We start from the raw sequence: 70,455 nt of genomic DNA on the forward strand, positions 1-70,455 counted from the left end.
ATAAAAACAACCGGGAATTTATACATATATTGATTATGTTAAATCCATTTTAGTTCTCTCATCCTTTTTCGATGTGTATCTCTATTTCAGGTTGTGTTTCGTTTCCGCTTTTTTTTTTCCCTCCAGGGTCAAGAGACGTCCAGAGGTGGTTTGATACTTCAGAAGATTTCACGGGGCACGGACCCACTCCTGTTTGCCACGGGCGGATCGGTGCCCATGGAAAAACAATTCGGTCAGGGGAGTCTGCAGTGGGCGAAGCGTCAGCCAGGGACGGTTTCCAGACTTCTTCTTAACTGCGTTTCCCTTCCCGGCGTACCAGAAACGGCCCAGTTTGGAAAAGACTTTCTCATCTTTGAGTAATGTAAAGAATCCCGAAATAAGATATCCCCCCCCCTCCCAAAAAATAAGAGAGCGATCAGACTGCCATTACTCGGCATGAGAAGCTAGTGAAAGGTCGGGGTGGGGGCTGAGGGTTAAGGATGATGCACAGTCCCAAGAAAGGGAATCTCAAAGGAAAACATTCTGAGAGAGTTGTAAGGATGCCAGGCCGCTGGGAAACCTCCCAGCCAGGGCCGTCCTTCCGCAGGGTTCCGATCCGCACCTCGATCCTGCCCCCTAGTGGGGGGAGAAATCCCTTTGCGATGCTCCGTTGGCGAAATTTTCCTTTGGGACGTAGAAACAGGGCAGGTGACAGTGGATGAGCGATTGTGAGTGCCTTGCCTAGGGCAGGGGGTTGGACTAGATGACCCAGGAGGTCCCTTCCAACTCTAGGATTCTAGGATTATGTTCCTCAGAGCCCGCCTTTCGCACCCAGGACTCAGAGCAGGCCCCGAGACGTTCAACGAACAATGCGATAGGATTTGGACTGTCAAGGCGTGAATCCAACCAGAAATCTGAACGCACAACTCAAGGAAAGGCTACGTTTTGACAGAACTCGTATAATGCAAACATCACATAGTAGGATCTTTCTTATGATAAGGGAGCTCCTCCACCAGGCGTTTGGTTGAGGCGTTTGGTCCATTGCCTTGAATTGGCCCCCAAGCCCTCCCCTCCTGCCATGACTGTGAACATATCCACCCAACCCCTGGCTCTCAGTACGAGCTGAGCTAAGGCTCTTGCAGTATCACCTTCCTTTAATGTTATCGTTGCTATTGTTATTATGTTGATGTTATTGTTGTTGCTAACCACCTTACTGTTACCAGAAGGATGTTACCTGTACCATTTTGTTGTTTCATGTAAACCGCCCTGAGCGGTTTACATGACTAATAATAATATGAATAATAATAATATGAATAATAATAATATGAATAATACAATACAATACAATACAATACAATACAATACAATACAATACAATACATACATACATACATACATACATACGGTCAGGTTCCAGTCGTTTCTCCCCATGACTTTCTGGACCAACCAATCAATCAATCAATCAATCAATCAATCAATCAATCAATCAATCAATCAATCAATCAATCAATTATTGAATTTATTTGCCGTCATAGACCAAAGATAAAACATTTAAACTTTCTAGATCATTTTATACAGTGCAATCCTTTTTTTAAACATTTGCCCTTCAAAGCTGACTTATGATGATCCCAGTAGGCTTTTTGAGGCAAGGCTGGGTCTCAAACTCAGCAATCCACAATTAGAAGATGAACTGGTTTTTATACCCCACTTTCCACTTCCTGAAGGTATCTCAAAGCGGTTTAGAATTGCCTTCCTTTCCTCTACCCACAACAGATGCCCTGTGAGGTAGGTGGGGCTGAGTGAGTTCTGACAGAACTGATCTGTGAGAACAGTTCTAACAGAACTGTGACTAGCCCAAAGTCACCCAGCTGGCTGTAAGTGGGGAATCAAACCCGGCTCTCCGAATTAGAGGCCACCAATCTTAACCAAGGCACTTAGAAGGGTACGCCTGCCCATCAATCTCCAATTTTGATACATTTCTTTCCCCCACTACCTTTCCCCGCAGAATTAAACCCAAATCAATGGTAACTATATAAATTAAGCTTGTTATTTTGGTTGCGTCCTTATTGAGTCAGACAGGGCTATCATGTTGTATGCTCATTTACTGCTCATCCACTAACTATATGTAGTTATCTGAAGGAGCGTGCGTGCACACAAAAAATGATACCTCGAATAAAACTTTGTCAGTCGTAAAGGTGCCCCTGGGCTTGCATTTTGCTCTGCTGCTTCAGCTCAACGCGGCTACCTACCTAAATTTATGAATCTGAAACTGGTAAGCAAATGTATCAACCTGACCTAGCCCAGTACGGCATTTCTGCATCTCAGGAAATCCAGTCCTATGAAGGCATATTTCTCCCTTCAAAGCACACCAATCTATTCAACATGAATTCTATCAAGTAATTTCTTAGTGATAAACCAGGAAGTAGAAACAAACTCTCTGCCCTTTCCTTCTGGACCTTATTTAATTATTTGTCCGTCCATCTGTCTTTCTGCCTATTTATTTAAGGTTTTCGTACATTCTCATTTTTCTCACTTCTGTGTTTCCGTTTCAGGGTATCCCCCCCTTTTCCCCATGTGTTTTGCTCCCCCCTAGTGGTCAATTGAATATTACACCTCTTTCTATCCGGGCAGATCTCCCCTGCAGATTTAAACCGAAGGATTTCCGCCAAACATAAAGCGATGTAATATTGAATCCACCACTAGAGGGAGCAAAAGGCATGCAAAAACAGGGGTGGGAAACACTCCCAAACACTAGGAAATCACAATCCACAAAAACAAGGATGTGGAAAACTCCTTAATTTCAGAGTGGGATGGGACCACCAGGATAATCTAGTCCAACCACCTGCCAACACAGGTGCTATAGCTATAACATCCCTAGCAAACAGGCATCAATTCGATACTTTAAAACCTCTAATGATGAAGAGTCCACCACTTTGGATGATATTCATTTTTTCAGCCATGAGTTTGGACATTTCTAGCCAAGATGGCCACTTCTGTTTGCTTCTCAGTGTTGATTTGTATGTGTCTTTTCCCTGGTTAGGATGGCCTCTGCTTGCTGACGGACTTCCTCTTCGGATCTCTCAATGCATTCTTGATTTCTCGGACCACTACGTCTTGCCAAGGTTGCCTGTGAAACACACCGCCCAGTCAGAGAACAGTTGCTGAGTTTGGTTGGGCTATGAGGACCAGACGGAGTAGCAGCTCAGCCCAAGGTTAGGAAATTCGTGGAGATTTGAGGAGGGGAGTCTCCGGAAGGTGGGTAGACGAGGGAGGTCAGGAGGGGGGTGATGACATAGAGCAAACCCTCTGAAACGACCGCTTCCTCCAGGGGTATCGATCTCGGCAATCTCGAGATCAGCTGTAATTCCGGGAGAGCTCCATGCCCCAGCTGGAGGATGGCAACTTACTCAGTCCAGAGAAAGTCTGGGAGGGACCCTTGCCTCTCTGTCCTCCCAGCACCTCAACCAACGCCAAGTTCATCATTCACAGTAAAGTTTCTCTGGCCTAGTATAACGAATACGTTCTCAAGTCCAGTCGCTGAGACCGAGACCTTTTCTGCAGTTGCCCCAAAACGCCGCTCTCACCTTCCTAAAATTCCGTGGAATAATAAACGTCTCACGCAAAATGCAAAACCTTTTTGCCCCGTGATCTGGGAACCTTCAGAAGCTGCAATTCTAGATGGCCTGTATGGCCCCTTCCAACTCTATGATTCTGTGAAATTCTGCGAAATTCTGTGCGTAGCAATGGAAGTGTATTGTTGGCCTTGCCTGGGCACGGCCTCTGGATCTCTCTAAATTATTTGCACGGCCTGGGGAGCAGCCCTGGGCCACAGGGCTCCTTAACCACAGCTGCAACAAACCGGCTCATAATGGGACTGAGAGGGAAATGGGTTAAACTTTTGGAACTCTAACGTTCCCACCAGATGACCCGCCCTGTAGCCTAAACATCATTTCTGCCCCAATGCTGAGTTGTCAGCACACGGACCCAAAAATGACCCCCTTAAAATAGGCTGAGAACGAGGGCCTGTCTGGGTTTCTGTGAAGGGTCACCCAGACACAGGGACCTGGAGTGTCTCAGCGTTGAGCGTCGGGACATAAATAACCTTTTTGCGAACTGCAGAAGGCAGGAGTTTGAAGGCTTGGAGTCATTCAGAAGCCTGATTTCTGCTCTTCGGGGAGCTCCACAAAAATTGAGGCAGTTTGCGAACATTGCTTACAAACACGGAATTTGGAACAAACTTTACCAGTTGGTGCCCTGGACAGCTGGAGGAGCCTTTTCTGTCCCTTTAACTGGAGGCTTAACAGGATCTCAAAGGGATCTTCCACACCAAGAGATGTGGTTTTCCGCCTCACCATGGAAAGCTCCAGGATTCTGGGCAACCTGGGCAAAATTCTGACTTCTCCAGAACTCTTCTTCTGGCTGGATGTATTAATAAGATATGGTGATGGGGAATGCGTTTACTAGATTTATCCAAAGGGGTACTTGAAAACCCGGTCTGTCTGTCTGTTATACTGGTTTTTCATGGGGAGCGCCAGGTAGCAAGCGGGCTTCTTCCCCACCCATTCTGTCCTCACAACAACCCTGCAATATAGGTCTGGCTGAGAGAGAGAGAAAGAGACAGAGAGAGAGAGAGAGAAGGGAAGGGACTCATTCTGTCCTCACAACAACCCTGCGATGTAGGCCTGGCAGAGAGAGAGAGAGAGAAAGTTCAGAGGAAGGCTCAGGGGAAGGCTCTATGTCATTAGACCCCACCAATTCTTAGGCTCCCCACCTCTCCAGAAAATTCAGCATAACTCTGATATTCTTCGTTAAACTGGATCATGCATTCTGATTACACAGGACCAGGTTTATCAGCCAGGCATCTTTAACCGCAGAGAAGAAATGTTGTTTGGGTCAAATTCCAACTTACCCTGGTTTCACTTCGGGAGGGCGGGGCAACGGTTTGGTGAAATCTTTCTTCCCAACAAGCCAGTATGTGTCTTCTAAGCCTTTTCCCTGAAAAGACCAAACAGGCTGTCTGAGATGTTACATCCACTTCCAGCCTCTCAAAATACAAGAACTGATGGGTGGTAGGTTTGTGGATGGCCAATGAGAAATACTTCCTTATATACAGAGGAAGGAAAAGGCAGAATTCGCTGGCAGAGGAGGTAGCTTTAAAAGGGGATGGGTAGATTCATGGTGGACAGGTCTATCGGCAGTGACTGGCCACGGGGATAGAGGGGAATGTCCACATTCAAAGGAAGACAACCTCTGAATACCAGAGCCAGGAGGGAGCATCAAGGGAAGGCCTCAACTTCTATGTAGTTGGTCCTCCAGAGGAACTGGCTGGCCCCTGGGTGAGACGGGAGGCTGGACTGGAGGGACCCTCCCTGGTCTGACCCAGCAGGGCTCTTCTGAGGGTCTTCTCAGGGGAAGGCCTCGGCCTCTCTGCCCTGTGGCTGGCCCTGCAGAGGAACTGGCTGGCCCCTGGGTGAGACGGGAGGCTGGACTGGAGGGACCCTCTCTGGACTGACCCAGCAGGGCTCTTCTGAGGGTCTTCTCAGGGGAAGGCCTCGGCCTCTCTGCCCTGTGGCTGGCCCTGCAGAGGAACTGGCTGGCCCCTGGGTGAGACGGGAGGCTGGACTGGAGGGACCCTCCCTGGTCTGACCCAGCAGGGCTCTTCTGAGGGTCTTCTCAGGGGAAGGCCTCGGCCTCTCTGCCCTGTGGCTGGCCCTGCAGAGGAACTGGCTGGCCCCTGGGTGAGACGGGAGGCTGGACTGGAGGGACCCTCCCTGGCCTGACCCAGCAGGGCTCTTCTGAGGGTCTTCTCAGGGGAAGGTCTCGGCCTCTCTGCCCTGTGGCTGGCCCTGCAGAGGAACTGGCTGGCCCCTGGGTGAGACGGGAGGCTGGACTGGAGGGACCCTCCCTGGCCTGACCCAGCAGGGCTCTTCTGAGGGTCTTCTCAGGGGAAGGCCTCGGCCTCTCTGCCCTGTGGCTGGCCCTGCAGAGGAACTGGCTGGCCCCTGGGTGAGACGGGAGGCTGGACTGGAGGGACCCTCCCTGGCCTGACCCAGCAGGGCTCTTCTGAGGGTCTTCTCAGGGGAAGGCCTCGGCCTCTCTGCCCTGTGGCTGGCCCTGCAGAGGAACTGGGTGGCCCCTGGGTGAAACGGGGGGCTGGACTGGAGGGACCCTCCCTGGCCTGACCCAGCAGGGCTCTTCTGATATTCTTAAAAGGCTTCTGGACTCAGATAGAACTGTTCTTACTGATGTGATTATTATGATTGAGCAAGAACATGACCTTGGCAGCAAATCTTGAAATGCCCTCCACTGGGGCTAGGAATGCCCTCAGATTTCTCCCTGAGTTCTGCCCCTAAACGTACTCTGCTTTCAGAATAGGTTTCAAACAGTCACATGTGGTCCTTGGCACACAAAGGGATGGGGCTGTCCAGATTTCCCACCAGGTTTCCATAGGAATCTGAGACCTCCCTACCTTCAGCTCCGTCTTGCCACGGAACTCTATTTTATAGCCTTCATTAAGATTCTTCAGTATTTTCATGGTGTTTTGGCTGATGTGAATTCTGTAAGCTGAGAGATGGAAGAGAAATGCTTACTGACAGAGCATTGGAGCCGGAAGGTATATCAGAGGCCATCTATTCTGACCTGGTGGGGAAGGCTGCATGGCATAACCCAATCTGGTCAGATCTTGGAAGCAATGCAGGGTCAATAATTGAATGAGAGACCACCAAGGAAGGCTCTGCGGAGGAAGGAAATGGCAAAAGACCTCTGTTTCTCACTTTCCCTGAAAGACCCTTGCTGGCATTGCCGTGGATTGGAAATTAAGCAAGGTCAGTCCTTGGAAGGGAGACCACCAAGGAAGACTCTGCGGAGGAAGGAAACGGCCAACCACCTCGGCTTGCTTTGAAAGCACCTTGCTGGCATCGCCATAATTTGGAAGCTAACCAGGGTCAGTACATGGGAGGGAGACCACCAAGGATGACTCCAGAAGTCCTTTCAGCAACTGATGCGCTGCCACATCTGCACAAGTTGAGAGGGCATTTTTCGGGCCTGAAAACCGCGAGGCGCTTACGCAAGCCGGTCGATTCGATCCGCGAAGCGGTATTCACGGTGTCCCCGAACAGGCAGTACCGTGGCATGGTGAGGCCCACGACTCCAGCAGCACAAGACCCTGGTGGAAAGGCAAAATGCCATTCGTTATGACAAGGGCAAGGAGGAGAGGGACTGAGCATAATGTACAGATCTATGGTGCAGCCCCAGTTGGAATACCGCCTATGGTTCTGGTCACCGTATCACGAAAGGGACATTGCAGAACTGGAAAACGTACAGAGGAGGCCCTTCCCTAGGAGGAAATTTGGAAGAGTCTGGGACTTCTCCACCTTTGTGGCGGAAGAGCCCCTTCCCTAGGAGGAAAGGCGGAAGAGTCTGGGACTTCTCCACCTCTGGGGCGGAAGAGCCCCTTCCCTAGGAGGAAAGGTGGAAGAGTTTGGGACTTCTCCACCTTTGGGGTGGGGCAGATGAGCCCCTTCCCTGAGAGGAAAGGCGGAAGAGTTTGGGACTTCTCCACCTTTGGGGCGGAAGAGCCCCTTCCCTAGGAGAAAAGGCGGAAGAGTCTGGGACTTCTCCACCTCTGGGGCGGAAGAGCCCCTTCCCTAGGAGGAAAGGTGGAAGAGTTTGGGACTTCTCCACCTTTGGGGTGGGGCAGATGAGCCCCTTCCCTGAGAGGAAAGGCGGAAGAGTTTGGGACTTCTCCACCTTTGGGGCGGAAGAGCCCCTTCCCTAGGAGAAAAGGCGGAAGAGTCTGGGACTTCTCCACCTCTGGGGCGGAAGAGCCCCTTCCCTAGGAGGAAAGGCGGAAGAGTCTGGGACTTCTCCACCTTTGGGGTGGAAGAGCCCCTTCCCTAGGAGGAAAGGCTGAAGATGTGTGAGACTTTGGGGCGGAAGAACCTCTGCCCTAGGAGGAAAGGAGGAAGAGTCTGGGACATCTCGGTTTAGAAAAGAGATGATGAAGGCAAGACTTGAGAGAGGTTTGTAAAGTCATGCACAGGGCAGAGAGAGTCGGCAGGGAGAACTTTCTCTCCCCCTCCCAAAATAGTAGCCCTTGAGGGCGTCCGGTGAAGCTGATGAGCAGCAGGTTCAGGAGGGACAGAAGGAAATACCACTTTACCTAGAGAGGGATTAAAATGTGCCCTTTGTTGCCAAATGGTGGACACAAAATATACATCTTTAAAAGGGAATTAGACAAAGTCATGAAGGACAGGCTGGCACCCCTCCCTTCTCCAAACCCCACCCTCCCCTGACTTCACCCTTCAAACCTCCACTAATTTTCCAACCTGGAGTTGGCATCCATAGTTGGCATCTCTTCCTGGTTCAGCTCCCTCCCTTCCCCAAATCTCCAGGAATTTCCCAACCCTCCTGCAGGAGAGCGCTTTCCCAGGCAGGCAGCCTCCGAAAGGCACCAAGATCTCTTTCCTCAGCCCCAGGTTGAAGATCGAGGTGGGAAGTTCGTCAGGAAGACCCTTCCCAAGAGCTCCAATATCCGATGAGCTCAGGGCTTCTCCTGTCTGAATCTCCTGTCTGAATCCGCAAGATCCATGTGCATGATTGAGCAAAATATAAAGAGTGTCCTGCAGGGGGCGTTGCAAGAGATGGGTATTTGGCATAGCCGGATCAAGAACTTCCTGATATTTTTTCCAACTAGCTCCTGCAGTGTCCTGATTGACTCAGAGGGAGACTCCCTGCTCCTCCAAGCACGCTTCCTTTCCGCTTGCCTCAAGATCAGGACTTGTTGATTTATTTTTATTTATTTTTCTTATATTTATATACCGTCTTCCTCTTGTGGCTCAGGGTAGTATAGAGCAGTGGTCCCTGAGATTTTTATCACCAGGGACCGGTCAATGCTTGACAATTTTACTGAGGCCCAGGGGGGGGGGTAGTCTTTTGCCGAGGGACGTTGCCGCTGCCTGAGCCCCTGCTCCACTTGCTTTCACACCGGCGCCCCTGACTTCCCACTGCCCACTGGGGGGCGCTGTCAGCAGCATCTGCGCACTGCCACACCAAGGGGGAGCCCCAGCCATGGCGGCCGCTGGAGAGCACCAAAGGTGAGCCGGTGGTAGAGGCAGAAGCTGGGGAGGAAGACGAGGAGGAGCCACGGCCCGGTACTGACTGATCCATGCACCGGTCCCGGTCCCTGGACCAGGGATTGGGAACCACTGGTATAGAGGACCGAATGCAGTACGGAACAGTTAGCTAGATCTCTCTTTCTCTCTCTTTCCACACAAAATCTGATTCTCTTCCCAATAAACCATTCTCTTGTTTTCAGCAGCTTGGGGTTCCGCCCCTTTGCATACCTAAACCCTTCTAACTTCCCCAGGCCCGGGAATTTGTGGGAGCACAGACTGTTTTTCTTCTCCCGTGGCCAGAGGCCAAAAGTAACGGGGAGGTTAATGAAGCATGCCGGCCAGCCTTCTGGAATAATCATCGAGGGTTCTAGAGGGACTCCTGAGCTGCAGGCCGAGGTGTGCAGTTCCAGCCAAAGATTCGTGGTCTCTGGACAAAGAAGCCCACCCTGGGCTTGGAGGAGGCCTGCCCCTCCCCACTGCCTCGGGGTCCGGCTCTCGTCTCCCTATCTCCAGCTCAGATGTTTTTATTGGCACGGTGCATTCCTTGCTTGTGGGGATCCAAGCTGAGCTATTCCTCCCACCCGCCCAGCAAAAGAGTTTGAGAGACGGTCAAGCCGTGATGCCTTCTGCTGAATCAGACGGTTGGTCTATCCGTATGGGCTATGTCGGAGGTCCCCAACACGGTGCCCGTGAGCACCACTGTGGCCGCCCACTGTCCCCTTCCCTGTTATTTCCTAAGCGACAAATTTGTTATTTCCTAAATAACAAACGGACTCAGAAGAATTCTACAAAAAGAGAACGAATTCGTGACATCGAAAGGGCCTGTTTCAAGCTGAGCATAACCTGCTCCCTCTTGGGAGAATTCTTCTGAGTCAATTTGTTATCTATCTATCTATCTATCTATCTATCTATCTATCTATCTATCTATCTATCTATCTATCTATCTATCTATCTATCTATCTATCTATCTATCTATCTATCTATCTATCTATCTATCTATCTATCAGATTTTTCTGCCCACAATTGGGACATTCGGCTCAAGCCACACCCCAGAGGCGACGAAGGAGCCCTTCCTTACCCGAGTGCAGCCCCATCCGGATCCTGACCGGCACACCTGGGAGATGCTTCATGGTAAACGAGCCCACCGAACTGAGGATGTCCAGAGCCATATTGGCGATTTCGGCGGCGTGCCTCTGACCGTTCCGTTTCGGGAGCCCCGAAGCGACCATGTAGGCGTCGCCGATGGTTTCCACCTGCAGGTCAAAGGGATTTCCCTAAAAAAGAAAGGGGTGTCAGAGGAGCGCATGCCAAGCTCAAGAACTGATGGATGACTTTGCTCCCAGCTCAGGCTGGCAAGCAAAAGTCCCGACTGCTGAGGAATGACGCACATTCAGGGTTGTTGGGGAAGAAACCGAAAGGGTTTGAGATTGTTTTTTTTATTCCTTGGCTCCACCCTTAACTGAAAGGGAAGCAAATGAAGAAATCAGGAGACCAAAACTGGAGAGGGCAGCTGAGAAGGCCCTAAAATAGATTCTGAAGGGGATGTATTGATGGAGGCCATTATTTTATTGGCTGATTTGTTCTATGGGAGGGTACATGTGGAGTGTAGGCAGGAGAACCTGATGTTAGGAGGTGGTTTTGCCATTGCCTGCCTCATGCCATGACCCTCAGCATTCCTTGGAGGAACTCCCACCCAAATACTAGCCAGGGCTCTTCTGAGGCTCTTCTCAGGGGAAGGCCTCGGCCTCTCTGCCCTGTGGCTGGCCCTGCAGAGGAACTGGCTGGCCCCTGGGTGAGACGGGAGGCTGGACTGGAGGGACCCTCCCTGGCCTGACCCAGCAGGGCTCTTCTGAGGGTCTTCTCAGGGGAAGCCCTCGGCCTCTCTGCCCTGTGGCTGGCCCTGCAGAGGAACTGGCTGGCCCCTGGGTGAGACGCGAGGCTGGACTGGAAGGACCCTCCCTGGCCTGACCCAGCAGGGCTCTTCTGAGGGTCTTCTCAGGGGAAGGCCTCGGCCCCTCTGCCCTGTGGCTGGCCCTGCAGAGGAACTGGCTGGCCCCTGGGTGAGACGGGAGGCTGGACTGGAGGGACCCTCCCTGGCCTGACCCAGCAGGGCTCTTCTGAGGGTCTTCTTAGGGGAAGGCCTCGGCCTCCCTGCCCTGTGGCTGGCCCTGCAGAGGAACTGGCTGGCCCCTGGGTGAGAGGGGAGGCTGGACTGGAGGGACCCTCCCTGGCCTGACCCAGCAGGGCTCTTCTGAGGGTCTTCTCAGGGGAAGGCCTCGGCCTCTCTGCCCTGTGGCTGGCCCTGCAGAGGAACTGGCTGGCCCCTGGGTGAGACGGGAGGCTGGACTGGAGGGACCCTCCCTGGCCTGACCCAGCAGGGCTCTTCTGAGGGTCTTATTAGGGGAAGGCCTCGGCCTCTCTGCCCTGTGGCTGGCCCTGCAGAGGAACTGGCTGGCCCCTGGGTGAGACGGGAGGCTGGACTGGAGGGACCCTCCCTGGCCTGACCCAGCAGGGCTCTTCTGAGGGTCTTCTCAGGGGAAGGCCTCGGCCTCTCTGCCCTGTGGCTGGCCCTGCAGAGGAACTGGCTGGCCCCTGGGTGAGACGGGAGGCTGGACGGGAGGGACCCTCCCTGGCCTGACCCAGCAGGGCTCTTCTGAGGGTCTTCTCAGGGGAAGGCCTCGGCCTCTCTGCCCTGTGGCTGGCCCTGCAGAGGACCTGGCTGGCCCCTGGGTGAGACGGGAGGCTGGACTGGAGGGACCCTCCCTGGTCTGACCCAGCAGGGCTCTTCTGAGGGTCTTCTCAGGGGAAGGCCTCGGCCTCTCTGCCCTGTGGCTGGCCCTGCAGAGGAACTGGCTGGCCCCTGGGTGAGACGGGAGGCTGGACTGGAGGGACCCTCCCTGGCCTGACCCAGCAGGGCTCTTCTGAGGGTCTTCTCAGGGGAAGGCCTGGGCCTCTCTGCCCTGTGGCTGGCCCTGCAGAGGAACTGGCTGGCCCCAGGGGGAGACGGGAGGCTGGACTGGAGGGACCCTCCCTGGTCTGACCCAGCAGGGCTCTTCTGAGGTTCTTCTCAGGGGAAGGCCTCGGCCTCTCTGCCCTGTGGCTGGCCCTGCAGAGGAACTGGCTGGCCCCTGGGTGAGACGGGAGGCTGGACTGGAGGGACCCTCCCTGGCCTGACCCAGCAGGGCTCTTCCGAGGGTCTTCACAGGGGAAGGCCTCGGCCTCTCTGCCCTGTGGCCGGCCCTGCAGAGGAACTGGCTGGCCCCTGGGTGAGACGGGAGGCTGGACTGGAGGGACCCTCCCTGGCCTGACCCAGCAGGGCTCTTCTGAGGGTCTTCTCAGGGGAAGGCCTCGGCCTCTCTGCCCTGTGGCTGGCCCTGCAGAGGAACTGGCTGGCCCCTGGGTGAGACGGGAGGCTGGACTGGAGGGACCCTCCCTGGTCTGACCCAGCAGGGCTCTTCTGAGTGTCTTCTCAGGGGAAGGCCTCGGCCTCTCTGCCCTGTGGCCGGCCCTGCAGAGGAACTGGCTGGCCCCAGGGGGAGACGGGAGGCTGGACTGGAGGGACCCTCCCTGGTCTGACCCAGCAGGGCTCTTCTGAGGGTCTTCTCAGGGGAAGGCCTCGGCCTCTCTGCCCTGTGGCTGGCCCTGCAGGGGAACTGGCTGGTCCCTGGGTGAGACGGGAGTCTGGACTGGAGGGACCCTCCCTGGTCTGACCCAGCAGGGCTCTTCTGAGGGTCTTCTCAGGGGAAGGCCTCGGCCTCTCTGCCCTGTGGCTGGCCCTGCAGAGGAACTGGCTGGCCCCTGGGTGAGACGGGAGGCTGGACTGGAGGGACCCTCCCTGGCCTGACCCAGCAGGGCTCTTCTGAGGGTCTTCTCAGGGGAAGGCCTCGGCCTCTCTGCCCTGTGGCTGGCCCTGCAGAGGAACTGGCTGGCCCCTGGGTGAGACGGGAGGCTGGACTGGAGGGACCCTCCCTGGCCTGACCCAGCAGGGCTCTTCTTAAGTTCTTAGTTTTTTAATGAGATATTCATTTTGTGGCTGGAAGGAGGGAGGACCAAATCCCCTGTATCTCTGGCTCTTCTTCTGCACTGGAATGCTGTTACCCCCGCCTCCACAGGTTCTCCTCCCTCCCTCCAGCGTGCAGATCTCAGCCTTACCTTATAGACCTCGTGATGGCTGATGACGGCGTCAAAGAGAGTGTAAAGGTCATTCAGGAGATCCACAATCTCTACGGGCTGGCTGAGGGCAGAGATGGTGGTGAAGCCGATGATGTCACTGAAGTAAATGGTGACCTCATCGAAGTACTCCGGCTCAACAGTCGCGCCAGTTTTCAGGGTTTCTGCCACTGACCTAAGCAAGCAAGACGCAAGGGGGACTTGAGAAGCGAATTACTTCCGACGTCTTCTTAACCTAGTTGCTCGCACTACCTGTCCCAGTTCAGAGTGCTGGAAGGGAAGGAATTTGCCATGGCTCTTAGCCTCAGACTCCAAGGAGGACTACTAGAGAGTTCGAAAGACAGATTGGCCAGGATACAGAAAGTCCTTCCTGTCTCTGATACTCTTAGAGAACTTCCTTCCTTCTTGACTGATCACAGCCATTTAAGCGATCCCTTTTGTTCACCCATCCCTTTTGTTTGGGGGAAGTGAAATGAACTGCTGAAATGGTTGCTGGCCATTTCAGCCTATCGGTATATGGGCCTGTTCGCAGCCATTTAAGCCAAACAGCTCACAGCCATTTAAGCCAAAAAGCAGAACAGCCCTGCTCAGCTGCTAGGTTTAAATGGCCCGAACCCCTGAACTGGGCAAACATTCAGGAAATGTTTGGGGGGCTCTAAAGGTAAAGGTAAAGGTATCCCCTGTGCAAGCACCGAGTCATGTCTGACCCTTGGGGTGACGCCCTCCAGCGTTTTCATGGCAGACTCAATACGGGGTGGTTTGCCAGTGCCTTCCCCAGTCATGACCGTTTACCCCCCAGCAAGCTGGGTACTCATTTTACCGACCTCGGAAGGATGGAAGGCTGAGTCGACCTTGAGCCGGCTGCTGGGGGGCTCTAAACAGGCCAATTTCAAGGAAACATCTGGTTCCTGCCCATCCTTATTCCTCAGTGGGGGCAGGAGAGACAGGGGGAGACAGAAGGTGGGAGGAACTCCCAGCTTCATCCTGTTATCCCAATTTCACTAGCAGAGTTTTTCACCTCAAGCTGTGAGCATACCAGGGAAGCATTTGCGTCAGCAGTTTCTCCGTCTTCAGCTTCTCGATTTCCAGTTCCTCAGTCCTTTCCCGGATTAAATCTTCCAGATTGCTTGAATACTGTTCCAGCATCCTCAGCATGGAGTCGATGATATTAGCCTTGTTGCCTTTGTTGATGGTTTTAAACTGTATGTGTGGGGGGAGAATTCAAGTGGATCCTACTGAATTCAGAAGGATTTTAACTCGTGTCTTCCTCTATCCCTCCCCAACTGAAACAGAAAGTGTTCTGCACTCGATTGGGGAAGCTCAGAGCGGGGAGGGGGGATTTTTTTTTGAAGGGGGGGATTGGAGACAGCAGAGGAGAGAGAATAAATCCAAGAGGCAAATTTCTGCTGAGAGAAGTTAAGGCTTCTGGAGCACAGTCCCTTTAAAGCAGTGGTCCCCAACCTTTTTGAGGCTGGGGACCGGCAGGGCAAATGCCCACCTGCGCATGCCGTGCATGCGCGCCCATGCCCACGCATTGCGCATGCGCAGCCGGGCTGCACATGCGCACATGCGCTATGCGCGGCACTTTTGCGCATGCATGTGCGAAAGTGCCGCACATGCGCTGGTTTGGCCGCGCATGCGCAATGCGCGGGCGCGGTCCTGATTCCCTCTCCCCCCCTCCCGCAGTAAGAAGCTTCCCGGGCCGCAAGCTTGCGGCCTGGGAAGTTTTTTACTCCAGGGGGGGCGGGGAGAGGGAGCCGCAGCCCGGCGCCAAGACCTTCGCGGCCCGCGGGTTGGGGACCACTGCTTTAAAGGAAGCCTTGCAACTGGGAACTAGGAAATCTTTGAACTGATGCCCTGGCCAATCAGGGAAGACTGCTTTACTATGAGGCACGGAGAAGGTAGTTAATTCACAAAAAGCAGAGATCTGCACACTTACTGATGGCAATTTTTCAAATATCAAGGCTTATATCCACTTCAGGATATCGCAGGGGAAAGGTAGGGTCACTCCAGATCAATCATGCATGTTGCAGAGGGGAAATCAAAATTAAAGTGGAAATTGAATGTAGACGGTGTAGACGGCAGGGATTTATTTGAGTTGTCAGTGGGTAGAAAGGCCCGTGCAGACTACACCCTGGATTCACACTCACTCACCTGACTGAAGAACACTTGGTCAAAGGATCATAGGAATTTTAATCAGCTCAGCACATTCAGTCAATGCACCGCTGAGACCTCTCCTTAGAGAGACAGCTTGGTGTCGCAGTTGAGAGCAATGGCTTATAATTTGGTGAGCCACGTTTGATTCCCCCTCTCCTCCACTTGCAGCCAGCTGAGTGACCTTGGGCTCATCACAACTCTGATAGTGCTGCCCTCACATAGCAGTTCTGTTAGAGCTCTCTCAGTCCCGCCTACCTAACAGAGTGCCGGTTGCAGGGAGAGGAAGGGAGGGCTATTGTTGAGAAAAGTGTGGTATAAAAACCAACTCTTTGTTACTGTTATCAGTTTTAGTTAAAACTGATATTCTTATTTGCTCTTGTAATATGTCACAATCACTCAGGAATATGTGGACAGTTCATTGCTGAGGAAGATCCAGCATGGATTCTGTAAGGGAAGATCTTGTCTCACTAACAATTTAGGGTTCTTTGAGGGAGCAAAGTACTGAGGGAGCTCACATTGCAAAACAGTTCACGCAGAATGACCCTGGAACCCTTCTGATGGCCCCTGGGTTTTCCACACTGTGAGACACAGAGTGTTGTACTGGATGGGACATTGGCCTGATCCAACATGGCTTCTGTTACGTTCTTATGTCTGTGGCAGGGATGATCTGTCTTCTTGGTGCTTGGGGAGGGGGAAGAGTGGGAGGACCCCTGGAGTCCTGGCCCTGCTGGGGGACCTCCTGATGGCCCCTGGGTTTTGGCCGCTGTGCAACACAGAGTGCTGGACTGGATGGGCCATTGGCCTGATCCAACATGGCTTCTCTTAGGGTCTTATGTCTGGGGCAGTGGTGCTATCTATTCCTGGTACTCAGGGAGGGCTTCTGGGGTTCTGGCCCTGCTGGTGAATCTCTTGATGGCCCCTGGGTTTTCCCAGGAATATTTTTTGCACACCCTAATTGCGATACCCCGTCTCCCAAGAAAATGAAAGTTTCCCTTTTTGCTCAGGATGCACCGTGAAGTGGACTGACCTGTTCAAAGATCTCATCAAAAGTCGGCCTCCTGTCCGGGACTTCCGTCCAACATTGCTTCATCAGCTGGATGCACTCTAAGGGGGCGCTATCCGGAGAAACCTTTGGGCGGAACAGGGGTAGCGATTTCTTCAGCTTGCGAATAATTTCTGGAATAAACAGAGTATCCCTTGCCTTAGATTCAAGTGTTCATTAGTCTCCAGTTGACTTCCTTTGCCATATTGATTTCCTTTTCGGTCCTGGCCCCTACCTGGCGAGATGAGCTCCCGGAAGAATTAAGGGCCCTGATGGAACTGTCTCAGTTCCCTCAGGGCCTGCCAGATGGCGCTCTTCCGCCGGGCAGTCAGTTGAGGTCGGAGCTGATTACCATCTAATGACCCCTCCTCTATATAATAGCATATTATTATATATGAGAGAGCCAGCTTGGTGTAGTGGTTAGGAGTGTGGACTTCTAATCTGGCATGCCAGGTTCGATTCTGCACTCCCCCACCTGTAGCCAGCTGGGTGATCTTGGGCTCGCCACAGCACTGATAAAGCTGTTCTGACCGAGCAGTGATATTAGGGCTCTCTCAGCCTCACCCACCTCACAGGGTGTCTGTTGTGGGGAGAGGAAAGGGAAGGCGATTGGAAGCCACTTTGAGACTCCTTCGGGTAGGGAAAAGTGGCATATAAGAACCAACTCTTCTTCTTCTTCTATAATAATATATAATAATGTATTATACTAATATATATTATTATAGGTAAAGGTAAAGGTATCCCCTGTGCAAGCACCGAGTCATGTCTGACCCTTGGGGTGACGCCCTCTAGCGTTTTCATGGCAGACTCAATACGGGGTGGTTTGCCAGTGCCTTCCCCAGTCATGACCGTTTACCCCCCAGCAAGCTGGGTACTCATTTTACCGACCTCGGAAGGATGGAAGGCTGAGTCAACCTTGAGCCGGCTGCTGGGATTGAACTCCCAGCCTTATGGGCAAAGCTTTCAGACGGCTGCCTTACCACTCTGCGCCACAAGAGGCTCTATATATTATTATATAATAATATAATAGACAATGATGCTGGAAAGCTGAGAGACATTTATTAGTATAAGCGCCTGATGCGGTTTTATCTAGGGTAAGGTAGAATAATGTTTTATTCATATCATTTTAACTGGAATTGAACTGGGTTTAATGGTTGTGAGCTGCCATGAGCTGGCTGGGCTGGGAACAGTGGGATAGAAGTCAGTCAGACAGACAGACAAAAGTACTGCCCCCCCCCAGCCGGGCCCAAACAAACAATAACCTTATAACCTTAGCTCCTTATTCCTGTAAGGGCCTTGAATCTGTGAATCTCCATTCACTAACTTATGGCCTGTATGTGTGGACTTGTAATTCTCATTTCATTATGTCTGAGGAAGGGTGCTGTGCACATAGAGGCTTGAATGCATAAAGGGATGCAGACCAACTGGAGCATGTCCAGAGGAGGGCAACAAAGATTTGGAGGGGTTTGGAGACCAAGACGTAGGAGGAAAGGTTGGGGGAGCTTGATCTGTGTAGCCTGGAGAGGAGACGACTGAGAGGGGATCTGATAGCCATCTTCAAGTATTTAAAAGGGTGCCATATAGAGGATGGAGCAGAGTTGTTCTCTCTTGTCCCGGAGGGACAGACCAGAACCAATGGGATGAAATTAATTCAAAAGAACTTCTCCGGAAAAAGTTCCTGACAGTCAGAGCAGTTCCTCAGTGAAACAGGCTTCCTCGGGAGGTGGTGGGTTCTCCATCTTTGCAGATTTTTAGACAGAGGCTGGATATCCATCTGACGGAGATGCTGATTCTGTGAAGGTTCAAGGGGGTGGCAGGTGACCGTGGATGAGCGAGAGGGTTGTGAGTGTCCTGCATAGGGCAGGGGGCTGGACTAGATGACCCAGGAGGTCCCTTCCAACTCTATGATTCTATGATTGTATGCCCTGGTCCTATTGCTCACCTTCTGCTGAGATTTGCAACATGCAATAGGGAGGGCCGCGCAAGATAACCTCTTGGATAACGATGGCAAAACTGTACACATCTCCTTTCAAGGTTCCTTTGGGGAATGTTGCTGGATCTCTCAGCAACTCTGGAGCGGTCCAGAACAATTCTGGGGGAGGAAGGAGACAGAAATCTTTGCAACAGGATTTCTTTTTGTTCCGCTTTTAGCCTACAGACAAAATCAAAGAGATAAATGATCCCATGGCACAGTATGGATCTACAGATAAGAAAGCCCATTTTGGAAATGGGCTACATAAAGGCAGAGGACGGAAGGGCCCCCACAGGCAAGGAAAGCCATGACAGTGAGGTGGGCTGCCCAGGCCAGCAGGGCAGATTTGTCAGAGCCCCCCCCCCCCCAGCTCTCAAGCTTGGTGTAGTAGTTAGTAGTGCAGACTTCTAATGTGGCAAGCTGGGCTTGATTCCCCACTTCTCCCCCACATGCAGCCAGCTGGGTGACCTTGGGCTAGTCACAGCACTGATCAAGCTGTTCTGACCGAGCAGTGATATCAAGGCTCTCTCAGCCTCACCCACCCCACAGGGTGTCTTGTTGTGGGGAGAGGAAGGGAAGGTGACTGGAAGCCGCTTTGAGACTCCTTCGGGTAGAGAAAAGCAGCATATAAGAACCAACTCTTCTTCTTCTTCTTCTTCTTCTTCTTCTTCAGTAATCTCAGGGCTCTCTCAGCCTCACCCACCTCACAGGGTGTCAGCTGTGGGGAGAGGAAGGGAAGGCGACTGGAAGCTGCTTTGAGACTCCTTTGGGTAGAGAAAAGCGGCATAGAAGAACCAACTCTTCTTCTTCAGTAATATCAGGGCTCTCTCAGCCTCACCCACCTCACAGGGTGTCTGTTGTGGGGAGAGGAAGGGAAGGTGACTGGAAGCCGCTTTGAGACTCCTTCGGGTAGAGAAAAGCGGCACATAAGTACCAACTCTTCTTCTTCTAGATAGTCAAAAGCTCTTTGTAGGGTCTCACTTGCTCACGATCCTGAATGAAGAAAAGCTCTCATGTAATTATACAGAACTACGTTCTTTCTGGTGACACTGAGGCACAGAATCCTGTTTTGTGCCCTCCTCGAGGAAGAAAACAAGCACAATATGACCTGTATTTTTTCCTCCTCTGGGATTTTTATGTGCTGTGAAACTTAGGCAGAGGAAAGAGCTGAGCTATCACTCTCCACTGTTGCAGCTGTGACCCACATCACTTTCCCACAGCTGTTTTTGGGTGCCAAATTCTACATCTGGAGTTCAAATGAAGGAACAAGATCATCTGTCCTTTCAGAGTTTCTGCCAGGAATGAAAGCCACTCTAATGCTTCATGTCTTTTTGACGACAGGTAGAAACGGAGCAAGAGAGAGACAGAGAAACAGAGACGGAGAGAGATACAGACAGCGAGAGAGAGACAGTGAGAGAGAGAGACAGGGAGAGACAGGGAGAGACAGAGAGGGAGAGACAGACAGAGGGAGACAGAGAGAGAGAGACAGGGAGAGAGTGTGAGTGAGAGACAGAGAGACAGAGACAGTGAGAGAGACAGAGAGAGACAGAGACACAGAGAGAGACAGAGAGAGAGAGAGAGACAGAGAGAGACAGAGAGAGACAGAGAGAGACAGAGACACAGAGACAGGGAGAGAGACAGAGACACAGAGACTCCGAGAGACAGAGAGAGACAGGGAGAGAGACAGGGAGAGAGAGAGAGACAGAGAGAGAGAGGGAGAGAGACAGAGAGAGAGATAGAGACACACAGAGAGAGACAGAGACACAGAGAGAGACAGACAGACAGACAGACAGAGACAGAGAGATTTTCTGCTGCAAGGAGAAATGAATTATGTTTATCCCATTTGGCCTCTCTTGAGCAGTAGCCAGACCTTTGCATTCATACCTTCAGCTGTTGGCTGAATATTTGTCGGCTGTTGGACAAACAGAAATTCACTGTAGCCGTAATCGGTGATCTTCAGCACAAACCGCCCGTCCACGAGGCAATTTCGAGACTTCAGGCGTCCGTGGAGAATATCCCGGAGGTGTAAATACTTCATTCCCTGATGGGCAAAGAGATTCAAGAGCTTCAGGGTAGAAACGGGCACCGGCTGAACCACAACCCTAAAAAACTCGCAAAATTTGGTGGTTCGTGGCTTGCAAACTGGGGTTCATGAAGCCATGCCCCCCACAAACCACACAGATCCATGCGGGTCTTTAGGCCGTGTTGGGAAGGCTTGGTGGTTTTTGGGAGCTAGGGTCTATGATTTGAAAGAGGCGAGGAGAGATAGGATGCTGGGAATTGTAGCCAGAGAGCTTTCCCCCTTGTTCCCGAGGCCTTAAAACAATCCCCCATGCTCCCCTTGAATTGGCCGGTGATGAGGAGCTGTGTTTTAGGGAAGAGAACATGCGATCAGTCCAGAAGGGTATAGTTGTTAGAAAAGAGAGAGATCCCTGCTGGGGGTGGTCATGGACTATTTCGATCTAGCAGGGCTCTCCTTATGTCCTTAGGCTTGTGCTGATTTTCAGTGAAAACCCTTTATTTCCTCCAAACAGATATCATGTGAATCCTGGAATGACGGATTGGTGCTAAGATAAAGTCCCAATCTGGATAGGTCAGGCTGGCCTGCTCTTGGCAGGTATTGGAAACTTAGCAGACAAGCAAGAAACGTTCAAGCTGGCGATTGCAAAAACTTTATTCAAACAATACAACGAGTTCCTCGGGATAAAACCTCGTTTTCGTATTTGACTTCATCAGTGAACTTATTTCTTAATTGGTCTTTTAAGATAGTTGCCTTCATGGACCTTTGATATTAATAGACCCATATAAATATAATATATTTTATATAACTTATAAAATATAAAATAGCATGTAGAAGACTTTGTTAGAGTCCTTGAAAAAAGACCAATTAAGAAACAAGTTCACTGATGAAGTCAAATACGAAAATGAGGTTTTATACCTAGGAACTCGTTCTATTGTTTGAATAAACTTTTTGCCATCACCAGCTTGGAAATTTCTTTCTTGTCCACTCATCTTCGGCTGACGGGTCGTCTCTGCTTCTAGATCTTGGAAACTTAGCAGGATCAGCCCTGGTGAGGCCTTGAATGGAAGACCAGCAAGGTAGACGGAGATCACAATGAAGAGGCAGGAAATGGCAAAACACATCTGGACGTCTCTTGCGTTGAAATATGGGGTGTCCATGACTTGGCTGGGACTGGACAGTGAGGGGGGAAATCTTTTCCCAAAGTTCAGGTTCAACACGTGAGTTATGGTGAGCTACCAAGGCCACATTACAGACTATACTGCAGCCTTGCTTGACCTAAGGAGTCCAATTCTGTGTTGGGTACAAATCTGTTCAGAAATAAGAAGGGCCTTACTTTAATCAAGTCCATCAGAAGAGAGGATTTGAATGTCCAGTCCAGTTTGAGGTCTGTATTCTGCAGCAAATCCTCAAGGCTCCCTCGGGAGCAGAACTCCATCACGATGGCTGAGAGGCTGCCGTCGGACAACAGGGCTAGAAAGGGATTCACATTCTCGTGACGCAGCTCCTTCATCTGGGAACGGAAAAGGTAGGACCTCAGAAGAGCCCTGCTGGGTCAGACCAGGGAGGGTCCCTCCAGTCCAGCCTCCCGTCTCACCCAGGGGCCAGCCAGTTCCTCTGCAGGGCCAGACACAGGGCAGAGAGGTCGAGGCCTTCCCCTGAGAAGACCCTCAGAAGAGCCCTGCTGGGTCAGACCAGGGAGGGTCACTCCAGTCCAGCCTCCCGTCTCATCCAGGGGCCAGCCAGTTCCTCTGCAGGGCCAGCCACAGGGCAGAGAGGCCGAGGCCTTCCCCTGAGAAGAGCCTCAGAAGAGCCCTGCTGGGTCAGGCCAGGGAGGGTCCCTCCAGTCCAGCCTCCCGTCTCACCCAGGGGCCAGCCAGTTCCTCTGCAGGGCCAGCCACAGGGCAGAGAGGCCGAGGCCTTCCCCTGAGAAGACCCTCAGAAGAGCCCTGCTGGGTCAGGCCAGGGAGGGTCCCTCCAGTCCAGCCTCCCGTCTCACCCAGGGGCCAGCCAGTTCCTCTGCAGGGCCAGCCACAGGGCAGAGAGGCCGAGGCCTTCCCCTGATAAGACCCTCAGAAGAGCCCTGCTGGGTCAGGCCAGGGAGGGTCCCTCCAGTCCAGCCTCCCGTCTCACCCAGGGGCCAGCCAGTTCCTCTGCAGGGCCAGCCACAGGGCAGAGAGCCTGAGGCCTTCCCCTGAGAAGACCCTCAGAAGAGCCCTGCTGGGTCAGACCAGGGAGGGTCCCTCCAGTCCAGCCTCCCGTCTCACCCAGGGGCCAGCCAGTTCCTCTGCAGGGCCAGCCACAGGGCAGAGAGGCCGAGGCCTTCCCCTGAGAAGACCCTCGGAAGAGCCCTGCTGGGTCAGACCAGGGAGGGTCCCTCCAGTCCAGCCTCCCGTCTCACCCAGGGGCCAGCCAGTTCCTCTGCAGGGCCAGCCACAGGGCAGAGAGGCCGAGGCCTTCCCCTGAGAAGACCCTCGGAAGAGCCCTGCTGGTCAGACCAGGGAGGGTCCCTCCAGTCCAGCCTCCCATCTCACCCAGGGGCCAGCCAGTTCCTCTGCAGGGCCAGCCACAGGGCAGAGAGGCCGAGGCCTTCCCCTGAGAAGACCCTCGGAAGAGCCCTGCTGGTCAGACCAGGGAGGGTCCCTCCAGTCCAGCCTCCCGTCTCACCCAGGGGCCAGCCAGTTCCTCTGCAGGGCCAGCCACAGGGCAGAGAGGCCGAGGCCTTCCCCTGAGAAGACCCTCGGAAGAGCCCTGCTGGTCAGACCAGGGAGGGTCCCTCCAGTCCAGCCTCCCGTCTCACCCAGGGGCCAGCCAGTTCCTCTGCAGGGCCAGCCACAGGGCAGAGAGGCCGAGGCCTTCCCCTGAGAAGACCCTCGGAAGAGCCCTGCTGGTCAGACCAGGGAGGGTCCCTCCAGTCCAGCCTCCCGTCTCACCCAGGGGCCAGCCAGTTCCTCTGCAGGGCCAGCCACAGGGCAGAGAGGCCGAGGCCTTCCCCTGAGAAGACCCTCGGAAGAGCCCTGCTGGTCAGACCAGGGAGGGTCCCTCCAGTCCAGCCTCCCGTCTCACCCAGGGGCCAGCCAGTTCCTCTGCAGGGCCAGCCACAGGGCAGAGAGGCCGAGGCCTTCCCCTGAGAAGACCCTCGGAAGAGCCCTGCTGGTCAGACCAGGGAGGGTCCCTCCAGTCCAGCCTCCCGTCTCACCCAGGGGCCAGCCAGTTCCTCTGCAGGGCCAGCCACAGGGCAGAGAGGCCGAGGCCTTCCCCTGAGAAGACCCTCGGAAGAGCCCTGCTGGTCAGACCAGGGAGGGTTCCTCCAGTCCAGCCTCCCATCTCACCCAGGGGCCAGCCAGTTCCTCTGCAGGGCCAGCCACAGGGCAGAGAGGCCGAGGCCTTCCCCTGAGAAGACCCTCGGAAGAGCCCTGCTGGGTCAGACCAGGGAGGGTCCCTCCAGTCCAGCCTCCTGTCCCACCCAGGGGCCTCTGCAGGGCCAGCCACAGGGCAGGGAAGCCGAGGCCTTCCCCTGAGAAGACCCTCAGTTGAGCCCTGCTGGGTCAGGCCAGTGAGGGTCCCTCCAGTCCAGCCTCCCGTCTCACCCAGGGGCCAGCCAGTTCCTCTGCAGGGCCAGCCACAGGGCAGAGAGGCCGAGGCCTTCCCCTGAGAAGACCCTCAGAAGAGCCCTGCTGGGTCAGGCCAGGGAGGGTCAGTCCAGCCTCCCGTCTCACCCAGGGGCCAGCCAGTTCCTCTGCAGGGCCAGCCACAGGGCAGAGAGGCCGAGGCCTTCCCCTGAGAAGACCCTCGGAAGAGCCCTGCTGGGTCAGACCAGGGAGGGTCCCTCCAGTCCAGCCTCCTGTCCCACCCAGGGGCCTCTGCAGGGCCAGCCACAGGGCAGGGAAGCCGAGGCCTTCCCCTGAGAAGACCCTCAGTTGAGCCCTGCTGGGTCAGGCCAGTGAGGGTCCCTCCAGTCCAGCCTCCCGTCTCACCCAGGGGCCAGCCAGTTCCTCTGCAGGGCCAGCCACAGGGCAGAGAGGCCGAGGCCTTCCCCTGAGAAGACCCTCAGTTGAGCCCTGCTGGGTCAGGCCAGTGAGGGTCCCTCCAGTCCAGCCTCCCGTCTCAGCCAGGGGGCAGCCAGTTCCTCTGCAGGGCCAGCCACAGGGCAGGGAGGCCGAGGCCTTCCCCTGAGAAGACCCTCAGAAGAGCCCTGCTGGGTCAGGCCAGGGAGGGTCCCTCCAGTCCAGCCTCCCGTCTCACCCAGGGGCCGGCCAGTTCCTCTGCAGGGCCAGCCACAGGGCAGAGAGGCCGAGGCCTTCCCCTGAGAAGACCCTCAGAAGAGCCCTGCTGGGTCAGACCAGGGAGGGTCCCTCCAGTCCAGCCTCCTGTCTCACCCAGGGGCCGGCCAGTTCCTCTGCAGGGCCAGCCACAGGGCAGAGAGGCCGAGGCCTTCCCCTGAGAAGACCCTCAGAAGAGCCCTGCTGGGTCAGACCAGGGAGGGTTCCTCCAGTCCAGCCTCCCGTCTCACCCAGGGGCCAGCCAGTTCCTCTGCAGGGCCAGCCACAGGGCAGAGAGGCCGAGGCCTTCCCCTGAGAAGACCCTCAGAAGAGCCCTGCTGGGTCAGACCAGGGAGGGTCCCTCCAGTCCAGCCTCCTGTCTCACCCAGGGGCCGGCCAGTTCCTCTGCAGGGCCAGCCACGGGGCAGAGAGGCCGAGGCCTTCCCCTGAGAAGACCCTCAGAAGAGCCCCGCTGGGTCAGACCAATGATCCATCTAGTGCAGCATCCTGTCTCCTATAGTGGTCAACTAGGCAGGCCAAGGCCTTCCCCTGGTGTTGCCTCCTGGCTCTGGGATTCAGAGGTTTAGTGCCTCTGAATGTGGAGGTTCCCCTCCATCGCCATGGCCACTGTAAGATCTCTCTGCCATGACCCTATCTCATCCCCTTTGAAAATTGTTTTTTCCTGTAGCCATCACTCCATCCTCTTGGAGAATATTTCATATTTTCATCCTTCTGCAGCTAATAAGCTAAATTAAACGCATTAAGATTACCTACCTTGCATAACAAAGAGGAGGGGGCGAGTCGAAGGTCACCAGCTGTCCCACGCTCCAGTTTCTTCAGCCACACCCAGTCCCCCTGCCCGCCAAAAGCAGAAGGGAAACATTACGACAGGCTAAAATCTAATTATAGATTTTGCACCGGTTCAAAGCTTTCCCCCTAATTTCAAAATTCAGATTGCAAACAGCTGTGCTGGAAGGAGGGCAGTCGGTGAACATGGTGCAGCTTGGTGTAGTGGTTAGGCCTGTGGACTTCTAATCTGGTGAGCTGGTTTGATTCTGCGCTCCCCCACATGCAGCCAGCTGGGAGACCTTGGGCTAGTCACAGCACTGATAAAGCTGTTCTGACCGAGCAGTGATATCAGGGCTCTCTCAGCCTCTCCCACCTCACAGGGTGTCTGTTGTGGGGAGAGGAAAGGGAAGGCGAATGGAAGCTGCTTTGAGACTCCTCTGGGTAGAGAAAAGCAGCATATAAGAACCGACTCTTCTTCTTCTTCAGTAATCTCAGGGCTCTCTCAGCCTCCCCTCCCTCACAGGGTGTCTGCTGTGGGGAGAGGAAAGGGAAGGCGAATGGAAGCTGCTTTGAGACTCCTCTGGGTAGAGAAAAGTGGCATAGAAGAACCAACTCTTCTTCATCATCATCAAAATGTGAAATAGCTCCTATTGCAGTGGGCAATTCCACATGCCTGGCCACTGGGGGGCACTGCACCATGCTAAGTGTGCATTGATGTTAACCTCCTTGAATGGGAGGCCCCTCTTTGTCCTCACCTGGGATTAATGTATTTATTTATCGAATGGCAGAGTAAAGCACAGCCAGCATGGCTCACCTAGAGAGACCGTGCTGTCTAACCAGCTGTCTAATTGTTGTCATCAGTCATTATGTCCTTTGCGTGGACAAGCAGGGAGGACGTCTGCTCAAAGAAACAGGAAGTCTCCTGTTGCGCCAACTTGGACACTGGGGAGACCGTTCGAAAAACAGCCGGAAGTTCCCCATCCAACTATGCTAAATGCACATCTCCTCCAACGCCCCCTGCAGGACAATCCTTCAATTCTGCTCAATCGCGCACACTGCAGGTCTCGCGTTTTCCAACAAAACCATAGAGATATCGGTGGTGCCTAGATAGGCATGATGTCACTTCCGGGTTTCCACAGGAAGTGACATCATTCCATCAGCCGTTGTTGTTGTTTTTTTAACTAAACAAGAGATGGGAGTGAGTTTCACCACCCTCCCCAAAAGAACAGAGATATCTCCAAAGAGACACGATGGCCGTGTCCAGCCAGGGCTTTCTCCTACCTCGTACACCGCCACGTTGGAGGTTTCATAGGTCACGGCTGCACTATTCATGGATAAAGATCCAGCTGCCGATTTCAGGCTCCGGTCCTCTGAGTGGCTCTTCGTTTCACTGAGGGTCTCCAGGGTCAACCTCTGTGGGGGCAAATGAGACAGAATAGGGGGGAAATGGCCTGCAAAACAGCCATGTGCCAAAGTGCGCACGGAGTTCCCAGCTCTGGAACTGGGAGTACCTGGATGTTTTGGGCGTGGAGCCAGGTGTGGGTGGGATTTGGGGAGCGAAGGGACCTTGGTGGACTCTAGGGCAGCCCCATTCTCCAGTTAGCCCCATTCTCCAGGAGAACTGGTTTCTGTAGTCTGGAGACAGAGTTGCCAGCGTTGGGTTGGGGAACACCTAGAAACTTTGGGGGTGCAGCTGGGAGTCGATGGAATTTAAGGCAGGGAGGGGCTTGAGGTGTGCTGAGAGGTAAGAGAGATTCTCCCCCCTCGCTTTAAGAGAGAGGATGCTGGGAATTGTAGTCAGAGAGCTTTTCCCCTTGGTCCCTAGAACGTGGATGGAAGATCAGCCCAATTTCCTGGCTAGCAGCCAGGGCAGGGAAAACTCTCCCCGTCCCTCCCCTCTCCCTCCAAACCCCATTGTTAGACTTCCGCAGCAGCGGAAGGAACCCGCACTCTTTTCCACAAGACAAGACTGCACTGAATCACCATCTGTTTAGAGGAACTCAGCAACTGTGTCAAGTCTGTTGTTAAAGGTAAAGGTATCCCCTGTGCAAGCACCGGGTCATGTCTGACCCTTGGGGTGACGCCCTCCAGTGTTTTCATGGCAGACTCCATACGGGGTGGTTTGCCAGTGCCTTCCCCAGTCATTACCGTTTACCCCCCAGCAAGCTGGGTACTCATTTTACCGACCTCGGAAGGATGGAAGGCTGAGTCAACCTTGAGCCGGCTGCTGGGATTGAACTCCCAGCCTCATGGGCAAAGCTTTCAGACGGGTGCCTTACCACTCTGCGCCACAAGAGGCTCATATTAGTCTGTTGTTATGAGATGTCTAATACATGTGACTGGGAATTAGTTTAGTCTGCACTGGACACTGTCTGTGAATGAGCCACCCTGCCTGGGCTCAAGGGCAGAACAGCTAATGACAGGGAGTCCCTCCTCCCAAGCAGCCCTTTTCTCCAGGGGAACTTCTCTGTCACCAGGAGATGAGCCATAATTCCAGGGGATCCCCAGGCCCCACCTGGAGGTTGGCATCCCTCACTGCACAGTGTATTCCAAACAAGCCCACCCCATAAATTCCACCAGGGCTGTTATGATACTGGTTGATTTGTTTGCAACCCACTTCCAGGTTCGCTTTGAGGCCGAATGTGGATGCCACTGTTTTTTGGGGGGAGGGGGCTCACACCTGCCGCGAGCCTTTCCGTGACCTACCACGCGACTCAGCTTGGCGCTGACAAAGGTGAGGTCATCCAGGGTCAGCAGCAACTTCTTCGACCCCTTGACCACCTGGCGGTAGAAGGCGCTGTGCCTGCAAAAGAGACAAGAGTCCAAAGCAGCAACAGATAGCTTCACTTGGCTGAAAACATTTCTCAAATGCAAGCGTAATGCCCCTATATCTAAGGGAATTTCCACACTTAGAATCATAGAATCACAGAATCCTAGAGTTGGAAGGGACCTCCTGGGTCATCTAGTCCAACCCCCTGCACTATGCAGGACACCCACAACCCTGTCGCTCATCCACTGTCACCTGCTACCCCCTTGAGCCTTCCCAGAATCAGCCTCTCCGTCAGATGGCTCTCCAGCCTCTGCTTAAAAATCTCCAAAGATGGAAAACGCACCATCTCCCGAGGAAGCCTCTTCCACTGAGGAACCTCTCTAACTGTCAGGAACTTCTTCCGGGTGTTTAGACGGAATTTCTTTTGAATGAACTTCATCCCAATGGTTCTGGTCCGTCCCTCCGGGGGAAGAGAGAACAACTCTGCTCCATCCTCTACATGACACTCATATGGCTTGCAGCCCACATGCGTGCTCAGTTACTAGCAGAGCCTGTGCACCACCCCTTTTTCATTCTTGCAGTGCACAAGCCACTTTAAGCAAGAGTACCCCCCTAACCCTCACAGTGTGCAGCCCTCCTAACCATATAGCACAGTGGGGCTCCTGGAACTGCAGCATCTGTAGCTTCACGGACTATTAGGATGAACCACTTCTGGGTGGATCCACTCCAGCCCCGGAGAATTCATAATATCTTGAGAAGGGAGATTAAGGGAAGGAAAAATCTAGGTCAGAAGGTGACCCATCTCTGCCCTCCATCCTTCATGATTAATATCTGACCTTCAACAAACCAGTTGCTGGGTGGCCTGCAGATTGCTCAAACGGCTTCTCCACTTGAACAGAAGGCCAACATCTGTCTACGGCCGACAAAAGACACCTGTGGAAGCGGTGAGAGTCCGTCCCTCCCCCCGAAGACCATAGGGGGGCTTTCCCTGTCTTGGTGTAGTGGTTAAGAGTAGGGGCTTCTAATTTGGACAACCGGGTTTGATTCTCCGCTCCTCATGCAGCTTGCTGGGAGACCTTGGTCGAGTCACAGTCCTGATAATGCTGTCCCCCCCCAGAGAAGTTCTCTCAGAGCTCTCTCGGCCCCACCTCCCTCCCAGGATGTCTTTTGTGGGGAGAAGAAAGGGAAGGCGATCGTCAGCCTCTTTGAGATGTCTTCGGGTAGTGAAAAGCGGGGTATAAAAACCAGCTCTTCTTCTTCTTTTGCATGGATGGACGGCTGACCGAACAACCTCCCCTCTGATTGTCAGGCAGTTCAGGGGGCTTGTGCAGAGGCCAAGAGAACTTGTATTGATTCTGGAAGCGAGTCTCCATTCCGTCCTGACCGGACCACACTTGCTCTGGATTCCGACACCTTCTCCTGCCAAGGAACAGCTGAGGAAACAGGCTTGCTCCCACACTGCTGTTTTCATAAATTATCGCCGGGGTTGGATGGATGAACTGGGGGAATGTCGAGCAGGGGCGATTCCCGAAGGGTGAGCTGAAGCGCGTGAACGTGCAGTCATGGTGCGTGGTTTTTAAACTTCAAGTGACAAGATGACTTATAAAGACACCGTAGGATTTGCAAGGCCAGAGACGAGCAGAGATGGTTTGGTCATTGCCTGCCTCTATGTAGCCACCCCGGATTTCCTTTCTGGTCTCACATCCATGGACTAACCAGGCCGACCCTGCTTAGCTTCTGAAATCTGATGAGGTCAAGCTAGGCTGGGCGATTCAGGCTGGGGCAGAGGAACAAAGGTGGTTTTTCATTGTCTACCTCTGCGTAGCAACCAGAATAGAATAGAATCACAGAGTTGGAAGGGGCCTCCTGGGTCATCTAGTCCAACCCCCTGTACTGTACAGGACACTCACAACCCTCTCGCTCATCCACTGTCACCTGCCACCCCCTTCAGCCTTCACAGGATCAGCCTCTCCGTCAGATGGCTCTCCAGCCTCTGTTTAAAAATCTCCAAAGATGGAGCCCGAGGAAGCCTGTTCCACTGAGGAACCACTCTGACTGTCAGGAACGTCTTCCGGGTATTTAGACGGAATTTAGAATCATAGAATAACAGAGTTGGAAGGGATCTCATCGGTCATCTAGTCCAACCCCCTGCACTGTACAGGACACTCACAACCCTCTCACTCACCCACTGTCATCTACCACCCCCTTGAGCCTTCACAGAATCAGCCTCTCCGTCAGATGGCTCTCCAGCCTCTGTTTCGAAATCTCCAAAGATGGAGAACCCACCACCTCCCGAGGAAGCACACGGAAAAATGACACAGATGGGTCAGGTCTAGCATGGTTGGTTTTTATGGGGGTCCCTGCCCTGATAGGGTTAGGACAGCCCATTTCTAACCAACACTGAACTCTTCACGCCTGAACGAAGAAGAATCAGGTGACTGCAACCTGTAGCAGCAAATAGGCTGCAATTTAAAGGTCTGGGGCCCTTTTGGCTTTGCTGCAGAAGGTTCTGTCTAACTGCTCTGGAGGGAATACGTGCACATGAGGCTTTACAATTATCTTTTCGGAAAAGCGTTCCGTCAGCGATCGGCAATTGCCTGTCGCGGCCTGAATTGTCGGAGGGCCGCCAAACACCTGGGCTGGAATAATGACCTGCCTGTTTTGCACTTAGCCAGCAAAATATCCTTCCTGAGGTTTGCAGTCATTAACCGACTGAGACCTCCCGGTAGGACTCCCCAGGAGAGGGCCAGGCCGGAGGTGATTTTAGGCCAAGGGACCGGCAAAGCCCGGAGCGGATTTCCAGAGGTGATGGAATTGGAATGTGGAGGAGGCTGAACTGAAGCAGGAGATTCTTTGCACTAAAATAAGCGCCCCCCCTTTTTTTTTTGTATTAAGGACAGGAGAATTCGACATGCAAATTGGAATAATTAGCCAAATGTGATTAGCTTTTATTAAACCACGCTATCATATTATTGATTGACGGGATTATTGATGAGGAGGACAATCATAAGAACCTCAGAAGAGCCCTGCTGGATCAGACTAATAGGCTATCTGGTCCAGTACCCCGTCTCACCCAGGGGCCAGCCAGTTCCTCTGCAGGGCCAGCCACAGGGCAGGGAGGCCGAGGCCTCCCCCTGAGAAGACCCTCAGAAGAGCCCTGCTGGGTCAGACCAGGGAGGGTCCCTCTAGTCCAGCCTCCCGTCCCACACAGGGGCCAGCCAGTTCCTCTGCAGGGCCAGCCACAGGGCAGAGAGGCCGAGGCCTTCCCCTGAGAAGACCCTCAGAAGAGCCCTGCTGGGTCAGGCCAGGGAGGGTCCCTCCAGTCCAGCCTCCCGTCTCACCCAGGGGCCAGCCAGTTCCTCTGCAGGGCCAGCCACAGGGCAGAGAGGCCGAGGCCTTCCCCTGAGAAGACCCTCAGAAGAGCCCTGCTGGGTCAGGCCAGGGAGGGTCCCTCCAGTCCAGCCTCCCGTCTCACCCAGGGGCCAGCCAGTTCCTCTGCAGGGCCAGCCACAGGGCAGGGAGGCCGAGGCCTTCCCCTGAGAAGACCCTCAGAAGAGCCCTGCTGGGTCAGACCAGGGAGGGTCTCTCCAGTCCAGCCTCCCGTCTCACCCAGGGGCCAGCCAGTTCCTCTGCAGGGCCAGCCACAGGGCAGAGAGGCCGAGGCCTTCCCCTGAGAAGACCCTCAGAAGAGCCCTGCTGGGTCAGGCCAGGGAGGGTCCATCTAGTCCAGCCTCCCGTCTCACCCAGGGGCCAGCCAGTTCCTCTGCAGGGCCAGCCACAGGGCAGAGAGGCCGAGGCCTTCCCCTGAGAAGACCCTCAGAAGAGCCCTGCTGGGTCAGGCCAGGGAGGGTCCCTCCAGTCCAGCCTCCCGTCTCACCCAGGGGCCAGCCAGTTCCTCTGCAGGGCCAGCCACAGGGCAGGGAGGCCGAGGCCTTCCCCTGAGAAGACCCTCAGAAGAGCCCTGCTGGGTCAGGCCAGGGAGGGTCCCTCCAGTCCAGCCTCCCGTCTCACCCAGGGGCCAGCCAGTTCCTCTGCAGGGCCAGCCACAGGGCAGAGAGGCCGAGGCCTTCCCCTGAGAAGACCCTCAGAAGAGCCCTGCTGGGTCAGGCCAGGGAGGGTCCCTCCAGTCCAGCCTCCCGTCTCACCCAGGGGCCAGCCAGTTCCTCTGCAGGGCCAGCCACAGGGCAGGGAGGCCGAGGCCTTCCCCTGAGAAGACCCTCAGAAGAGCCCTGCTGGGTCAGACCAGGGAGGGTCCCTCCAGTCCAGCCTCCCGTCTCACCCAGGGGCCAGCCAGTTCCTCTGCAGGGCCAGCCACAGGGCAGAGAGGCCGAGGCCTTCCCCTGAGAAGACCCTCAGAAGAGCCCTGCTGGGTCAGGCCAGGGAGGGTCCCTCCAGTCCAGCCTCCCGTCTCACACAGGGGCCAGCCAGTTCCTCTGCAGGGCCAGCCACAGGGCAGGGAGGCCGAGGCCTTCCCCTGAGAAGACCCTCAGAAGAGCCCTGCTGGGTCAGACCAGGGAGGGTCTCTCCAGTCCAGCCTCCCGTCTCACCCAGGGGCCAGCCAGTTCCCCTGCAGGGCCAGCCACAGGGCAGAGAGGCCGAGGCCTTCCCTTGAGAAGACCCTCAGAAGAGCCCTGCTGGGTCAGACCAGGGAGGGTCTCTCCAGTCCAGCCTCCCGTCTCACCCAGGGGCCAGCCAGTTCCCCTGCAGGGCCAGCCACAGGGCAGAGAGGCCGAGGCCTTCCCCTGAGAAGACCCTCAGAAGAGCCCTGCTGGGTCAGACCAGGGAGGGTTCCTCGAGTCCAGCCTCCCGTCTCACCCAGGGGCCAGCCAGTTCCTCTGCAGGGCCAGCCACAGGGCAGAGAGGCCGAGGCCTTCCCCTGAGAAGACCCTCAGAAGAGCCCTGCTGGGTCAGGCCAGGGAGGGTCCCTCCAGTCCAGCCTCCCGTCTCACCCAGGGGCCAGCCAGTTCCTCTGCAGGGCCAGCCACAGGGCAGGGAGGCCGAGGCCTTCCCCTGAGAAGACCCTCAGAAGAGCCCTGCTGGGTCAGACCAGGGAGGGTCCCTCCAGTCCAGCCTCCCGTCTCACCCAGGGGCCAGCCAGTATCTCTGCAGGGCCAGCCACAGGGCAGAGAGGCCGAGGCCTTCCCCTGAGAAGACCCTCAGAAGAGCCCTGCCGGGTCAGGCCAGGGAGGCCGAGGCCTTCCCCTGATGATGCATATGACAATAGCAGGCATGACTGGAATTGCAGCCGATCATGAAACTCAATACAATGTTCCCTCCTGGGCTGAATCAAGACTTTGGTTTCCTGTCTCATCACCAATGCTGATTTCTTCCCATCAACTTTCCCTCTGCATATCACATCTAATCCAATTACACTTGTAATTCACTTCCTATTGTCTTTGCCTGCAAAGGCAGCATCTCAAATCACACAAATTTTCAATATATAGGACAGACAGACTCGCATTCTATCTGTATCTGAGGAAGTGAGCAGTGAATCACAAAAACTCCTCCCCTGCCACAAATCTGGTTGGTCTTGGCCTCTGGCTGCCCACCTTGATCTATTTCCACAGAAGGCACCACATTTAGCTGCACACAATGGAAATCCCTCAACTTTGTGATAGAAGGACAGATGGACTCCCATTCTCGCTGTATCTGACGAAGCAAGCAGAGACTCACTCAAGACCTCCTCCTCTGCCCCAAACTTCATTAGTCTTGAAGATACCACTGGATTCTGGCTCTCTTCTGACTGACATCCCCATCCCTCTTGATTTAAGTGGCGGACCCAGAAACCCAGTGGAAAAGGGGGGTATTTTGGAGTTTTGGAGTTAGGAAGGATGAGCTTGACATGACAAAACAAAACAGAAAATGGGGTAAAGACAAAGATACACACAGCTTTGTTTCTCCCGGGAAATAACCACGCAGGAAAGATGTTTGACAGGGGTCACTGTGGGTGGCCAGGTAGTTGTGAATGTCCTGCACCTGCAGGGGGTTGGGCTAGATGACCCTGGAGGTCCCTTCCAACTCCAGGTTTCTAGGATTCGATTCTATGGGAGAATTCAGCCGAGGGAAGCGAAGTTCTGACCTGATGAGATAAACAAGGCAGATTCCAACCAGGAGCAGGAAGAGGGGTGGCAGCAGGACGATGGCCACAATGGGTGGATCCGTGCCTAAAGAAAAGGGGGGGGGAGAGAAGAAAAGTTTGATACCGACTGCTCTTTCGAAAAGCTGCAATTTCGGAATGCCTGTTTCCAAGCGGCTAGGAGCTGAAATGAAATACACCGTGGATCAGAAAGAGGACAAAAGGCCCACAATCAAATTTGAGATGCCAATAGTCAGTGTCTCTTGCAGGGTTGCCACCTCCGGGGGGTGAAATACCTGGAGACTTTGGGAGGGTGAATGGCCTCTGTTAACCTCATTGGGGTACGATGCTACAGAGTCAAACTTGTCTCTGAAGTCTGGAGAGAAGTTAATTCTGGGGGGTCCCCAGGTCCCACCTGGAGGCTGGCATCCCGGGATGCATGCTGGATCAGCCGTCTTATCCGGGATTAAATCCTTTATGCTTGCTGTTTTCCAGTGTGACTGAGCTGGCATTTCACAGCAGGATTTAACAGCCTGGTGGGTTGTTGCTATGGCTACCAGCATGGAGATGGAGAGCCTGAAATGGCCCTTCCTCTCCCCACAACGCACCCTGTGAGGCAGGTGGGGCTGAGGGAGCTCTGAGAGAACTGTGACTGGTCCAAGGTCACCCAGCAGGCCTCATGTGTCTCAGATCGGCTTACAATCACCTTCCTCTCCTTACAGCAAATACCCTGGGAGGGAGGTGGGGCACAGAGAGCTCCGAGAGAACTGTGACTGGTCCAATGTCACCCAGCAAGCCTTCTGGATCTCAAAGTGGCATACAATCACCTTCCCTTCCTCTCCCCACAACAGAGGCCCTGAGAGGTAGGTGAGGCCTCATGTGTCTCAAAGCGGCTTACAGTCACCTTCCCTTCCTCTCATTACAACACACACCCTGTGAGGGAGGCGGGGCTGAGAGCTCTGAGAGAACTGTGACGAGCTCAGCTGGCTACATGTGTAGGAGTGGGGAATCAAACATGGTCTCCAGAGTAGTAGAAGAAGAAGGAATTTGATGTTGGATCAGGAGTCTCAAAGCGGCTTCCAGTCGCCTTCCCTTTCCTCTCCCCACAACAGGGACCCTGTGAGGGAGGTGGGGTTGAGAGAGCTCAGAGGGAACTGTGCCTAGCCCAGAGTCACCCAGCTGGCTGCATGTATAGGACTGGGGGATCAAACCGGCTCTCCAGATCAGAGGCCGCTGTTTTTAACCACTGCACCGAGCTGAATGTGGGCATTTTAGCACCTTAGGATGGATAATTAAATTACAGGCTGCATTTTGTGCATTAGTGCCAATTGCTTAGCAAATAAATCAACACCTGTCACTCATAACCCCAGAGAGACCGGGGAAAGCTTGGTGAAAGCACCACTGGACAGCCTCTCACTTCAGGGTTCCATTTGCCACCTTCCTCTTAAGAGTCCAGCTCAAAGGAGATTAAGCAATGGTTTCTCCTTACTGCAATAAGCTCCCAGCATTCCCCGGGTGCATTGCTAATTGGAAGCACTCAGAGTCGCATGCAAAAGAGTTTGGCAAACAGATGCTTAACCCTTTACGTTGGGCTGAGATGAAAGGCCTCAATACGCCATGGTTGCCCAGGGAGGGGGGGGGAAGAAGTATCCTGTTGTGTTAATAGAAGCATCGGGGGGGCTGTGATTGAAGACCCTCAGAAGAGCCCTGTTGGGTCAGACCAATAGTCCATGTAGTCCAGCATCCCCTCTCACACAGGGGCCAACCAGTTCCTGGGTGAGATGCATTAGATGGACCACCAGTCTGGTCCAGCAATGCTCTTCTGAAGGTTTTAGTTGGCTGTCTTAGGAATTTCTAGACTTCTCCATCCACCTCCCCGCAGCCTGCCTTCTTTCAGAGGACCAGAGACCCAGCAGACTCCACTGGAACTGCGAAGTCGGAAATGATGTTCAAAGTCAGGTGATGGGAAAGACCTCAGCCTTAGACCCTGGGCCTTCGCTCAATGATAGGGTCTCTGTGGGGCTTGCAGAAGGTCCCCGGTTCAATCCCCGGCATCTTGAGCTGAAAGTACCAGGCAGGAGGTGATGTGACCTGCTTGATAGAGAGCTTATGCCAGCCTGAGCAGGCAATATTGACCTCAGTGGACCAGCATTTTGCTTCAGTACAAGGAAGCTCCTGCTGTCCCACCTTGCAGGGTGAGCGGTCTGAAACACTACCCAACAGCCCCACGCCGTTACCTCGAATGCACAGAACATCTGGATCGAACCAACAGCTGGAGTCTTCAGGGGGTGGGCCTCCTCCAGGGAAGTGGATAGCTCTTCCCAGGGGCTGGACCGAGCCAGAGGAGGTCCCCAGCAAGTAGGTAGGGGATAAGCGGCTCCCTCTGCCGTCTGTGTCCAGGATCACGTAATTGGCCACCACCTTCCCCCGGCTGTCCACCTGGATCCTGTGGCTGAATCCTGCAAAGTTGAGGTTCCTCGTATGTTCTGCCAGCGTCATCCCTGAGAGCTCAGATGTCCCGGGCTGATGTGCGTTGTCTAAAGCTTTTGCGACCAGGTAAACGGCGTCGTAGATGGTCCCAAAGAGAGGAGACACCTGGAAAAAGAAATGTAACCTTAAGAACCGATGGATGTAAGAACATAAGAGAAGCCACGTTGGACCAGGGTGGTGGACCACCCAATCTAACAATCTGTGTCACACACCAGACCACACCCAGGTGCTATCAGGAGGTCTACCAGGAAGGCCAGAACACCAGAAGCCCTCCCACTGTGTCCCTCCCCCAAGCACCAAGGAGACAGAGCATCCCTGCCCCAGACAAGAGGCCCACTGGACCACCAGGAATTACTAGCCCTACCACCGGAAACCGAGGGAAGAACTGTCTTTCAAGAATCTGCCCTCCCCTTTAGAATTTTAGACTAATTTGGGGTAAATTGAATTACAAATGTTTTCTGTTATTATACATGTAGTGGTTAATAGTGTGCTTCAACCACTCCTCCACATGTAGCCAGCTGGGTGACCTTGGGCTAGTCACAGTCCTGTTAGAGCAGGTTGTGCAGAGCAGTTCTCTCAGAGCTCTCTCAGCCCCGCCTACCTCACAGGGGGCCTGCTGTGGGGAGAGGAAGGGGAGGCGATTGGAAGCCACTTAGAGACTCCTTTGAGTCATGAAAAGCAGGGTATAAAAAAAACAACTTATTATTATTATATTTTATCATGTTATCCTGTGTTGTTACTGCCCCGAACAGGTAAAGATTTATCATTTTATGGTATCGTTAGCCTGCTCTGACCTGCTCTGCTTCCAGGTCTGTCGATATTTCGCCTCTTTCCTTTGCTGCCCCGAAGGCTTCGTAAAATGTCTCGTCTCCGGATTCCAAGGTGACGGTCAAGACGGCGTCATAAGCTTCCCGGAACACGGGGTCCTTGTCAAGGAGGAAGTAGGAATGATTTCGGTAGGGAAGGCTGTAGAGCAGGGTATCGTACGGCAGAAAAATGTACCTCCCGTCAGCCAGGCCCATCTCCCAGGCTTGGGCGAGCAGCTTGGCCTGGTCCTCCCCTCCAAGCAGAGCCGATGGCATGCACAGAATTATAACTGCAAGGAAGAAATCGAGAGTTATTTTTTTGGACAAAAAAACCCCTTTTCTTCTGTGGAGTGGAGAAAAGGAAGGGGGAAGTGGATGGACAGAAAGTTCACAAATAATTTTGTGGGCTTAGCTGTCGTCTAGAGCAGGGGTAGTCAACCTGTGGTCCTCCAGATGTTCGTGGACTACAATTCCCATGAGCCCCTGCCAGCGTTCGCTGGCAGGGGCTCATGGGAATTGTAGTCCACGGACATCTGGAGGACCACAGGTTGACTACCTCTGCTCTAGAGTAGGAGTCCTCAACCGCTGCCCACACTTAGCATTCTGAGCTCTGACAAGCTCAGCCTAGGCTGGGTCACCCTACTCACCTTTAACGTCCCCGGCCGCCTGGACTCTCGCCCAAGCCCCTTCGGCTCGGGAACCTCTCTCGTCCGCTGTCGTGACAAGCTGCACCAGCAGCCCCCGGCTCCTCAAGGCGTCGGCCAGTCTGTGAGCCGTGTCCAGCCAGAAGTCTCCTCGGGAGGAGACGATGGCCACACGCGCCCAGTTGAAATATTTCAGCACGGCCACGAGGACGCCGGCGGACGAGGGCAGCGTCCCGACGAGCGCGGGGCGGCAGTCCGGATGGTCCGCTTCGTCGGCCAAGCACGTCCACGAGAAGATAACTTTGCCCCAGGCCTTACCGAGCAAGGCGGCTGTCTCGCAGTAGCCGGGGTTCAGAGGTCCGACGAAAGCCGAGGAGAGTTTCCCGTAGGCCGTGAACCCGGCTAGAGCATGGCAGGTCTGGCAGTCCTCTTCGAGCAGGATCCAGTCCAACGTGGGGGCACCGTGGAGCAAGGGGTCCCTCTTTATCCGCTGCAGAGCTAACTCGGTGGCTGCTTGGGGAAAGGCCTTGGAGAAGAACGGGTCGCAATTCCACGGCCCGAGCAGGCCGATTTTGAAGGCGGCGACGTCTGTTGGGAAAGGGGGTGCCAGCACCCCGAGGGCGACGCCCCACAATCCCACAAATGTCCTGGAAGGTCCTGTAAACTGGATCTTCTTAGTGATCTCCTGACAGATGCAGCTGAAACACAACAGAATTACAGCCATGGTTCCATCGCAGGAGAAGGACGAGGTCCCCGTTTCACGGAAATGTCAGCTTGCAAGAGGATTGGCCCGTGATCCAAAGATGTGAATGCCTGACCTGGACAAACAGAGGGTGTGAACCAAAGCAAAAAATGAAATACAAGCAGGAAAAAAGAAAAAGAAAAGCAAGGTTTTTAATATATATATATATATATATATATATATATATATATATATATATATATATATATATATATATATATATATCCCGCTTTTCACTGTTCAAAAGTGTCCTTAAGTGGCTTAAAAACACCTTTCCCTTCCGCTCCCCACAACAGACAATCTTGTGAGGTTGGTGGGGCTGAGAGAGCTCTGAGAGAACTGCTAAGAGAGCTCTAAGAGAACTGGGAGTAGCCTAAGGTCACGAAGGAGTGGAGAATCCAACTCAGTTCTCTAGATTAGAGGCTGCCGCTCTTAACCACGACACCAAGCTAGCTAGTGACCACTATACCAAAACGGCTTTCTTTGGCCCACTCACCCAGATGGCAATTTGAGTGTGGGTCCATTGCATAAAAAGCATAAAGAAAAAGAAGAGTTGGCTTTTATACCCCACTTTTCATTGCCCGAAGAAGTCTCATCTTCCCTTCCTCTCCCCACAACAGACACCCTGTGAGGTAGGTGAGGCTGAGAGAGCCTTGATAGGACAGTTCTGTTAGAACAGCTTGGACTAGGGACTGCGACTAGCCCAAGGTCACTCACCTGGCTGCATGTGAGGGAGGAGCGGGGATTCAAACCCAGCTCACCCCAGGTTAGAAGCTGCCCCTCTTCACCACTACACCACAAACTAGGGACACCATCAATGACGAAGGACTCAAAAATTTTGGAAAATAAAATAAAAATTCTGCTAAAAAAAATAAAAGATTCATAGTTTTAGGTGGAGGGACACAGTAGAAATGCAAGGTTTTAAGACCAGTCGTGCTTTAAAGGCATCCAAGATTTCTAGGGTATAATCTTCCCAGAGACAGTCATAATGTATTGTTTCCCACCAAAGGAAATTATGGCTTATGTACAATATACAGATATTTATCAATATCTGATAAAACAATAAAACAGCACAAACAAAAGAATGGCAAGAGATTAGATCCCGGTTAATGCTAAGTCCGAAAAGGTGAAAAATATTAACTCCATAGAATCCTAGAGTTGGAAGGGCCGATAGAGGCCATCTAGTCCAACCCCCTGCTCCACGCAGGATCAGCCCTAAGCATCCTAAAGCATCCAAGAAAAGTGTGTATCCAACCTTTGCTTGAAGACGGCCAGTGAGGGGGAGCTCACCACCTCCTTAGGCAGCCTATTCCACTGCTGAACTACTCTGACTGTGAATTTTTTCCCCCTGATATCTAGCCTATATCGTTGTAGTAGTTTAAACCCATTACTGCGTGTCCTCTCCTCTGCAGCCAACGGGAACAGCCTCCTGCCCTCCTCCAAATGACACCCTTTCAAATACTTAAAGAGGGCTATCATGTCCCCTCTAAACCTCCAATTTTCCTTGCAACCAGTGCAAATAATGACACATTATAACTAGTCAAAGGATTACGGTCCAATAACAGAAAGACCCATTTATCTGTGCCGGTGTGACAGTTTTGCACCAATAGACTTGGGAATTAAGCTCTTGCCCCTAAATATTGAGGACAATCTAAGATATACTGAGAAAGGTCTTCGAAAGCGAACTCTCCACAAATACAGAAGCAAAGGTCTAAAGCAGGGGTAGTCAAACTGTGGCCCTCCAGATGTCCATGGACTACAATTCCCAGGAGCCCCTGCCAGCATTTGCTGGCAGGGGGCTCTTGGGAATTGTAGTCCATGGACATCTGGAGGGCCGCAGTTTGACTACCCCTGGTCTAAAGGTACACAAGAATCATGCCCAGAAAATGAGGCCAGGGGCAGGGCATTAAAACACTAGCATGGATTTTAAGCCTCACAGCTCTCTCGTTGCTTTTAAAGGTGCTGCAGGACTCTTGGACTTCACAGGCCGTTTCACTAACTCTGGCACCAAATCGACTTTCTCCATTTTTACTTTAAAAATTTTCAATATAAGCGGGGGTGGGAGTCAAACTCTGTCTCTTTCCTACACGGCTGCGTGAAATCCACTTACCTGAGTTCCCCTCAGCCAGATTTCCACCGCTGCAAAATTCTCCGCCGTCTTACAGACTCGGGAAAAAAAAAACCCGAGTAGATCCTGAGAAATGCCTCCACTGATTTATACAGCTTGAAACTGCAGGAGGGAATTATTTCTGAAGTAAATAATATCGAACTGGCAGATGTAGCATCTGGGTCACACCAAGGTATGAGTGCTCAGCACCAAGGACAGCTCCCCCGTGGGAATCCTAATTAGAGCTGCTTTAACAAGAGCTGTGCATATTCTTGAATGGAGGAAATGGAGGGTTTTCTTTTTTCCCATTCCTTCTTGAGGGCCCACATGGTGTTGTGTTATCCAGAGAACGGGGTTTTGATTCCCCGCTCCTCCATATGCAGCCAGCTGGGTGACCATGGGCCAGTCGCAGTTCTCTTAGAGCAGTTTTCACAGAGCAGTTCTTTCAGAGCTCTCTCAGCCCGACCTACCTCACAGGGTGTCTGTTGTGGGGAGAGGAAAGGAAAGCGGTTCGTAAGCTGCTTCGGATCGTCTTTGGGTAATGAAAATCTGGGTATAAAAAGGCAGCTTGTCTTCTTTTTCTTCTTTGTCATTCAGAGTTGTCCTCTTTTGGAATATTGTTTCTTAGCTATATGTCCCAGTGCAGCTTCTAAAATTTCTCTGTTTGAACTCTCTGTTCCAAATTCACCTCTGCGCCGCGTTGAAACAGCAAGCTTCTCCTCGTTCGATATCCCCAATGTCGTTCAGGGCTGTCAAATTGCAGAGATGGCATCTTTGAACACTGAACTTGGGTTAAGAGGATTTAATATTCCCCGTGTCGCTTCGCGTGGCAATCCAGCACGGCATTAGGAAGGCAGATGGCTGTGGGGCGCAGGGGCAGGTGATATGAATTCATGCTCAGTCAAAAGTGAGCACGTCTTTCCATCTTTTTATGTCAAAAAATTTATTTAGGACAACATTGCAGAAATGGCTTTCCCCTGTCCTTTAAGAAATTTAAGCATAAAATAGGAGGTTGAACATCCGAAGAGTCTCAAAGAGGCTTACATTCACCTTCCCTTTCCTCTCCCCACAACAGACACCCTGTGAGGTGGGTGAGGCTGAGAGAGCCCTGAGATTACTGGAGAAGAAGAAGAAGAGTTGGCTCTTATAGGCCACTTTTCTCTACCCAAAGGAGTCTCAAAGCGGCTTCCAATCCCCTTCCCCTTCCTCTCTCCACAAAAAACACTTGGTGAGGTAGTTGGGGCTGAGAGACCAGCTCTATCAGGGCTGCGACTGACCCAAGGTCACCCAGCTGGCTGCATGTGGAGGAGGAGCGGGGAATCAAACCCGGCTCACCAGATTAGAAGATGCCACTCTTAGAAGAAGAAGAAGAAGAAGAAGAAGAAGAAGAAGAAGAAGAAGAAGAAGAAGAAGAAGAAGAAGAAGAAGAAGAGTTGGGATATATACAAATCAATTGGTTAAACATTTTCATGATATGACCATATATGATCAAGTTGACCTTCCCCCTCCCAAAACGCTTCCCAGCCATATTCTGCACAATCGTGCCACTTCTGGGGCATCTCAAAACCTGAAGAATGTTTCAGGGGGTTCTCAACGGTAAAAAGTCTGAGAAAGGCTGCCTAAGACCTTACCTGCCTGACAGCCAGAGCAAACACTGTGACCCTCTAAGAAACATTTGGATCGTTCGCAGACAATAGAAGAATCGCCTTCTCGAACCCTGGTATGCCGTGGTCCATCTGGGGTAATCAATATTATCAGAAGTTATTAGATTCACGGGCAGTCTTCAAGCAAAGATTGGATGCACACTTTTCTTGGATGCTTTAAGACAGGGGTAGTCAACCTGTGGTCCTCCAGATTGTTCATGGACTACAATTCAAACGCTGGCAGGGGCTCTTGGGAATTGTCCATGAACATCTGGAGGACCACTACCCCTGCTTTAGGATCCTTTGGGCTGATCCTGCGTTGAGCAGGGGGTTGGACTAGATGGCCTGTATGGCCCCTTCCAACTCTATGGGGCTTTCCGCACTCCTTCAAAATCGCACAATGGTTGCCAATTGAAAGCGCTACTGATTTGCCGTTATGCACAACGTCGTTGACAATCTGCCACACACCTGAAACCGATCCGCAAAAAGCGCTTCGTTGTAGCGCTTTCAGGGAAATCACCAAAAGTGGATTCACCCTCCGGAAAGCGATACACTCCTGCAACCAATCTGCAACACTAGCAGGAAAGTTCTGTGCATTACCATTGTTGCGGTTTCTACAAAGTCCCTCCCCCTGGCTCTCTCCTCTGATCTTCCGGCGAAGCGATCGCCATTTTTTTTTCTCCGAGCGAGCCTCCGTTTAGAGGCTTCCCCGGCTTCAGTCCCTCCCCAGAGCTGTTTAGTCACTAAGCATAAACAACAGAGAAGCCCGTTTGCTGATCTATTTTCCCTTTATTTTTTACACTGTTTTCGGCCGATAATCGCACCCGTGAGGGGGGGGGTTTCACTCGGGAGGAGCGTGGCAACAATGAAACGGCAGCTCAAACACACCGGCCAGCTGGATGGGTCTCTCCGTAGCAACGAAGCAACACATATTCGTTGCAACGGGTGTATTTTTTTTTTTAAACTTTCTTAAAGGGAAAGGGGCTGTTTGGGAACGTGCTAACGGCTGCCCATTGGCTGCTTGACGGCCAGGGGCGGGACGAGCTTGGCAATAGCGCTTCCTTTCTAGCGATTTCTGCCGAGACCGGAAGCCTGTGGGAAACGATACAAAACGCAACTGGATTCCACTACAAAGGCAGGTATGCATAATGACGAATTCCACTATTTTAAATGGCGATTTTTCGTTCAGCAAACAATTTGCTACAAAGATCCCGGTGCGGAAAGCCCCTAGGATTCTATGATTCTGATTCGACTTTCCATTTTTTCCCCTGGAATTTATTCTCTCTCGGGAAATTTTGGGCTGCCTCGGTCATTTCTCAGCCAGGGTTTCTGTTTGAGAGAAACGGGCCCCTGCCGACTCCTATGAAGCTCTGGCCGCTTTCCTCAGCTGGGGATGCCACCTGCTAATGAGCTTTTCCATGGTTGTGCGTCCGTGCCCTTTCCCCAAGCTGCCTTTTGCCAGCTCCCAGGACTTCGGAAAAGGCTGCAATCAGCAATTTTGGGCTGGAAAGGGACTGCGTTTGAGGGGCAAAGCAGATGCAAGACCAGACTTGCCTGCTAACATGACTGGCATTTCCCCTTTCTCGTCCTCCCCGTGGGAAGCACAGCCTCTCCAAGACAGCCGAGGAGAAAAGATTAGACACATTGCCCCAAAGGGCCATTAACTAATTGAAAAGCTGCATTTGGTCCTCAGGCCCAAGAGGAAGAGGCGGTGGCAGATCAGGGAACACACAAACACAGGGCATTTTGAAGGCGCCAGCCCTGGCTGCAGGGAGCTCAAGTTCCCCTTGGCCACTAACATGGGATGGGGGTCAGGCTGCTAGAACCAGGTTGGGAAACTCATGGAAATTTTGTCAGGAACAAGGTCACAGAGTCCACGCTCCAGCTTGGTGTGGTGGTTAAGAGCAGCGGCTTCTAATCTGGCAAACTTATTCCTCCTCTATATGCCGCCAGCTAGGGTATTTTGGGCTCGTCACAGTTCTGTTAGAGCTGTTCTCACAGAGCAGTTCTGTCAGGGCTCTCCCAGCCTCCCCTCCCTCTCAGGATGTCTGTTGTGGGGAGAGGAAAGGGAAAGCCACTTTGTGACTCCTTCGGGTAGAGAAAAGCGGCATCTAAGAACCAACTCTTCTTCTTCTTCAGTAATCTCAGGGCTCTCTCAGCCTCCCCTCCCTCACAGGGTGTCTGTTGTGGGGAGAGGAAGGGAAGGCGAATGGAAGCTGCTTAGAGACTCCATCGGGTAGTGAGAAATGGGGTATAAAACCCAACTCTTTTTCTTCCAAGGCAACCCTTTTCTCCAGGAGAACTGATCTCTGCAGTCTGGAGATCAGCTGGAGTGCAGGGGGATACCAAGTTCCTACCTAGAAGATGACAATTCTACCTGATTGCCTGGCATCGGTTTTACATCATAGAATCATAGAATCATTCTCCTCTCCTGTTTTCCCCTCACAACAGCCCTGACAGGTAGGTCACACTGAAAGTATGTGATTGGCCCAACATCAACCAAAGAAAGTTCACAGCAGAAACAGGGATGTGAACCTGAGAGAACTGTTCGGTGAGAAGAACTCTAAGAGAACTGTGACTGGCCCAAGGTCACTCAGCTGGCTGCATGTGGAGGAGGAGGAGGAGTGGGGAATCAAACCTGGTTCTCCAAATTAGAGGCTGCCATTCTTTAACCACTACTGCATGTTGGTTCTCCCCACAACAGACACCCTGTGAGGTAGGTGGAGAGCCCTGAGAGAAATGCTATGCAAGAACAGCTCTAAGAGAACTCTGAAAAGATCCAAGGTCACCCCTCTGGCTGCATGTGGAGGAGGAGTGGGGAATCAAACTTGGTTCTCCAGATTAGAGTGCAGCACTGTGATCCAGTACAAAACACTAGGAGGCGGGAGGGGGGACTTCAGCAACGCGGGAAATATGTTCCATAATTCTTACTTTTAATCGGCGTGACGAATTTGCCAAGATATAAAAAATCACACAAACATCAGACCGCAAGTATGATGTCCTTGGAACTACAGGAACTTCTCCCGGATGTTGAGACGGAATTTAGAATCATAGAATCATAGAGCTGGAAGGGACCTCCTGGGTCATCTAGTCCAACCCCCTGAACTATGCAGGACACTCACATCCCTCTCGCTCCTCCACTGTCACCTGCCACCCCCTTGAACCTTCACAGAATCAGCCTCTCCGTCAGATGGCTCTCCAGCCTCTGTTTAAAAATCTCCCAAGATGGAGAACCCACCACCTCCCGAGGAAGCCTGTTCCACTGAGGAACTGCTCTGACTGTCAGGAACTTCTTCCGGTGGTTTAGATGGAATTTAGAATCATAGATTCATAGAGCTGGAAGGGTCATCTAGTCCAACCTCCTGCACTATGCAGGACACCCACAACCCTCTCACTCATCCACTGTCACCTGCCACCCCCTTGAGCCTTCACAGAATCAGCTTCTCTGTCAGATGGCTTTGGTTTCATACTTTAATATGCTTTATACTTTAATAAATTCTTTCTACCTGTTTGTGCAGCACATACTTTTGCCTGAGACATGATCTTTTCTGGATAACCTTCATTCTGAGAGCTGAACTTAATGATGCGCTGGCTGTCTTGAATTTTTGGCTGCTTTCATTAATCTGTCTCAATCTTTAAAATTGCCCCACCGGCAAATTTTGTCTCAGATGTCATGGGTGGTAAGATTGGGGATGCAACAAGTTCTTGCAGTCGGTAGGTTTTTTAATAAGATGCTGGTACCAAAATCCCATCAAAAGTAATAGATATTTCTGGGTCCAAAAAGGCAATTCTAGTATGATCATAATGCTCCACAAATTTTATAGATTTATGTTGATTATTAGCCCATGTAACAAATTCCGGTATTTTAGACAGTTCGATAAAGATAAAGATAAAGATAAAGATAAAGATAAAGATAAAGATAAAGATAAAGATAAAGATAAAGATAAAGATAAAGATAAAGATAAAGATAAAGATAAAGATAAAGATAAAGATAAAGATAAAGATAAAGATATATAGTTTTTAAAAAGGGTTCCAATTTATATTCTAATTTCAGCCCAAAACCCCATTTGCCTTTTTAGCCAATTTAATCACTCTTTGTTTACATTTTTAATCACTTTTTATGTAAAGCACAATTTCCTTTTGTCCGTCCAACAGGGCTCTTCTTCCACTAAACATAAAGAACGCATAGATACCAAAGCCTCAGTTGTTTTTCCACCGTATGTGGCTTCCAATGATACAGTGCTCCTGAATATGGAGGCTCAACTGAACCCGGTGACTAATTTCCATTTGAAACCTCTCCTCACTGAACTCGGAGAACTGGCAAAAGCTGGCAAAAGCTGAACTCGGAGAACTGGCAAAAAAGAACTTGGTCTGATGTGCCAAATTCGGTGCTATTTTAGACCTTGCGGCTTCTCCAATTTCTATACCCAACGGCACGAAACATTTCGGCCCACTGCCGGAGAATAACGTTGAAACTGGAACGAAACGGCAGGACTGAGATAAGAACACCGAGCACAACAAGGGGTGCCAGGGCGAAGGGATCCGAAATGCATCAGCCATGCTGACGGAAACATTTGGCTGAGCGAGGAAAAGAAGATTAGGGGCCTTGATCCCGCGCATTAAGGGAATGGGGAGGAGGAACCCTGATCCACATCGAGAGCCCCTGCCGAAAACTCTGCCTTCTTAATCGGAGCAACAGGCTGCTGAGACAATTCCTTTAAAGCAGGGGTAGTCAAACTGCGGCCCTCCAGATGTCCATGGACTACAATTCCCAGGAGCCCCTTGGCCTTGGCCTCTGTGCCAGGGATGGCCAAAGAGTGGCTCTCCAGATGTCCATGGACTACAATTCCCAGGAGCCCCTTGGCCTTGGCCTCTGTTCCAGGGATGGCCAAAGAGTGGCCCTCCAGTTGTCCATGGACTACAATTCCCAGGAGCCCCTTGGCCTTGGCCTCTGTGCCAAGGATGGCCAAAGAGTGGGTCTCCAGATGTCCATGGACTACAATTCCCAGGAGCCCCTTGGCCTTGGCCTCTGTGCCAAGGATGGCCAAAGAGTGGGTCTCCAGATGTCCATGGACTACAATTCCCAGGAGCCCCTTGGCCTTGGCCTCTGTGCCAGGGATGGCCAAAGAGTGGCTCTCCAGTTGTCCATGGACTACAATTCCCAGGAGCCCCTTGGCCTTGGCCTCTGTGCCAAGGATGGCCAAAGAGTGGCTCTCCAGATGTCCATGGACTACAATTCCCAGGAGCCCCTTGGCCTTGGCCTCTGTGCCAGGGATGGCCAAAGAGTGGCTCTCCAGATGTCCATGGACTACAATTCCCAGGAGCCCCTGCCAGCGAATGCTGGCAGGGGCTCCTGGGAATTGTAGTCCATGGACATCTGGAGGGCCACAGTTTGACTACCCCTGCTTTAAACAATGGCATAAGGCTGCAGGCCTCAGCTCATTTTTTTAGGAATAAGCTCCACTGAAAACAGAGAGATTTACTTTGGGGTAAACATCACAACCTACCCAAAGGGATCAGCCCAGGGCCATGTCCCCCATCCTCTGGCAAAGGCAATACAATAACCGTAATGCTATCAAAAACAAGAACAGGCTCTCCTTATATGTTCTTTCTTTTCTTAATCCTTTATTTCCTTTATTTCATAGAATCATAGAGTTGGAAGTTGCAACCGACTGTGGTCGGCCAGCACCTGCCTCTGCGTAGCAACCCTGGCCTTCCTGCGAGGTCTCCCATCCAAGAACTAGCCATGGACGACCCTGCTTAGCTTCCAGATCTGACAAGATCAGGCTAGACTGGGCCATCCAGGAAAGGGCAGAAGATATACAGAGGGGGGCTGGCCCTTGCCTGCCTCTGCATAGCAACCCTGCAGTTCTTCCTTGCTCATCCCCCTTCCAAGTACTCATCAGACCCAACCATGCTTAGCTTCTGAAATTTGGTAAGTTTGAGTTAGCCTTAGCTGTCCAGGTCAGGGCACCAGTTCTCAAAGGGGAGGAGGAAGAAGAGGACTGTTTGTGGTCACTATTTTTTACTACCTGAAGGAGTCTCAGAGCGGCTTCCAGTCGCCTTCCCTTTCCTCTCCCTGCAACAGACACCCTGTGAGGGAGGTGGGGCTGAGAGAGCCCTGAGAGAACTGGGACTGGCCCAAGGTCTCCCAGCTGGCTGCACGGGGAGGGGAAACGGGGAATCAAACCTGGGGAGGTGTGAGGAATCAAACCTCGTTCTTCAGAACAAGGTCTGTCGCTCTTAACCACAACACCACAGTGCGGAATACCTCCAAATTGGATCACACTTCCAAAAATGTGCAAATGAACACTGTGTCTGTGTGTTCCATGCCTCAGCCACCAGAGGGCGCTCCGTCTCCAAGAAAACGCCGAACTTTCCTTCATTTGAGCTGATTGTGGCTGATATTTATTCCCCGAAGTTCACAGCGGGGAAAGCCATTTTGCAGGAGCGCATTTCATGGAGCATTGCCCCCTTCCAGCCCAGGAGCCAAAATAGTTTGTTGGGAAGCAGGGAGTCCCCCATGCTTGCTTAATGGACTGGAAGGGTTCCACCGACCTTCCTCTCTGCCTCCTTCTTAAAACTCCTAGTAATTATTAGGCACAGTTATTTCCCCAGATTAAGCATCAAGTCTGCTGGAAGGAAAGCAGAGGGGTGGACTGTGTGGCATGTGTTTATTGCTTTTGGGCACGTGAGTGTGCAGGTGCATGGGGTAACATCAGGGGGTGGGCCTAGAACTGGACACTTTCCAAGATCAACCGCTTGGTGGAAGATTTGCCCCAAACTTGGAGACACACTGCTCAGCCTCTGCAGAAGCAAGAACCAAACACTAACAAACAACCTACTAGGGGTTCTCATACCAGGTAACCTATCAGGGCTTCAAAAACCAGACAACCCACCAGGAATTTTAGCACCAGACAACCTATCAGGGGTTCTAGCTCCAGGTGGCCTATCAGGGGCTCTAACAGCAGACAATGGATCAAGAGTTTTAGCACCAGACAATTTATTAGGGGTTCTAACTCCAGGGGGCCTATCAGGGGTTCTGACACAAAAAAAGCTAATCAGGGGTTTGGTGACCAGATGGCCTATCAGGGGTTTGGACACCATACAACCTAGCAGGGTTTTTAAAAGCAGCCAACCTATCTGGGGTTCTGACATCACACCAAGCCAGTGGGCAGGAGAGAACAGGCCCACCCCAGCAGCGTCAGGGAGATGACTTGTAAGCTTCACACCCAATACCCCCTGTTCCCAACCTGCAGCTAACTCCAGCAGGATCAGTGAGGATCAGATTCGAACCCAACACATACACAGTCTGATAGCCACTGTAAGGCCAGGATGTCTCCAAACCATTCCAGCAGTTCCTTTCGCTTCTCTCCCAATGGAAAGTGCGTGTGTGTGGGGGCGGGGGGGACAGGACAAAAGGAAGGGATTAAATGGCCGATGGGCCATTTAAACTGAACAGTTAATGGGCCAGCCACTCAGACTGTTCTGTTTCAATGGCCAGCCAAATCATCCAAATGGATTCAGGCTTCTCTGATTCGGCCAATTTAAACTGACGGGAATTGCGATTCGGCTCAGATAACCCTGAAAAGAGGGCATGAAACTGATGCGGTTTTATGACTCAAGTCCCACCCTCTTTTCCCATGGCTATATCTCAGGAGTAGAGCATCTTCCCCTGGAGAAAAGGGATCCTTTAGAGGGGGGGGGAGCTCTAGGGCATTGTACTCCCTTGGGCTCCCTATCCTCACAAATCTCTAGGAGTTTCCCACCCTGGAGCTGAGAAGCCCCCTGACCCGTGTTGCTTAGGGATGGGTGATTCACTTCAGATAAGCCAGAAAGTATCCAAATCAAGGGTCTTTTGGGCACTTTTGGGGCATATTTGAGCCAAATTGCCCATCCCTGCACTTTAATGGTCCAAATCGGCCTTAGCCGAATAGCAATTTGGCTGCATCCGAATCGGAACCAGTGATTCGGATTTGGCCGATTCGATGAAAAACGTACTGAATTTTTTTCCTGCTGACTGTTGCTTCCCAGGCATAGATTGGGGTGGGGAGCCATGTTGGTCTGGAGCAAAAGAATAAAATTGGAGTCCGGTGGCACCTTTAAGACCAATGAACTTGAATTACGGCTATAAGCATTCACATGCATGTATCTGAAGAGGTGCGCATGCATCCGCAGAGTTAAACTCTGAGGGTCTTAAAGGTGCCCCTGGATTCGAACTACGTTCCCAAGTGTGATGCAGAAATGAAACAGAATTAAGGAGAAAGCTGTCTACGCACAGCTCCGGGCTCCTTGGAGGAGGGGCAGGATAAAACTCTAATTAAGAAAAGACTTGGGTGAGCCAAGCAGAGAAACAGCTGAGGATTTTAAAAGGTTAATTTATGGCTGGGGAAGGCAGAAGGAAGGAAGGGTTTAAGAGAGAGCCTTTAGGAAAGAGCTCTGTAGCCTCAGAGCGTGTTACAGCTTTTCTTGAGGCGTTCTGAAGAGGAATTTCAGATGAAGGGGACCTTGAGCCTCAAAAGTTCCTACCCTAAAAAGATTTTGGGGCTCTAAGAGACATCTGGACTCGAACCTAGCTCCCAGGACAGCAGGAAACGTAAAAAACAAGATCAAGGCCTTATTTATTACTCAGTTAAAATTCCCTGTGTGTTTTAACAACGGGAGAATCCATTCTTCCTTTAGATTCAGGCTTTCTCCATCCGGGTTTCTTGAACGCCCTGAAAGCGTTTCCCAGATGGGAGGGAGTTAATTAATATTTTAATCTATATTGTCGATTTGTTAAACGTTTTAAAAGGGTCATGTGACTGTACATGCTCATGTCGACCTACCCACCGCTTCCAAAATGGCCAATGATGGGGCTGGAGGGGGTGGGAAGGGGAGGGGCTTGGGTGGGCGTGTCCACAGCTCTGCTTCCCAACCATATTCTGCACGATTGCTCCACTTCTGAGGTTTCTCGAAGCCTGAAGAAGGTTTCAGGGGCTTCTCAATGGTAAAGAAGTTGAGAAGGGTTGTTCTAGGTGTCCCCCCTATGCCCCCCTGCAGGGCCTTATGCTCTGCAGGCACTAATTTGTTGGTCATTCCCAGCGGCAAGGAAGCAAACGTGGCCTTGACTAGGGCCAGGGCCTTTTCAGTACTGGCCCCTACCTGGCGTAATGAGCTCCCGGGTGAGCTGCAGGCCCTGCAGGAGTTTCCGGCATTCTGCAGGGCCTGCAAAACGGAGCTCTTCCGCCAGGTCTATGGCTGAGGCTGGAGCGGCAAGGAAGATCTGTATGGCCCTCCCTCCCTCTCAGGATAGAGCAATGTGATTGGCGGTTTGGGGGCTCCATCTGTGCCCCTCTACCTAGAATCATAGGATAATAGAGTTGGAAGGGGCCATAGAGGCCATCTAGTCCAACCCCCTGCTCAACGCAGGATCAGCCCTAAGCATCCTAAAGCATCCAAGAAAAGTGTGCATCCAACCTTTGCTTGAAGACTGCCAGTGAGGGGGAGTTCCTCCCTCTAGGAGATTTTTATTGGGGGAATTGATAGCGTTTCAAATTGTTTTTTCCGCCATATCTCCTTTTTTAAAATTGTGATTACTTGTTCTATGTGGTTTTATGTCTGGCGTTTTAATAGGGGTTTTACCGGGATTTTATTCAGACTGTTGTAACCCAGCACAAGCCCCTTGGGAGTGGCAGGTACTAAATTGAAACAACAACAACAAAAATAATAGGTGAGCATTGCGTCATTGCAGGGATGTGCCAAATCGAGAAGATAACAGGGATACTTTGCATGATCACCTTTCAAGGTCTGATTGATACCTTTCTCGAAGCCTGGAAAATGTTTCAGGGGCTGCTCAGCAGTCCCACCTGTCACCCCTGCGCACTCTTTCCGTCTCCATGGCTTTTGCTCATGCATATCCCAAATGACAGCTTTGTTCCCCGGGGCCGGAAGTTCTTGACACGCCGCACCAGCAGATCCCCCTAACAATCCATCTACGGTCTGTTCACAGCCAGAGGTGAGGGTAATTGGGAGAGGGGGGGAGAGAGAGAAAGTGAGCTGTGTGAACCAATTCATAATCAACACTTGCTTCCCATAGGGGGATGGATAGATAGATAGATAGATAGATAGATAGATAGATAGATAGATAGATAGATAGATAGATAGATAGATAGATAGATAGATAGAGACAGACAGACAGACAGACAGACAGACAGACAGACAGACAGACAGACAGACAGACAGACAGACAGACAGACAGCATGATGACGATACTCTCCGTTCAGTCGTGTCCGACCCTCGGTGATTCTATAGGAAAGTCTCCGCCGTGCGCCCCTGCCTCTGACTGCTTCTTTTAGTTGGTTCCTGGTCATCCCTGTATCGGCTTTAATCGTGTCAGGCCAGCGGATCCTTTGGTGACCACGTTTCCTTTTGCCGCTGACCATGCCGAGCATTAATGATTTTTCTAGCAAGTCTGATTGCAGGATGTGTCCAAAGTAAGTGAGCTTCAGCCGTAATATCTTGCCTTCTAATGATATAGTTGGTTTGCTCCTCTCTAAAACTCTCTTGTTGGTAACTTTGGCTGTCCATGGGATCTGCAGCATTCGTCTCCAATGCCATAATTCAAAAGCATCTATTCCCCTCCTGTCTTCCTTCTTCAGGGTCCACCTTTCGCATCTGTAGCTTGTTATGGGAAAGACAATGGCGTTGGCTAGCCAGCGCTTGGTATTAAGGCTGATATATCCTGATTCTTCCATATTCGGCTCATGCCAACATTGTGTTCCAGCCCAGTGTTATTCGCCATCTGATTTCGCGGCTGCACCCACCACTTCGATTGATCATAGAGCCATAGCATGACAGCCTGCAAATTCAATAAATCAAGCGCATATGCGCTCCCCCCTACTAATAGCCAAGGGTGTTGTCAGCCCGTATGGAAGACGTCAATCAAACGAGAGCCGAGTGCCTCTCCTTTGGATTTGGGATACTATATAGGGAAAGCAATCCGACTCCCCGCGTGTTCAGAAAACGGTGCGTTCTGGATTAACCGGAATCTCGCACAAAGCCTTCCCCGGCTCTGGACTTCAAAGGGAAACAGGGCCTTAAATAGTCATTGCTTCACATGACCGACATCCAGGGAATCCATCTCACTGATGGATGTTGTCCTCCAACGACCCTTAAGGTCACTTCGAGTCCCCGTTCCCCTTGAGCAGCTGATATCCCCGGGTCAAGGGTCAGGAATTCAAACAGGACGTCAGCCCTCGTCCCACAATAGATCGGAATCCATCCAAGCCGGCTGCTGGGTGATCTCTTGGGATGTTTTAATGCTTGGCTGCTTTGATCAAAGACGTCCTTTTGGGGGGATGCAGTCACGAGATTATCAGGACTAATTTAAGGCGCATTGTCCCTTTCTTAAGCCCCCCCTTTTTTTTCTCTGCCTGATTTTCTCTGTGGCCGATGCTCAGAGCATCTATTATGTCTTCCGAACAGGTTGGTTTTTTCTTTCCTGTCTCTCCCGCCGCCCCTTTAAACTGGAGAATACAGTTAATGAGGTGTGTAACATGAAAAGCGGCCAATTTTTCACGAGGACAATAGGCCCAAGGAAAAACGGGCCTATTACAGTCTAATGATACGGGAGGCAGACAGTTCACTGCTCCTGTGAATAGATCTGCTATCGATTGCTGGTCGGTACCATCCCTGGCGAGAAACAAAGCATCCAAATTCCTCTCTGGGAAGTGAGTTTTGGAGATTAGCTCTGCCGTGCAAGAATGAGATTTGAGCCCCGGAAGACCGGAGAGACCCACAAGGTTTTAGGGGTATTCGCTTTTGCAAATCAAAGCTCATCTCTTTATTTATTTGGTGATTCATTTAGTTTAGTTATTTAGAAGAAGGAAGACACATCAAAATCACAAGATGTCCTAGTCCCATTGTATACGGCACTGGTCAGACCACACCTGGGGTACCGTGTGCAGTTCTGGAGGCCTCACTTCAAGAAGGACGTCGATAAAATTGAAAGGGTACAGAGGAGAGCGACGAGGATGATCTGGGGCCAAGGGACCAAGCCCTATGAAGATAGGTTGAGGGACTTGGGAATGTTCAGCCTGGAGAAAAGGAGGCTGAGAGGGGACATGATAGCCCTCTTTAAGTATTTGAAAGGTTGTCACTTGGAGGAGGGCAGGATGCTGTTTCCGTTGGCTGCAGAAGAGAGGAAACGCAGTAATGGGTTTAAACTTCAAGTACAACGATATAGGCTAGATATCAGGAAAAAGTTTTTCACCGTCAGAGTAGTTCAGCAGTGGAATAGGCTGCCTCAGGAGGTGGTGAGCTCCCCCTCACTGGCAGTCTTCAAGCAAAGGTTGGATACACACTTTTCTTGGATGCTTTAGGATGCTTAGGGCTGATCCTGCGTTGAGTAGGAGGATGGACTAGATGGCCTGTATGGCCCCTTCCAACTCTATGATTCTATGATTCTAGGAGGGGAATAGATGCTTTTGAATTATGGTGCTGGAGACGAATGCTGCTAATCCCATGGGCAGCCAAAGTTACCAACAAGATAGTTTTAGAGAGGAGCAAACCAACTGTGTCATTAGAAGGCAAGATATTACAGCTAAAGCTCACTTCCTTTGGACACATCATGTGATCAAACTCGTCAGAAAAATCATTAATGCTCGGCATGCTCAGCGGCAAAAGGAAACGTGGTCACCAAAGGATCCGCCGGCTCGACACCTTCAAAGCCAATACAGGGATGACCAGGAACCAACTAAAAGAAGCAGTCAGAGACAGGGATGCATAGCAAAGACTTTCCTATAGAATCGCTGAGGGGCAGACACGACTGAACGGATGACATCATCATATTTAGTTATTTACTTATTTAGAATTTTAGCCCGCCATTTCCAAAACTGGCTCACGGCGGGTTACATAAAATCCAATATATCATAATACAATCAAACACATAAAACCCCCATTAAGATTCCATACATCCAGATGGCGACAAAACCCTGCCCAGTACAATAACTCTCAGAAGCAGCCTGGGGGTTTGAAGTTCAGAGCCAGATGTAATCGCTCCGGACAGAGAGGGGACCCGAATCTTGGCTCTAGCACTGGCCCCAACCATAGAACTGGCGAAAGAGCTCCATCTTGCAGGCCCTCCAGAAAACACAAAGCTCTCCGAGGGCCTGCAGCTCCCTTGGGAGCTCATTCCACCAGGTAGGGGCCAGGACCAAGAAGGCCCTGGGCCCGGTCGAGGCCAGGTGAGCCTCCCTAGGGCCAAGAACAGTCAATAGATTTGAATCTGCTGAGCGTGAAGCCCTGCCAGGGACATAGAGGGGGGGTCGTTGGTTCTTGAAATACCCTAATTAAGCCCGGTTTTGTAGCACTGACCCACCAGTGGGGAAAAGGTTGCTCGTGGTCAGTGACAGAGCGACCGGTCACTGGAATTCTTGCACTGAGCAGGACGTTATGTGTTGAGCAAGAATTGTTGATTTGGAGCCCTGATGATGGATCGCTTGTGCTTTAACCATGAAGAAATCCAGAGTATATGTTCTTGCATCATATGTGGGTGGTCCACGAGGATCCCCTAGAGATAGCCCCGCCCCCTTCTGTTTTGGAAGCAATTTGGCTACAGCAATTCCCCAGTTCAAACGGTGTCCGCTTTTCGGAGAAGCTGAGCTGCTTCCCTAGAAACAGGAGGGTGGTTTTATTACAATTATCGTTATGTTTCTCAGAAACTAACAAAATGCTCCACGCAGACTTTCGTGTCCTTTTGCCAAAGTTCAGCTCACACGAGCGTGACAGCGTGAATCTGACCCCTGGATCTGAGTCTGCTGGTGTGAAATATTAAGCTCAGAAGAAATGGCAGAGTCTGGGTAGCATTTTCTGGCTTCAAAAGCGTTTCATGGACATTTCTGGGTGAGCTTTGCCAAGGAGGCCAGTTTTACAACACAAATTTCACCCTAAACACATTTGATGAGTGAACAGGGTGTCTCTTGCAGGGAGAGGAAAAGGAAGTTGAATGGAAGCTGCTTGGAGACTCCTTTGGGTAGAGAAAAGGGGCATATAAGAACCAACTCTTCTTCTTCTTCAGTAATCTCAGGGCTCTCTCAGCCTCCCCTCCCTCACAGGGTGTCTGTTGTGGGGAGAGGAAAGGGAAGGCGATTGGAAGTTGCTTTGAGACTCCTTCGGGTAGCGACAAGCGGCATATAAGAACCAACTCTTCTTCTTCTTCAGTAATTTCAGGGATCTCTCAACCTCCCCTCCCTCACAGGAGGTCTGTTGTGGGGAGAGGAAAGGAAGGTGATTGGAAGCCGCTTTGAGACTCCTTCAGGTAGAGAAAAGCGGCATCTAAGAACCAACTCTTCTTCTTCTTCTTCTTCTTCTTCTTCTTCTTCTTCTTCAGTAATCTCAGGGCTCTCTCAGCCTTGCCCACCTCACAGGGTGTCTGTTGTGGGGAGAGGAAAGGGAAGGTGGCTGTAAGCCGCTTTGAGACTCCTTCGGGTAGAGAAAAGCGGAATATAAGAACCTTCTTCTTCAGTAGTCTCAGGGCTCTCTCAGCCTCTCCTCCCTCACAGGGTCTCTGTTGTGGGGAGAGGAAAGGGAAGGCGACTGAAATCCACTGAGCCTCCTTCGGGAAGAGAAAAGCAGCATATCAAAGCCAACTCCTCTTCTTCTTCCACCTTCCAAAGCTGACTACTTTCTCCTGGGGAATATAATCTCTGTAACTTGGAGTTCAGCTCTGATTCCAGGAGCTCTCCAGGCCGTGCCTGGAGGTTGGCAACCCACACTGAGCCCAGTCCCCCCCCCCCCCCGGTGCAAAGCTTCACTGCTTCTCTTTTGGCAGAGGGTGGGGGATTTCCTCCCAGCTCACATGTGTGCCCATGAGCTGGAGCACGTTAGCGTTTCTCACTTCATCCGTTCCAGCCGTGGGGCCGGACGGTCTCTCCAGAGCCCTTGCCTGCGTCACCATGATGCAAGACCCCCACATCTGGCTTTGCAGGGGATCGACTTTCCCTTAAAGCCGCCACCCGCCAAATCCTTTTCTTCTTATTTCCGAGTTGCGGGTTTTGAGAATCGTAAAGCAGGACGCACGGAAGAGACGGGCTGAAACTTTTTGAGACCCCAGTCAGGTTTCGAATCCGTCTCTCTTCAGCTTGCGCCTTTGTAGAAGCAGTAAAGCTATGGAAAGCCACTGGCTGGAGGTCGTATCTACCTCCAATCCACAAATCATCTAGATTTTTCCAGCTCTGGGTCACCCACTGGCCTGATCCAACAGAAGAAGAAGAAGAAGAAGAAGAAGAAGAAGAAGAAGAAGAAGAAGAAGAAGAAGAAGAAGAAGAAGAAGAAGAAGAAGAAGAAGAAGAAGAAGAAGAAGAGTTGGGTCTTATGTGCTGCTTTTCTCTACCCAAAGGAGGCTCAAAGCGGCTTACAGTCACCTTCCCTTTCCTCTCCCCACAACAGACACCCTGTGAGGTGGGTGAGGCTGAGAGAGCTCTGACAGGACTGCTCAGTCAGAACAGCTTTATCAGTGCCGTGGCAAGCCCAAAGTCACCCACCTGGCTGCATGTGGGGGAGTGCAGAATCGAACCCGGCATGCCAGATTAGAAGTCCGCACTCCTAACCACTACACCAAACTGGCTCTCATGCTTTCTCTTATGTTCTTCAGTTTTGCAAATCTGGTTGCATGCACAAATTGGGGTGCACCCCTGTCAGTCTTCCATGGGAGAGATTGGCAGAGATGTCTAGCCTCCTGCAAGGCCATGAGGAGGGAAAACAAAGGCACATAGAGATGAAGAGGAGTCCGAGAGAAGCTTCTTCCATAGACAAACTAAACCTCCGGAAGAAGTTCCTGACAGTGAGAGCGGTTCCTCAGTGGAACAGGCTTCCTCGGGAGGTGGTGGGTTCTCCATCTTTGGAGATTTTTGAACAGAGGCTGGAGAGGCATCTGACGGAGAGGCTGATTCTGTGAAGGCTCAAGGGGGTGGCAGGTGACAGTGGATGAGCGAGAGGGTTGTGAGTGTCCTGCACAGTGCAGGGTCTCTAGATGACCCAGGAGGCCCCTTCCAACTCTATGATTCTATGATTTTATCCCATCCCACACTTGTGATCTGCCCCAGACGAAAAGAGTCATGGATGGATCTCACCAGAACGTTGTGCATTCACACAAAGGGAGCTGCACCAACAATATACACCGCAGCAGATCAAAATTGGCTGTTTTATTCTCAGTCCCTTTCCTCATAACCCAGGTAGTGGTGAGCCCCTCTACCAGCTTTTCCTAACTTTTTAACTAATGAGAAACCCCTGAAACATTCACCAGGCTTTGAGAAACCCCAGAAGTGGCCCAATCGTGCAGAATAGGGTTGGGAAGCAGAGCTGTGGACACGCCCACCCAAGCCCCTCCCCTTCCCACCCAAGCCCCTCCCCTTCCCACCCCCTCCACACCTATAATTGGCCCTTTTGGGAGGGGTTGGTGTGTTTACACGACCCTTTATGGCCATATCACCCGATAAATGTTTAACAAATTTCAAAAATACGTAACAAATTCATTTTCTCCCACCCATTCAGAAAACCCGGTATCCAAATACGCTGCTAATCCGGCTGTACAGGACAAATAATATGCTTTGTATCCATCATTGCACAATTTTTCGAATATCAAGTTTTAGATTCTTCCCGCCTCCCGGCTTTTAGCTCACCGCCTCGCCGATGCCGGGATCAGAGGGACTGCCCTCCAGTGGCTGATCTCCTTTCTCCAGGATCGTGGACAGAGGGTGGCATTAGGAGAGAGCTCACCAAGCCCTCACCAACTGGCTCGCAGAGTCCCCCAGGGGGCAGTTCTCTCTCCAACTCTATTTAACATCTTCTTGCTCAGCTGGTGCGCCCTCTTGCTCAGCTGGTGCAGAGGTTTGGGCTGCGTTGCCACCATAGAATCATAGAATCCTAGAGTTGGAAGGGGCCTTACAGGCCATCTAGTCCAACCCCCTGCTCAACGCAGGATCAGCCCTAAGCATCCTAAAGCATCCAAGAAAAGTGTGTCTCCAACCTTTGCTTGAAGACTGCCAGTGAGGGGGAGCTCACCACCTCCTTAGGCAGCCTATTCCACTGCTGAACTACTCTGACGGTGAACATTTTTTTTCCTGATATCTAGCCTATATCGTTGTACTTGAAGTTGAAACCCATTACTGCGTGTCCTTTCCTCTGCAGCCAGCAGAAACAGCATCCTGCCCTCCTCCAAGTGACAACCTTTCAAATACTTAAAGAGGGCTATCATGTCCCCTCTCAACCTCCTTTTCTCCAGGCTGAACATTCCCAAGTCCCTCAGCCTATCTTCATAGGACTTGGTCCCTTGGTCACCAATATGTGGATGACACCCAGCTCCTCCTCCTGATGGAGGACCGCCCTGACTCTCCCCCAGAATCCTTAGCCAGCTGCCTGGAAGCGGTGACGGGGTGGCTCAAGCAGAGTCGTCTGAAGCTCAACCCTTCGAAGACGGAGGTCCTGTGGCTGGGCATGAAGGCTGCAAGCGAGGAAGCGCGCCTGCCCAACCTGGATGGAGTGCTGTCCACTCTGACAGAAACCTGGGTGTGATTCTTGATGCCTCCCTCTCAGTGGAGACTCAGATGACGACGGTAACGGGGCTGGCATTTTACCACCTTCGCCAAACCAAACTACTAGCGCCCAACTTGGCCCCGGAACACCTAGCCACGGTGAACCACGTGACGGGCACCTCTTTCCTGGACTTCTGCAAGTTGCTCTATGCAGCCCTGCCCTTGACCTTGATCCGGAAACTGCAACTGGTCCAGAACGCAGCTGCCGGGGTCCTCGCAACAACACCTCGGAGGTCCCACATCCGGCCCATCCTCCAGCAGCCGCGCTGGCTCCCGGTCGAATTAAGGATCAGGCTTAAGGTTCTGGTGATCACCTTTGAGACCATACGCGGTCTGGGCCCAGTGTACCTGAGGGATCGCATCTCCGCCTACGCCCATCAAAGAGCCTCGCGTTCTACCACCTCCAACCTCCTGGTGGTCCCTGGCCCCAAGGAAGCCCGCTTGGCCTCAACCGGGGCCAGAGCTTTCTCCATCCTGGCCCCCACCTGGTGGAACGAGCTCCCAGAGGTGATCAGGAGAGCCAGTTTGGTGTAGTGGTTAGGAGTGCGGACTTCTAATCTGGCATGCCAGGTTCGATTCTGTGCTCCCCCACATGCAGCCAGCTGGGTGACCTTGGGCTCGCCACGGCACTGATAAAACTGTTCTGACCGGGCAGTGATATCAGGGCTCTCTCAGCCTCATCCACCCCACAGGGTGTCTGTTGTGGGGAGAGGAATGGGAAGCCGCTTTGAGACTCCTTTGAGTAGAGAAAAGCGGCATATAAGAACCAACTCTTCTTCTTCTTCAGTAATCTCAGGGCTGTCTTAGCCTCCCCTCCCTCACAGGGTGTCTGTTGTGGGGAGAGGAAGGGAAGGCGACTGTAAGCCGCTTTGAGCCTCCTTCGGGTAGGGAAAAGCGGCATATAAGAACCAACTCTTCTTCTTCTTCTTCATCAGGGCCCTGAAAGGACTAGAACAGTTCCGCAGGGCCTGCAAAAGGGAGCTCCACCAGCAGGCACTTGGGTGAGGTTGACCTGAACCAACCACTTCCCATTAGCCCCTGAGCATCCCTTGTATGGTAACCACTGCCGATCCACCCAACCCACTGGGCCGGTATGCATTAGTTGACTTATTATTCTCCCCATTGTTCTGCCATTCTAATACGTTGTATACGGTTTAAAAAGTAGAGGTAAAGGTATCCCCTGTGCAAGCACCGGGTCATGTGTGACCCTTGGGGTGACGCCCTCCAGCGTTTTCATGGCAGACTCAATACGGGGTGGTTTGCCAGTGCCTCCCCCAGTCATGTCTACGGTTACCACTGCATTATTTTTGTTATACTGTATCATTCCTATGTTATGCAGACTTCCCTGAGCCTTCGGGGAAAGCAGTATATAAATATAATAAATAAACAAATGGTGAAAGCTCAGAGATGTTTGGACAAAACTAAATCGTCCATATGTTTACATTGCGTAACAATGCAAGCCCAGCTTGATTGTATATGCTAATCCTAAATTATACATTTCGTTTTTCTTTTAAAGGATAAAATCTCCACCCCTTGTTGGCACAGAGAGATGCCCGTCTTGCCAGGTCCTGATTATGCCAGTCATGGTGACGGGTGAGAAACATCAGGGACTAGAGTTACCAGACCACAGTCACACAATCCAGGAAACGCACCACGACCCGTTGACCCTGGCCATGAAAGGCTTCAACCGTTTATTGATCAAATTACTGTATGTTCAAATTGCTGTATGATCAAATTACTGTATGTTTTTAACGAAGACTGTTTCATGTATTGTTGATTAGTTTAATGTAAACCGCCCTGAGCCTTCGGGGAGGGCGGTATATAAATCTAAAAAATAAATAAATAAAAAATATAAGCCTAGATTTGATCAGAAAGTCTTGTGTGTCTTTTCAAGCCCCCCCCCCCGGTTTTTCTCCCCCCCCTCCCAAAATGCTTTTGTTTACAAATTCCTTGGTAGCAGCTTCGTTTGAATGGAACTGCTTTCCTTCAACATGTTCTCAAATTGAGACGTGGATTAATTACTATTTGATCAAATGCTCCATGAATTAAAATGTAATTCAATCTCTCGTCGGGAAGCCGTAATCAGAAGGAAAAAAAGCTCATGGCTCCTTGAAGCAAGACCCTTTTAAAAACAAATAATCAAGTTTCCGGATCTCATGAGTCATAGCTGATAGTCTGGGGTCCACCCCATAGAGGAGGGGTAGTCAAACTGCGGCCCTCCAGATGTCCATGAACTACAATTCCCAGGAGCCCCTGCCTGCTGGCAGGGGCTTCTGGGAATTGTAGTTCATGGACATCTGGAGGGCCGCAGTTTGACTACCCCTGCCATAGAGGCTACAGTCTGGTATGAGATGGAGCAACCAACAAATTATCCATAGAGGACTTCAGAGCAGTGGGGAGACATCAAACCACAAAAGGGGCTCACCCAAATTTGCATTGCTAGAACTATATTAATTATAATAATAATATTGAATCTGTTATTTAAGAAATCCCCGTCACAGACTGCAAGACTATAATTCGCAAGCAATGCTCTGTCCACGGCTTGGATGCTGTAAGAAGCAGATAACTTAAGCAGCAGAAGACTGTGCAACCAACCCAGCAGCTAAACAGTGTGTCTCTGCATGATTTACTGGTTTGGGGGCGGTGTCTCCTTCCGATCAGCCTCCTCTGATGGTTGGTAATCTTCTTTGTGTCTGTGTTGGACCATCCAGTCTCATGTGATACAAAGATCTAGCAGAATCACCACTCTTGGGAATTGTTCTCTGTTGTGTCTCTGTATGAGTCATTGTTCTAGACTGGCATTCTTCCAGGCAGCCTCCTCCAAGGGCACGTTAATGGATCGGTTTCTTCATTGGAGTATTCAATGCCTCCCAAGGTGCAGAAAAATTACACGCCCGCAGAAAATGTTGTATTTTCTATCTCTGTGTGAGTCCTGTTCTGCGCTTGCTTCTTTCAGTGAGGCACCCCCTGATCAGCCAGTCAGGCAAATAGAGGAGAGGGGCTCCTTCAAAAGTGAAAAATTCTTATACACTCAAAAAGCAAAACTTCTTTTGCAAGTCTGCAAAATCCAGATGCATCTAGCTTTACTGGGTAAAGTTCAGTAAAATCTATAAATTGTTGTTGCAATATGATTGTGAGACAGAACAAATTAAAGATTATATGCTTAAATGGGCTCAGAATTTTGGAGAGAATATAAATGTGGATCAATGGGAAGTGTTAAGGGTCAATTAATTGCAATTTACCAAATGTCAAATCTTTAAAAGAAAATTGGCATGCAATATTTTTAGATTTAGTCCTAGAGGAGATCAGCCCTGATTGCTCCCTAAAAGGCCAGATCCTGAAGATGAAACTCAAATACTTTGGCCACCTCGTGAGAAGGAAGGACTCCCTGGAGAAGAGCCTAATGCTGGGAGCGATTGAGGGCAAAAGAAGAAGGGGACGACAGAGAATGAGGTGGCTGGATGGAGTCACTGAAGCAGTCGGTGCAAATTTAAATGGACTTCGAGGAATGGTAGAGGACAGGAAGGCCTGGAGGATCATTGTCCATGGGGTCGCGATGGGTCGGACACGACTTCGCACCTAACAACAACAACGATTTTTAGATGGTATATTGCTCCTAAAGCTATAGCTAGAGCCACTAAGAGTTATAATGGGAAATGTTAGAAATGTCAGGATACAAATGCAGCATTTTATCATATGTGGTAGACTTGTCAGAAGGCAAGGAAACATTGGATTATGATTCATAATGAGATGCAAAAGAAAATAAAATTTGTATTAGATCCAAAATGTATGTTATTAACTACGGTACCAAATAATATTAGAATGTATAGTGAATGAGTTCAGTATACGGTAACAGCTACAAGGATTCTGTATGTACCAAGATGGAATAAAATATGCACCATTCTTTTGGTCTGGTCAAACAAAATGCTGAAAACTCATATAGCTGATGCACAACAGATTAACGTCAGACTTCAGAAGAAAATGGAGCTCTACCTAGACCATATTGATCAGTAAAATGAGATGGAAAGGGATGACTGCATTATAAAACCTAAACTGAAATATTATGCCTCTTTTCTTCCCTCTCCTTTCTTTTTAAAAGCTGTCCTCCAGAAAAAGGTTTGTTTTTCACCTTTGTTATGAACTGCAAAACAGTAGCTTGGGTGTTTTCAAGAAACAGCAGTTCTGTAATGCACACGGTATTACAAATCAAACAACACACATATATTTAAAAGCATGCTGTTGTTGGATGGGGAGGGGAGAAGGCAAACGGGAGGAAATTCTCCCAAATGAAGCAAGGGAATGATGCAAAACTGGCCTAGTTGAGACTTCCCAGCCAGAAGACGAAGCCAATTCCCCAGTGTTAAATTTCAGTGGACATTTATTGCCAAGAGAGTTTCAGGAGCCCCTGGTCTGGGGCCAATATTTATTCTTCGTAGCTCAGGTTACGCCAGAAGAACCTGGCTCTCCTGATCTGGGGATTACCTGAACATTCTCCCACGGGTTCCCTTTACATCGCAAGCCTGCTCAAACCAGCCTTCCTCCAGAGGTTAACTCCTTTCTCTCCCGGATGTTTAGTTCAGGGCCGGTATGCGTGGAAGGCCATGTGTACATGGAAGGCCATGTGCAAACGCTGGCGGGGGCTCCTGGGAATTGTAGTCCATGAACATCTGGAGGACCACAGGTTGACTACCCCTGGTTTGGTTCATCTAGAAAAGTAATCTAGATCAGTGGTTCTCAACCTGGGGGTCAGGGCCCCTTTGGAGGTCGAATGACCCTTTCACAGGGGTCATGGCAGTACAAGCAGCTTGGCTGGGGGGGGCGCCATCCACACAGCAGCCTTGTGGGGTAGATAGAGATACAGTGGAAAAGAGCGAGATCAGCATGGTGGGACAAGAGGCAGAGCTGAACTGAGAAACCCCAGGAAAAACCCAATTGATATCCAATCATGAACTATGGATCTTCAACACCATGGGTCAGTTTGGGAACTGGATTAAAGGGTCGCAGCATTAGGAAGGTGGAGAACCACTGATGCAGAGGAAGCTGCAGGGCCGGCAGATCCTTGCTGGGATCCTTGCAGGGGGTGAGGGAGTGTGGCTCAATCCCAAGCAGCATCTCCCGTTAAAAGGACCAGGCAGGAGGGGAGTTCCTCTCCACGGCCCCTCCCACCAGTTACCCATCACGGTATTTGTTTCCACACCAGCTTCCAAAAGACCACAGGGCTTTTTGGATCCCTCTCCAGAAGGTGCCTGGAGCAACCGGTGTGCTACACTCACTCCCCCCCCCCTCCAATCACAAAAATGAATGAGTAGCACTTTGGCTTCCAGGGGTGTTTTATGCCCCTTAGCAGGCGATGAACGTCTCACCCCCTGGACCCATGAAAGAAACCGTAGCCACAGGCTCCTGGATGTGCGTGTGCATGCGTGCGTGTGTGCTTGAGTGTGTGCAAGCCATCCAGGTACACAGCAATTTACTCTTATTTGCTCTCACAAAACATCCTCTTTCCGTGGCAGAGGACACAGGATGGCCCTCCTTTCATGGGAAAAGGGATGTCAATTTACCTGTAGGGTTCCCCCCCCCCCAGCACCACTTGTTAAGATTGCACCAGAAGGGCTCAGGTTTCGGCTTTCGGATGGAAACTAACGTTTCCAGCAGAGCAGGGCGGGTTGCCACTTTTGCAGGGGGTAGCTGGAGATCTCACGCCGTGGCTCAGAGTGGCAACCCAGGAGAGCTGGGTTCGATTCCCCCACTTTTCCTCCACTTGCGGCCTGCTGGGCGGCCTTGGGCCAGCCTCAATTCTCTCAGGGCTCTCTCGGCACGGCCTGCCTCGCAGGGTGTCTGTTGTGGGGAGAGGAAGGGAAAGGGGTTTGCAATCTGTGCTAGGGTTCCTTTGGGTCGGGAAAAACAGGGCAGAAAAAAACATCTCTTCTGCTTTTCTCTGTTTCAGCCTGGCCGAGAAGAAAAACATGACAAGAAGACGAAAGCCGCAGCCTCGGAGAGTGAGTCAGGTGCCAGAGTGTCCTCTGGTCAAGAATGGAACAGTCTGGAAGGAGCAGCAGGGAATCAAACCCAGCCTTCCAGATCAGAGGCCTCTGCTCTTTAACCCCTACACCAAGCAAGGACAGAACAGGTTCTCCTTTTAGCCGCTCCATCGATCCTTCCTCTTGACCCCCTGGCGTTGGACAGCGGAAAAGAGGCACCCTCATTTTTCATGACACGCCCGAGGCCCGCATGGCAACAAAGGGCAGTGCATTTCCCCTCGTCCCCACAAACCACGCAGCTGGAACAAAAAACTCATCTTTCGTGATTCATTGTAAAGAGGGCCGCGTCGAGCAGCTGATCCGTCGTCCGGTTCGGCTTTAGCCTCGGGCAGTGGCTGGAAATCTCCCGGGATTGCTCCGTTAAACCCAGGGAAAACGGGAAGGCAGATTTGGTGGCACTATACGCCATTGAAGTATTGGGATATTCGATTGATACGGCGGAGTTTGGGCCAGTCACAGAAGTCTAATTGTGAATGCGGTCCACAAATCTCCCAAGAAGAATATTGCAGAAAAAGGGGGAGCGAACAACGGTTAACGTAGATCCAGTTCGCATTCAGGTTGCAGTCAAAAGGAGAGAGAGGCCTACTCTAAGGAGTGCTTTCCCTCTCAGAAATGAACAGCCTGTCTGGCACCGTAGACTGGGGAGCGAGAGGGCACTGTCTCCACAGGAGAGACTGCCAGAAAAACGCGCCTCCAGGACCGATTATGCACAGGGAACTTTACTGCCCCAGCTCCCGTGCAGGAGCACAAATCGGGGCTGGATAAGGTGTACCAGGCCAAATGCTCCCCTGTGTGGGTGCAGGAAGAGGTAGAGCAACCTGCCACGACTAAAACTCCAGCCTGCAGCCTGGCATGAAACCTCCAATGCATAAACGGTCCAGGGAAGGCCATGTGAAGCAAGGGAGAGGACAAAGCGACAAAGGGAGAAGCCTCATCTACAGAATCCTTTCCCGATCCAAATGGCCAGCTTGTCCAGCATCATGGAAGGGGGGGGGGAGCGAGAGGGCACTGTCTCCACAGGAGAGACTGCCAGAGAAATGCGCTTCCACGGAAGGCCATGTGAAGCAAGGGAGAGGACAAGAAGAGACAGAGAGAAAAGCCTCATTTAAAGGGCAGTTTCCCTATCTCAAGTGGCCAGCTCGGCCAGGAGCACACGTGTGGGAAGGCGAGGGCATGGTCTCTAAAGGAGAGACACCCAGAGACAGATGTCTTCATGGAAGGCCATGTGCAGACAGTGAGAACACAAAGAGGGAGAGGCCTAATTTAAAGAGCACTTTTGGAGCCAGTTTGGTTTAGTGGTTAGGAGTGCGGACTTCTAATCTGGCATGCCAGGTTCGATTCTGCGCTCCCCCACATGCAGCCAGCTGGGTGACCTTGGGCTTCCCACAGCACTGAGAAAGCTGTTCTGGAGCAGTAATCTCAGGGCTCTCTCAGCCTCACCCACCCCACAGGGTGTCTGTTGTGGGGAGAGGAAAGGGAAGGTGAATGTAAGCCGCTTTGAGCCTCCTTCGGGTAGGGAAAAGCGGCATATAAGAACCAACTCTTCTTCTTCTTTTCCTTTCTCCCTAGATGGACCCCTGGTCTGACCCAGCGGGGCTCTTTTCAGGTTCTTCTTTGGAGAAGGCCTCGGCCTCCGTGCCTGGTTGGTGGCCATCCAAAGGAGCTGTTTAGCCGCTCTGTGAGCCAGGATGCGGGACAAAATGGATCCCTGATCTAGTCCTGCAAGGTAGTTCTCAGGCTCTTAATGAAGGCCTCAGCTGCTTTGGCATCCCTGCAGCAGGGAGGCTATTCTGGGAAGCCCATCTGTCGTTCTGTTTTTTTGCAGAGTATAATTAACCTTCCCCTGGCAAATGAATCCAGGGGTGTCATGGTGGCTGACAGAACGGAGACAGGGATGTCCGGGAATTTATGCCTCCCAGACAAGTGGTGCGGAGAATCCCAGACGGCCTCAGCTGTTCATTAATTGTTCGTCTGACATTTAATGCACGCAATCTTGTTCGGGTTGCACACCCAGCAGGTGACGGTCCCTGAGACAAAGATTCCGGGCAGGGCTTTTCTCCCAGACGAAAATGCCGGAAGGCATTTTTTCTGACCTGAAAAAAGCAATCTGCTCTGACATCTCACCGATGACAACCAGGCTGGGCTGCTAAACGCTATAAGCCAGGAGTCCGCAACAGGGCACCCCCGGGCACCATTGTGCCCCCTGACCTTTTTCCTGGCATCGGCCAAGTGTTTGCAGAAAGTGGGTGGGGATCGTGCCCAACAAACCTCTGGTCATCCACTGGAGATCTGATTGGCTGTGCAGGTTACAATGTTTTTTTCAGCAGTGGCTGCCACTATCACGATGCTAGACTCAGGCCGGTAGCAGCAGAGCAAGGTTTGAGTCCAGCAGCTCAAGTGGGTGGAGTGGGTGGGTGGAGTGGGTGGGGCTCCACTGGAGATCTGATTGGCTGTGCAAGTTAAAATAATGTTATTTCAGCAGCGGCTGCCACCACAACGATGCTAGACTCAGGCAGGTAGCAGCATAGCAAGGTTTGAATCCAGCAGCTCACGTGAGTGGAGTGGGTGGAGTCCACTGGAGATCTGATTGGGTGTGCAGATAAAAATAATGTTATTTCAGCAGTGGCTGCTACCACCACGATGCTAGACTCAGGCCGGTAGCAGCAGAGCAAGGTTTAAGTCCAGCAGCTCAAGTGGGTGGAGTGGCTGGAACGGGTGGGGATCCACTTGCGATCTGATTGGCTGTGCAGGTTAAAATGTTATTTCAACAGTGGCTGCCACCACCACGATGCTAGACTCAGGCCGGTAGCAGCAGAGCAAAGTTTGATCCCAGCAGCTCAAGTGTTTTAAACAAGCGCATGCTGTCATCCGGGGGACTCCCGCTCCTAACTGGAGGTTGGCCATCCAAGTGGGCAGCCTACACTTAGGACAAGATCCCGCGCTCAGTTCTCATATTGCGAGGGGCCAGAGTTAGACCGGGCTGTCCTTTTGTTGTTGTTATGTGCGAAGTCGTGTCCGACCCATCGCGACCCCATGGACAATGATCCTCCAGGCCTTCCTGTCCTCTACCATTCCCTGGAGTCCATTTAAGTTTGCACCTACTGCTTCAGTGACTCCATCCAGCCACCTCATTCTCTGTCGTCCCCTTCTTCTTCTGCCCTCGATCGCTCCCAGCATTAGGCTCTTCTCCAGGGAGTCCTTCCTTCTCATGAGGTGGCCAAAGTATTTGAGTTTCATCTTCAGGATCTGGCCTTCTAAAGAGCAGTCAGGGCTGATCTCCTCTAGGACTGACCGGTTTGTTCGCCTTGCAGTCCAAGGGACTCGCAAGAGTCTTCTCCAGCACCAGAGTTCAAAAGCCTCAATTCTTTTTTTTTTTTTTTTTATAGAAAGTTTTTATTTTATTTTTCCAAAGTTGAAGACAGTGAGATACATGCAATCTACATTGTTAATACAGAAAAGGAGAGCTATGCTCTTCATTTGATACACATGGTTCCCCATTTTAATCCCTTTTGTAAATAGTTCAGGTAAGGGCCCCATTGTTCTTAAAAGGCCTCTTCTATTCTTCCGTTAACTATTAGTGTCAGTTTGGCTATCTTGGCAAGATCAGCTAGTTTATTCAGCCAGTCTTCTGTCGAGGGTAGTTCTTGTGTTTTCCATTTCTTGGTCAATTCTAGTTTTGCTGCTGTCGTCGCATAGAAAAAGAAGCTCTGTATGTGGGTTAGAAAGCACTGTGGAAAAACATTTTGGTTCTCCGTTTCAATCTTAAAAACCCTCTTCTCTCCATTTAAGATTATAAGACTGGCTACAATATTATGGACTTTTACCCAAAGCTTATAGAAAAAAAGAAGTCTACCTTGTTACCATCATTTCAACATTTGTTTGCATAGTTTCTGATAGTTTTAACAATCATAAACAGTTTATACTTAACGTATTCCTAGAGCCCTCCACAGTTCCACTAGAGAAAGGGAAAAAGGAAAAAAAAATAAGCCTGCTTAGTTGTACGGAAAGAAGAGAAACAAATATATATAAGTGTACATTGTTAATACCAGAAATAATAAA

At 51.6% G+C, this 70,455-nt stretch overlaps 1 protein-coding gene across 1 annotated transcript; it reads right to left on the reverse strand.

The window, feature by feature from the left end:
- Positions 1-1,529: 1,529 nt before the first annotated feature.
- Positions 1,530-53,035, reverse strand: LOC143839365 (retinal guanylyl cyclase 2-like). Its single transcript, XM_077341248.1, has 19 exons — positions 52,586-53,035; positions 38,297-39,111; positions 37,638-37,939; positions 36,591-36,948; positions 34,357-34,441; positions 28,214-28,310; positions 26,789-26,920; positions 25,493-25,573; positions 21,793-21,969; positions 20,321-20,477; positions 18,407-18,556; positions 16,450-16,598; positions 14,302-14,465; positions 13,248-13,440; positions 10,174-10,348; positions 7,046-7,144; positions 6,449-6,543; positions 4,889-4,974; positions 1,530-3,106 (listed from the first exon to the last, which is right to left on the reverse strand). The coding sequence occupies exons 2-19, from the start codon at positions 39,015-39,017 to the stop codon at positions 3,016-3,018; spliced, it is 3,312 nt and encodes a 1,103-aa protein (XP_077197363.1). The 5' UTR covers positions 39,018-39,111; positions 52,586-53,035; the 3' UTR covers positions 1,530-3,015.
- Positions 53,036-70,455: the final 17,420 nt, after the last annotated feature.

The sequence above is a fragment of the Paroedura picta genome, chromosome 6 (assembly GCF_049243985.1).
Source record: "Paroedura picta isolate Pp20150507F chromosome 6, Ppicta_v3.0, whole genome shotgun sequence".
In the NCBI taxonomy this organism is placed as follows: domain Eukaryota; kingdom Metazoa; phylum Chordata; class Lepidosauria; order Squamata; family Gekkonidae; genus Paroedura; species Paroedura picta.

What these genes read in the sequence shown, in the direction of transcription:
- LOC143839365 (XM_077341248.1), bottom strand. Translation starts at nt 39,017, where the DNA reads ATGGCTGTAATTCTGTTGTGTTTCAGCTGCATCTGTCAGGAGATCACT. An exon ending in CAGACCTGGAAGCAGAGCAG is followed by an intron (nt 36,949 to 37,637) that starts GTCAGAGCAGGC and finishes TTCTTTTTCCAG; the next exon opens with GTGTCTCCTCTCTTTGGGAC. An exon ending in GATCGAATCGACCGGCTTGC is followed by an intron (nt 6,544 to 7,045) that starts GTAAGCGCCTCG and finishes TCCATCTCTCAG; the next exon opens with CTTACAGAATTCACATCAGC.